This window comes from Vitis vinifera, chromosome 9 (assembly GCF_030704535.1).
Source record: "Vitis vinifera cultivar Pinot Noir 40024 chromosome 9, ASM3070453v1".
In the NCBI taxonomy this organism is placed as follows: domain Eukaryota; kingdom Viridiplantae; phylum Streptophyta; class Magnoliopsida; order Vitales; family Vitaceae; genus Vitis; species Vitis vinifera.
This window is the reverse complement of record NC_081813.1, coordinates 20827221-20884679: the sequence shown is the minus strand read 5'-3', so window position 1 is coordinate 20884679 and position 57459 is coordinate 20827221. Positions and strand designations below refer to the sequence as shown.

The following is a 57459-nucleotide window of genomic DNA, read 5'->3' as shown; positions in this document are numbered from 1 at the left end:
TAGAAGATATTTGAATGTGATATAATTTTTATTTTGAATATTGAAAAATAATATATATTTGATATTATTTTTTTATTCATTTTACAAACTAAATATAAATATAATATATCTCATATTATATCCACTAAAAATCATATACTATGATATATATTTCATATGAAGGCTATATAATATCCCAAAATATATAAATTATTCTATTCTATTTCATCCCACCAACTAAACGTGGTTGAAAGAAAAAATAAATAAATAAATAAGATAAGATGGGGTTTAGAGAAAGAAGAATGAAAATGGTATTTTGGGTATTTTTAAAATTATCGGGTGAATATATTTCTTTGTTTTAAATTTATAGTGCATATGTAAATAGGGTGAATGTAAAGAGAGTTTTGGTAGGCGCAAATATAATTTCTCCATAAATAAATATATCACAATAAGATTTTTTGCAAAATTTGGCAAGCTTGGTATCTTTTGAAAAATAAATAAATCAGTATGGACCTATTTGCAGCTTTTTCTTTTTTTCTTTTTTCTTTTTTTTAATTGTCATTGGGAAAATATAATTTGGGCATGTGCCTTCATCTACCTAAATAAGATGGTCGTCTCTTAATTCCTAATTAATAATTAATAATTAATAAATTTTTTTTATTTAATGATTTTAAAGGTTAAAGATATTAGTTTAGATTTGATTTTGATAAAAAGGTTGTTAATTCATAATAGCCTTATAGATGATAGTATTGTTTTCATAAATGTTTTTATCAAATATAAATTAGTATTTAAATATAAATAAAAAGACATTTTCAAAAAAGATTTTGATAATGTGTTATATTATAATAATAATCATCAAAAGGTTTGTCATATATTTTTTTTTCCCAATTGATTTATGCCAAAAATCTATCATCCCAATAATGAATGGGGATAAGATTCTTCTCTTAATTTTTTTCCATTCTTGTGTTGATTTGATTAATAATGATTTTGGGTTTGGTTGAATTCGATTTCTCCACAAATATATTCCATTTTTGTAGTAATTTATGGTAAGTATGGGACTCATTTGGTCATGTTTTCTGAAACTTATTTTTAAAAATTATTTTTAAGTTAAAAAATAAAAAACTATTTTTAAAAATAAAAAATAATGGTAAAAATAACTCTCACTTATTCTCTAAAAATTGTTTTTCATTTCATTTTATTGTTAACAATTGTTTCTCAAATAATGTTAGAAATTTTTTTAAATAGTTTTTCATTTTTAAAAACAAAAAAAAAATGATTTTTAAATCATATGGCCAAACAGACTCATAATTTTCGATGTCCATTTTTATTGAAAAAGAGGATGTTTGTCTATGGTCTTCATAAATATCCCTCATTAATTAGCCAATATTTGGTAAGTTCTTTTCGGAAGATTAACATTAATGCCTAAAACAAGGCCCATGACCAAGCCCATAGTTGCCCTATTGGGCTAATTCAATGATCATGAGAGAAAGCTACCAAGGCCCACAATAGGCCGGTCCACCTAGGCCCTCACGATGAGCTCGGCAAGGGCTATAACCGGGCCAAGACTCGACTCACCAATTGGCAAGCTGGTTTGCTTGACCCCATATTGGACCATTAGGCTTATTTGACAACAATAGTGGGCCGGGCCTAGCAACCCACAATATGCCAAGCCCATGTTCGATCCTCTCATCCGATGATGATGTGAGCCCACATAATGATCTTGAAGCCCTAACCAATATGATGATGATGATCATGACGACGATGATGCATGGTCCCATATTGGTCCCATTGGACTCATCCAATGATGATGATGTCGGCCATGTCGGCCATTTTGGCCATTTCAGCTCATCCAAATGATGATGATGACGACGACGACGTATTCATCCATGACGATGATGAAGCCCTACCATATATTTGCCCTATTGGGCTCATCCGATGGGCTCAAATGATGATGATGATGATAAGTGGCCCAGCCCGTTAGTGGGCAAGCTGAGATAGCCAAATTTGTAGCGACACAGTACTAGAAGCCCAATAAGAGGGGCTACGGCCCAATAGAGAATGGTGACCCCCATTGATCAAAGCAGTGCCCTTTGTATTAAACCCTTCCCCAACATACACCTCCCTCAGTAATGCATTTCCTCTGATATCTTCTATGAGATTCCTTCATACATGACGAAGGGACACAAAAAACATATCGATATGTTTCATTGGAATAATTAAACAAATGAGCTCTCTACTTTTTGAGATTATATATTATAAAAGTTTTATTAAATATTATCGGTTTAATACGAATTGAAATACGATTGAAATACGAATTGACACGAATAATCAGTAGTTAACATATGATTTATTTGCGATGGTTATGATCCATTTGACATGATCATGATCCATTTAATCCCTTTTCTAAAGAAAATTTTTCGTACTTTTCTTGAAGCCAAGCCTAGAGTATAATTATTATATATTGTAGATAGATAAAAAGACACCAGATCTACCTCTTTGAAACCAATGCACAGGAAAATCAAGTCACAACTCACAAGCAGAAGATTCCATGGCTGAAAAGGCACCTTCATCCTCCTCCTCCTCCACCACCACTTCTCTTGCATCCTCTGCCACCGGCCAGCCGATAAATGTTATTGGAATTTTCAGAGAAGCCATCAAAACACCAGCTAGAAATGGGAAACTTATGCTGCAGATCATGCTTCTTGTCGTCTCTCACTGCACTCTCCTTGCTCTCCTGCATCATCTGTTTGCCACGCCATTGATGGAGAAGGTTGAAGACAACTACAACAAGCCCACCGTTCACTGGGAAGATCTACGAGCTCTTCTGGGGATCGAAGTTCCTTTCCTGGTTGGGTTTTGGGTGGTTTCGATGTTTGGGATAACCATAACAATCTATGCAGCAGCCATGACTTATGCCAGAAGATCTGTATGCCTAAAGGACCTGCTCTCATGCATACAATGGAAGAAACCCATAATAACATCACTGTATGTTTCTTTTATTCCGGTAGTGTATGCCATTTTGGTTATAGGTTTGATCAAATCGATCAACCTAATCACTAGGGAAGATGCAGGGCAAGCATGGAGGGGGGCAACAGCTGTCATGGCTGCACTGCTCTACATCTACTTGACCTCAGTTTCAACTCTTGGGCTTGTTGTTTCAGTCATGGATGATGAGTGTTATGGAGCAAAGGCACTCGAAAAAGCTGTAAAACTTAGCAGCGGTAGAAAGCTCCAAGGTTTTTTCTTAATGTTGATTCTGGAACTACTAAGCATTCCAATCTACATTCTATTCTATGTTGCATCAACAGATGATGATGATGAAATTGGTGCAGTGACCCTTTTTGGTTTCGGGTTCCTTGCAACCGTTCTTTTCTGCCTAGTAAATATGTTGTCCTATGTTGTGTTTGCTGTGTTCTACTCTGAATGTAAAAAGAACAGTGGGGAGGGAATAGAGATGGGAATAGGACCTGGGTACAGCTTGGTTCCTACCAAACTACAAGAGAAAGCAGAGGCATAGCAGAATGCATCATCAAGTTCATCGCCCAGGTTTTGGAGACTCCTCAGGTTTCTCATCTGTAGATTCAATGACACCAACTGCCCTTCCTACTTCTCTTTTTCTTTGGTAGCATAAGATGGACTTTCCAAAGCCACAGTTTCTTTAGCTTGATGATGAAGTTTGAGAGTATTGTTTAGATCTTAGAGGGTGTTTATTTAACTTGATTATGAAGTTTGTCAGTATTGTTCAATAAAACCTTTCTTCACCACTAACCTGATGAGTGCTAACCTTAACATCTGACCTATCCCTATAACATAACATTAATGTATAATGTTCTGCTATAGTAAAAATGGGAAAACGGGGAAGAGCTAAAAAGGGAATTCCCAAGCCATTGTGACCGAAGAGTTGAAAGATGTCTAGATTTCAATCCCTTTCCACTGCCTCAGCAACTAATCAAAAGCATAATTCACACTCTTGTACAAGGTTGTACAAGACTTACCCAACGTGAACTTGATACACCAACTAATCCTAAGTCTAACTCAAACACAAATTCTTAACATTAGGCACTAACAGAACCCAGTGAAAGATTTTCTGAGTTGAGGTTGGATTGCTCCAATTTTGGCGCAATCCAGCCTTATGAACATGTAGAAAAACAAAAAAAAAACAAGTCATTCCCACCTAAGTAACATTTATTTTACTTAGATTATTCCTTATAGTTGAATTACTCAGCATAATCCGGGCACATATTTGATATAAGCACAACAGGAGAAAGAAAGCAACAGACTGGCCTCTTGCATCAAAGAATAAAGGAAAATGCAATTGTCACTTACTGTCCTCTGTATGTGATTTGCTTCAGTTGTTTCACCTTCTTAAAATCTGGTGCGTTGTAGTTCTTCTCCACCTCCCAAGCAAGTTGAGACATACTATTGAATGATGACTTTGCACCCTTCTCATCGGTCACTTCTCTAGGGAAAGGAATTCGAACCTCAAATACATCTTTCTGAGGAGAGGAAATACGCATGTCAAAGCCTAACCGATCAACCCATATCAGCTTTGCCTCCAATGCCTGCCACAAGAAATGGCATCCAGTGAGAAACTAAAAGCAACATAATATAAGCCCAACTTCTGGATTGCTTATTCCAAATCATCAAAGGAATGAGTTGGTCATTCAAAATCATCAAGTCAAACACCAAAGACCTATGCATGGACATGGTAACCGACCAACCATGTCTTCTTCAGGTACAATCAGAAATTCAGTTTCCTTGTTACAGAGACAATCATTAACCACTACGAATAGAAAGCAAAGGTCCATGTCTAACAAAAACCCCACAGGGCAAATATGAAGGCACATAAAATAACAAATGTCTTAAAGTAGGCATACACACACTCTAGCAGCCTGTGTTTGATACTCGAGAGAATGAGAACAAGGGTAGATGCATGATGGCAAAGTGATGCATAGGCTCAATATCACATGACAGCACTTGAGGTCCAATTTTCCAAAAAAGAATTATATAAATCACGTAATTGGGTGTTCTGGGTAGAAAATCCTTGTATTCATCTAACAAGCCAAACAGTACAAGATTCTGATGAAACTTGTGCAGATGATTTTAAGTTCTCATAGGGATCATCCTTGTAGCTCTACAAGTGCAAGAGTAGACCGAAATTTAAAACAAAAGGAAAGATATGAGATTTGGGCTACTCTATCACAATAATATTTTGCGATTTACCATTGCTATTAAGTATCAAGGACAATATTGCTAACTGAAAAGTAAAGGTATTGGGGGACTATAATCTCTCCTTCATGACATGACCTATCATCTACTTCCATTCCTCCCAGCATCATCTACCACTATCATCATGACACACTTCACCTCCACTTGTATTAATTTTAAATAAAACCAAGGCAGAAACTTGTCTCTTTTACCTAACCCAATAGCTGGGTATCCAATTGCACCTATCTAATTAAATTTCAGAATATATGGTTACTTTAGCAAGTGTTCTCTATGTCTCTTGCACTAAAACAAAAAATTTCCAGTTTATATATGGTTACTTGTCTCTTGAACATCTTCATGTGAGAAAAGGAAAGAATAAACAGAATAGGCAAAAGCGTTACATTTCTTTGTTTATTTTCAACCCTTGATTCCCCCTATTGAATAATAATTGTGTTGTCTCAATGGAGATAGGTAAGTTTGGCTAATAAACAATTTTCTTTGGCTAATAAACAATTTTCTAAACTACCAAACAGCCAAAGGTAAAATGGATAAAATAAGAAATGACAGAAGGGTTAACGTTGTTTTCCATAAAGCATTGAGAACAGGCAAACACAATTGCTAATTCAAAAGTGACCTTACGTACCACAACTTTATATAATTCTAATCTGATTTAATTAACCATTTTTATGTTAAATTCATTCAATATATCTCAAGACTGGTAATCCTATACTTGATGGGCACTCATAAGCCATAGAAAGTATGATATCAAGTTTTGGATATTCGGTCATGTCCCATGTCATACTCATATGAATGCAAAATCCTGACGGTTACTATCGTCTATTCAAATCATTGTTTAGACATTGAGGACTAGGCATGTCCTATTGATACCCCATGGGTGGTAAAACCCATCAGACTGCAAGTTCCCCACATACTGACGTGTTATTCCTGGAATGTGCTAGTGCCCTATCAAGTTGCAGAGTTTCTCTTCAAACTAAGCCTAGAAGAAATTTTAGGAACAATTTAAAATCTTTTTCAGGGGTTCAAGTTTTATATCCAAATCAGTTGGAAAAATAAACTGGAAATGATAAAAACCATAAAATTTGTGTTGGGTCCAAACCTGGAAGTCCAAATCAACATAAATGTTGCAAAACCGATTAACATCTTCCATGTTGTTGGTGTTTATCTCATCCACAAACTTCTCTGCAGAGTCTCGAAGTGGATCAGGGTTTGCAGTTCTATAATCTGATGAAGTGACCCATGTGCCTACCTGAAATTGTCATAGACATCAAATTTCCTCTTGAAACAAAATCAGCTAATATGCTCCAAATAATTACATATTAAAGCATAATAACAAGATTAACAATAAGCCAGCTGCTTAGAAAAAGAGAGGAAAAGAAAAACATTAACCAGGAAGTAGAGCAAAGCCACATCTCAAGAGAAATTATAGGTTAAACCATACAAAGAAGAGTGAAAAACCCACCATACCTCCTGGAAATCTTCCATTTGGAGTACCCGCTCCACGGAAACAACATGTAGAAGGTTTTCATCCACTTCTTTTCCAAACCTCCTTTCCCATATTGAATGAAGTTTCTGAAGAAAGAAGATATTTGAACATCCAAGTGAAAATGGTAATCTATGGCATAATTCTCATTAATATGGATACAGAAACAAACCATGCATCTAGTTTTTCTTATGTCACTAAAAGACACCAGAAACCTACTGATATGTATTATGATAGAAATAAGCTGAAGTGTATACTTATTCACAAGATTCAAATGCAGCAAATCCTCCATCTACATCAATGAGGGCCTGGTACAAGGCATATACCAAGACATTCCGGGCGCCCTCATGTCACATACATTCTTGAGCCTTCTTTTCCAGGCCATCATGCCACAGATGGACGGCCTGACACCATATTTAACATGCTCTACCCAAGCAATGACTATGTAATGCAGGATGGTTCAACAAAACCACCCCAAATTTGATGGTTCAAATATTGAGAAAATGATCAAGAAAACCCCCAGGATATGTAAAATACTAGTGACAGAAGAAAAACATGAGACAGGGACGTAGTTAACCATTGCACCTCTCCAAGTATGTCAAAGGCTGGGAACTCCAGAAAAATGCAAAGTTCTACTTGAGAATCCAAAATTTGATGCTGTCCTTCCACATCTTTAATACAAAATGGAGATTTCTATATAGAAAGAATAAGATGCAAAGGGAAGGACAAGAAATTACTCAAAGCCTTAAAGCAACAAAGAAGAACCAACAATGATTTACAAGCAGTCCCAAAACGAACCCCCAAAGACTCACTTTCAAGGGGGTATGAAATGATCCTAAAGACCTCTAGACTGGAAACCCCTTTAGGCTAGAAAATCTTTCCCCTGATTTGACAAATTCCCAGTCCATCTATGAGTCCAGCTCTCCGGAACACTCCAAAATCTCCCTCATGATAGTATCTACAAAAACCACACTTCCTATATCTAACCTTAAGCATAATCACCGCAAATCTCACAAAAGAGAGGCAACTTTTCATCCATTCCTCCATCTAGAAGACTAGAATCCTACCATTCCTATCCTACATGTTCATACGCTTTCTCAAAATCTCCCTCATGTCTCCTTTCAGTACTTCTAGAACCCTTGCAAACTGAGCCCTAGCAATGATTTTGTGAAGGCTGGTAGAAAAACTAACGGTCCATGGTCCCTAATAATATGAGTTATCCTTCTTAGGAACTAAGGAGCCAAAAGTGGAACTAGTGCTCCTATTCACAATCCCATTCTCATGGAATTTTTCAGACTTTCACTAAACCCTCCTTCAGAAACAATAGACTACCATGGTGAAACTATCCTTCCCAATCCCCCCAATCTATATGGAAAATAGCCTTGCAAGGGCAGTTGTCTCTATCTATTGCTTTTATTCTACTCCTCTCTCCCTCCAACAAGAGTATATCCAAAAAATACATCTCAAATCTACCAAGCCATGGACCTAGACTCCTCTAGGAGAAATCTTGATTCCACTTCAAGGGATATAATTGGTTCTTTACAGTTCACACCAAGGGTATTGATATGTGGTCACATAGAACACAAATAGAGGGAACAAGATTGTTAGCCAACTGATATGGTGGACAAGGCCATCATTCTGGTAATGAATACAACTGCAACAATGATTATTGAAATTTAGAAAAGACAAGGTTTAATGTGATCAATAACAAAGTATCCACCTCTTCCCCCATTCATCTATTGTAGGGCAATCTAACAAGGCATGTTATGGCTTCCATAGAGGAACGTTGTTAGCCCCTTGACACGGACCATTCGATACTAAAGGCCTCATAGGTGAGCACCTTGCACCTATAGGAGAAGCCCTGAGGAAAGAGGCAAGGTGGTGGAGGGTTTGTGGCATCAAGCTGCAACAATTGGGCGGGTGCAAGGAGCTGCGCGCACAAGGCGCACACACAGGCCACACACAGAGTGCATACATAAGCCATGCACACAGGGCACGCACGCACAGGGTGCACACACAAGCAGGCCACATGCACACACAGCAAGCCACACGCACACAGGGCCCACACACAACAAGCCCCATGCAAGCGCGCACGAAGCACGTGCAAAGCAGGCCGTGCACATGGGGCACGCAAGCAACAAGAGGGTTTCTAGAAATTAATAGATTTTTCTAATTATTTAATAAATCTATTATTCCTCCTCAAGTATCGGTGATGTCTCATCCAGAAACTTCTAAAATGGCCTGAAATGCTCTTTAAGAGAGGGGGAGGTAGGTGACTCAAGGTGAGGCATGGTGGCATGGGCGTGGCCACACCAAGGGGCCTCAATGCAAGGCCTCAGATATGAGCAACGCACATGGGGCAAGCCTTGTTAGCACCCACACATGAGCTCCACAACATGTGGTGGTGTGAAACCCATGGCCACAATGGCACAAGGCGTGACAGACTCCCCATCTGATAGTGGCACAAGGGCACAATGGCTTGTGCAAGGCAACTTGAAGAGCCATGGACGTAATATCATGGTATGTTGCTTGGGTGTGACATGAGGATGCAACAGCAACAAAGCTTACTCAAGACATGACACAGCATACTATGCACAAGGGTGCAATGCCTTGTGCACAGATGAGGAGTCATGGGTGCAATGCCATGACTCGTTGTTGTACCAAGAGGGAGTGGGATGTGGCATGGTGCCATCACGGCAATAGGAAGAGGCGTGGGCTTCAGACATGAGCAAGGGGTGGCAATAACCCTTACCAAAGCAATGCAACCATGGGCAAGGAGCCAAAGTGTGATGCAACCCATGTGCGCAATAATATGGGGTGTGGGCATAGAGACGGTCGATTGCCTCGACATGGATGAGACTCAGAACTATAGACCAAGAAGAGGGCTTAGCATGCACATGAGTTGATTATATAGGTGCACGCAACATTAGCACCTAGAGTTGGACTCGAAGTAGGATTACAAGTTGGGTATGAGTAGAAGTCTTATTCCTATTGTAATTGTAATTGTAATTGTAGTATGAGTAGGACTCAGAGTCCTAATAGGAGTGGTTGGTGCCACAACACATCAAGAAAAGTCCTAGTAGAACTAGGATGTGTACTCCTAATCTAACAACAAGTGGGTGGCAGCCACTCTATAAGTAAGGAGGATTGGGACAGCCTCCTGATAGAGATCTAGAGAGAGCGTGAACTCATCAGTACTATTGTAGGAGTCTTGCTAAAGGTCATATCTTGTATTCTTATTTAGTGAAGCAATAAAACACAAGTTCGGGTCGGTGCCCTGTTATCTAGTGTGTGCCTTGTGTGGGTTACTTAGAGGGGTGTCTAAGCATCACACAAATGCAAAAAATTATATGGAAGATCTCATGCCTGTGACAAACACCATAAAAGAAAAGTCTAGCTGAGCACCAATTAGTTAGACAAGATTCTTGAGTTGGATTAATTTCGATATTGTTGCAGTTCAGACTGCCCTATTTACTTGAGAAATTGTCTTCACCTCATATTGTATCAGTATCTCCAACACAACTAACAAATTATACAACACTCCTTTAGATACATCATTCATATGATTCAATTATATCAACTTCATAAGCCATCTAAAAAAATTGACATAAAGCTTACCTTCAAAGCCATTCTGTCTTCTGGTTTGTCAAGGCTACCTTGAATAGTACACTGTGGTGTTCGTAATCCACACTGCTCTAACTGCTTTAAACAAAAACACAATCATAACTTATTACAAACCAAAACCACTAAACCAAAAAGAAAAATTCACATGATTGTCTCTTTGTTTGCCCAAAACAGAAAAGAAAATGTAGAGAACATTAAATTTTCACACCTTTTATTCACTCAAAGAAAATGATAAACTCAAAACAACTGTGTAAAATAATTGTACAACATATAATTGAGCTGATCATTTCAATATGAGAACCAAAACATGGAAAATATAAGCTGCCACTTTTTTTTTCTTTTCTCTTCATCCTGTTTCTCAGCAACCAAACAGATGACAATAAAATCTATCCAAAAGGGAAACAAAGAAACAAGCAAGCCCCAGGAACAAGCACATTCCATGAACCAGACAAGATTGAAAAATAGTATAATTGAATTTTCCCAACAAATTGAAATGAAATAAATGACTGAACCAGATATCTTAGGTTCACTATCAAAAGAAAACATGAAAAATATAGGGTTATTTGATTAAGGTTCAGTTTTTCCGTTTCCTGATCTTTTAATCCCCTTTCCCACAAACCAAACATGTAATGCCACCTAAATAGAAACCCCCAATGAACCACCCAACGTGACAAGATAGAAAATTGAAGGTTTCCGACAAGCTTAACCGAAAAAACTACACTAGTAAACACATAAACATACATAGAGGAAGACTTCACCTGGACATGGAGGCTAGACCTCCTGTCAATGGAGAAGTGGCTATGTGATGCATTCAAGCACACGATGGGAGTCCCTTGTGGGTCAACTGCAAAGCGAACACCCACACCCAGAGGCCAACCATCTTGGGTTAAGGCAGAAAGCGTGGCAACAGAGGACAATTCCATAATGGTCCTGGAAACCTCAGCTGGAAACGGCTTATTTCTCACCAATTCCAAGTGGGCAGGCTCTGAAGCCACAGAAACCGAGCATTTCAGTGTCTGAAACAAAGATTTGCGAAATGGGGTTGCTTTTGGAGGACTGAAATGGGTTATAGTGGTGGGTTTTGAGAGAGGGAGTGAAGGCCACAAGTGGGTTGTGAGGGATTGGGTCTGAGGAAGCATTTGAGAATGGTGAATCATGGGACTCTCAAAGTCAAATGGGGTTTTTCAAGATTTCAGTGAAATGGGTATGATTTCTGGGGGTTAAGAACGAAGAGAAAAACACGAAGATGACTCAGATTCTACAGAGATTTTACAGACAGCCGAGACACAGACGAAGAGGAAGAAAGAAGAAGATGATAACAGGCTGAGGAAAGAGCTGTTTTTAACCAAATTGGCCTTTTCTTAATAAACAGAAAATAAATTATTTGCATACAATATATTGAAACATTTACAAATAATTTTTTCATATTTATATTTTGATTATTTAAATATTGAAAATATAAATAAAAAAAATTATTAAATATTTATGCAATATTCAATATATTAGTTGTTTTAAAAATATTTTTAATTACTCCAATATTTCATATTATGTTTAACTGTAGATTAAAATACTTTCAATCAATACACTTAGGTTATATTTAGTTTCAGAAAATTTAGAAAAGAAAATAGAAAGGAAAAATATAATAAAATAAAAATAAAAAATAGATTTAAAGTTGATAAATTATTTTTATATAATATTTCAAACTCATTTCACTTATTTCAATTTATTAACGTATTCACTTATTTCAATTCATTAATGTAAAGATTAAACAATTTAAAGATGCATTGGTTTGTAATTAATTTTAATGATATTTAATGACAATCAAACACGAGAAAATCATTTTTCTTAAGTGGTATTTAATTTTTGACTGAATAAAAAAAGTCAAAATTTTTATTCAATTAAAAGTAAGCTTTTAATAACAATCAATATAATTAAACGGAATATATTAATAATAATTTTATTTTAATTATATTTGTTATATCAATATATTACTCTTAATTGAATAAAAAAAATTAAATATTTTAGCTTTTTTCACTGATCATCCATAGTAGTTCCCGATAATTAAATATAGCCTTAAAAATTCTTTTCAATTGGATAATGGAATAATTTTTCTCACTATATGTTATACTCTCTTCCCAATCAATTATGCATTAATATTTTAAATAAGATTAGAATTTTAAACTTTATTTGTATGAAAGTAGAAAATATATAAATCCATTTAGCAATATTTTCAAAATAGCTCTCAGAAAATAATTTGAAAAACAATTCTTGATAATTTTTTAAATCAAAATTATATCCAAAAACTCAAATACATAAATCAATTTTCAATGATATGGTGTAAAAGTTATAAAATCTATTTTTTAGTTGTAGTTTGAACATAAGTTTTGTAAAAGGATTAATCCTTGAGTTTTGGGGTAAAATAACTTTACCCCAAAACTCTAGTTTTTTCTTATGCCCCGCCCCTGCTAGAAAATAAATTTAATTACATATATATATATATATATAGAGAGAGAGAGAGAGAGAGAGAGAAAGAGAGAGAGAGCAAACAATGACTACTAGTTCTGATATGCAATTGCAACACAAAAAGCCTTGTAGGAAAGAATCAAATAAGGCCTCCTATCATCCCTGCAAACACTTTAATATATCACAGATTCATAGCAATGGTATTCAAACTTCAATATTCCTCCTCCCTAAGAAGATATGTTACAGAGTTTTATATTAAGCCATTGATTTGATTACAATCTAACAACATCTACCAAAGTTCCTAATAAGCTATTGATTTTATTGCAATATCACAACTTCTACCATACTTCTAAGTTTCTCAAACTCATTCGATCTCTCTATGTAGCTCAAGTTCAAAAGAGATCGACAAAAGATCTGAAGCAAAATTGGGGATTGAGGTTCGTAACAGCAAGTGTATGACCCATTTGGTAGACCTACTTGAAGGCTTGAAGCTATAGAGATTGCAAGTTGACATCAACCTACTTGGTTGTGAAAAGAAAGGATGAGAAACCGGGTTTTTCCAATGGCTTTATTGGGCTGCAGCATAATCTTTCACCATTAAAATCTCACTGCATAATTTCTGAGGCAGTTGTTCTAATGCTTTTCCTTCTTGCCATGCTTGTCCTACCAACACTCCCGGTCCCACATGACGGACATATATCATAACTTGATCATTGAAAGGCCATGGATGTTTTGCTGCAATTGAAAAGAAGAAATTAATATAAGAGCTTGCCCATATCACAAATTGAATAACGAAGACAAATTATTGAAATAATTTTCTTTCAAGAACAAATTATTGAAAGATTACAAATTAATCATGCTATTATGGGTCATTGGTTCCATATCTAATGCAAATCACATGCATGATATCCCAAGCCTCATCAGAAAAACAGACAAGGGCCACTCCTTTTCTGAAAGTTTCAGTAGATTTCCCAGGGATTCATTTGTTGCAAGGGAACATTCTAGAAAAATTGTCTAAGAGAATTTCTTTGGTGCTCCATTTATTTTCATGAACATTTTACCATGGAGCCAATTTGCCATGTCCCCTTAGCTTTAGGAATAATGTAGCTTTTCACAAGCAAGGAATCACTAATAACACCAATAAAAAGACACATTTAAGGAATAACATTGCCAAGGCAAGGGCATGACCAACAAATTTCACCAAGATTTGGCAATCAAAATGTACATCATAAACTTCATGTCTCAAAATAATCTTGTTGCCTTCAATATCAGAAAATATTCCTACCTGCTTTTGGGAAGCCAGGCGGGAAGTCTTGGATATCCCAGAGCCCATCTCCAAATTCATATGCTAAATCACAGGGATGTTCTGTTGCCATTACTTCCTTACATTGTCTCACCATGAAATATAATGGATAAATGGAATTTGCAAATCCAGACAGAACCGATCCACCTGAGTATTTAGAACTTTTGTTAGATGGGAGTAATGTTTATCATAAAAAGAGTCTGGGGAAATCAACTTTCAAATTTGGAAAAATAAATCATGAATGAATACAAGCAGTCAAACTCGAAAACAGGTATAAGGCATGCATCAATATAGCAAAAAATCAAGGCCACCCTGGGAAACAGTGTTTAACCTATTCCATTGGATGGTGTTTGTGCTGTATACATTCTAAAGAGCAAAGTGCTATCACAAGAAGCAGGATATTTTTCTTTTTCCTTTTTTTTTTTTTTTTTTTGTGGAAAAGGAAAGATGGAAACATTTAGGCTGCTTTATGTGGAAGCAGATGAATACCTGCTTGGTAAATGAAGCCGTAGATGGCAACTGTCACACCCACAAAAAACTGATATCAATTTTTTTCCAAGTGTGCAGCGCTAAGATACCAACCTTCTCAAAAGCCACACGGCAAAAGCAAATGTAATCACAAGAAACAACCAATTTACGGAAACTTTCCCAACTTGTGTTAATTCTAAACTACAAGATTACAAAATTGTCTTTACAAATGCCCTAACACTTAGAGAACCCAATCCCCACTAGAGAAAATTAAAATCTGATTATTCTCTCTAATTGCTCACCATCGGTCTCTCTGTAATGCAGGAGGATTTCATAGAAGATGTCTTCCTGTTTGAATTTTTGAATTCAAATCTTTGAATTTTTAAATTCAAATCTTTGAATTCAAAATAAGAGCCTGGGGAGGTGGTTATGGAACTGCCACAACCACCCAGTTGATCACACCCCTTAGGCCAGAGGTGTATCTTCACATTGCATGCAGCCACAAGCCTATCCAACAGTCCCTTGCATGCTGAGCCACGTCTTACCCCTTCAAGATCCCTCTTGCCAATAGGTGCCTTTGCAACCACCTCATGCAACTCAGCCAAACACACCCTCCTCTAATCCAATCAACCCAAGGTCATGTCCAGTCCCCTTGTTACAAGCCAAGCCCATGCCAGTCCAGTCTTTAGCCCCTTCGCATGTGAGTGAGGCCCACATCAAACACCTTGTGTGCATGTCACTTGCTTGCATCGGTCATCTTGCGTTAGCCATGCCCATGTGTTTAGCCATATCTGATGCATCAATGCGCTCCAACGCATTAGTGCCACCCTTGTGCCATGTCTAGGCGCCCATGGTCACCAAGGCTTGTTGTCCATGCCCTTGGATTAATCTTATTGCAAGGCCCTTCCTCACCTTGCTCATGTCAGCCATATACCAACATATCTATCTCAATCTAATCATTGCAGTGGCAACCCGTGCCATGCCCAAGTCCCTCTCAATTGCAATGATGAGCCATGGCATTACACCCATGGGCTTGTCATCCTCGTGCATACCCTGTGCTAGAATCAATCATGTGTTTGAGGCCTCCTTGTTGCTGTAACACCATGCCGACATCCAAGACCCTTCTTGGTGCAGCAATGTACCATGGCTTGCCATTCCCATGCACAGGGCATTACGCCCTTGTGCAAGCTACTCATTTAAAGCATCCTCGTTGCTGCAGCAGCACCATGCCATGCCCAGGGCCCTCCTTGGTTGCAATGACATGCCATGGCATTGCACCCATGGCCCTTTGATCCACCTCAGTGTATAAGGTTGAGCACCCCTGTGCCAGGTCCGAGGAGGGGAAAGGGTACATCACACCCCATGGTTGCACACCACACATGTCGTGGAGCCCATGTGTGTGTGCTAACATACTCATCCATGTGACATGACCATGCCCAAGGCTATGCCTCAATGCCCCCTTGGTGCGACCATGTTTTGCCTTGGTGCTCACCCTGAGCCATCTACCCCCCACTCTTTTAACAGCATTTTAAGCTATTTTAGAAGTTTCTGGAGGAAACATCACCTATACTTGAGGAGAAGTAATGGATTTATTAAATAATTAGAAAAATCCAAAAATTTATCTTCAACTTTCAAATCTCCTTTTCAAGGTTCCCCCTTAAGGGAAAAATACCAGCGTGCCAAAATTCCAACCTTGAATTTTGGCCAACTTGGCTCGTGTCACCTACTGTTGTGCATGCAGATGTGAGGTACTATGCATGCAAGCAAGGGCATTGTGCATGTGGGCGTGTGGTGTTGCGCCTGCAGGCACCAGGTTCTGTGCACGCCTGCTGCGAGGGCTTGTGTGCATGGCCCTTGTGTACGCGCCTGTGCGCATGTCCCATGCACACGCTGCCTATGCACACCCAAGTGTTGCCTCCCTCAACACTTAGCCTTAGCCTTTGTGATGCCCACCAAACCTCCGGCACCTTGTCACTTTCCCAGGTGCCCTCATGAGTGCAAGGTTCTCGCCTTTGAGGCCCTTTGCCACAAAGTTAAAGAGTCATGGGGCTAACAGAAACTTATATCACTTGTCATGTTGCTCCTGATTATGCCCATGCTTGCCACAAAAGACACCGTAAGACCCACATTATGGACCGATTCAAGGACCACATCTGCTAGCTAAAGCAGATATATTTTCTAAAACTATATGAGCAATGCCTTTACCTCTCTAAACTTAGCACTAAACAAATATTTTGTACCCGCAAAAATTATGACTTTGCAACTTGAGCTCAAGCATGTTATCTAAATCTCTCCTCAATATTTCAGTTGAGAGTAATAACAATGAAAAATAGAATAACAAGTGAATAAACTAGTGAGAAGATAGAACTAGCATCTATTGAAGACAATATGCAAGTCATGAGATATTTTTTCACCTAAGACAAAGATTAACAACCAAGAAGTTGGTTCAACCTGAAGGTACTACAAGATTAAGGTGAAAACTGAAAGGAGTGTCGAGCAAGGCTGTGAGAAATGTTATAGCAGTCTATATTGAAGAAAAGAGATGCTCCTAAATAGGGAATAGCAGTAGAAAAAAATTGAAGTAGCTGACCTCAAGTAGTAGACATGAGAAATAGTTAAGTTCATTTGAGCATTTCTCACTTCCATCTAATCCTGTCTTTTCCAGTCTCTAACCCGTTAATTTCTCCAACTGAAGTTTAAATCACCTCCATACTGACGAAAGTTTCTGTTGGAGGATCTTTCATCCTCTTTTCCCTTTTCTCTTATAGTTATTCAAGGAAAAAGAAGTGGTTTTTCTAATGCACATGGATTTCCACACGATTTCCATATGAATAGATGTTACACCTTTGATTGGGATACAACACTACATAAAGAATACCATCATAGAATTTTTTTCATTCAAAAAATTTTTTTTTGAAGCATCCATGAATTTGGATGCATTTCTAAGATGTATAAAATGTTTTACAGAATATCCATGAGACACAATCCATGACCACCATACACATCTTAAATTTGAAAGACTAGTATAGATTTGGCACTGCACTCAGAATCACAAAAAATTATAGCCTTACATAACAATTTAACAAAACTAAGTTTAACTATCGTTACCTGTTTTATACGTAGAAAAGATACTGAAAAAGTTCCAACTTCTGAAAATTCAATTGAATTAAATAAGTTCAGCCAAGAAGTTCTCAATTATTCTCTACTTCAATTATATATCCAATCACTAACTAAGCATCTTGGTGAACCAACTTCCCTATTTTAAAGCCAAAAATATACTAGAGAAACTCAAGATCATTAAAACCTGCATCATCCATCACAACCACAGAAGAGTGACAAGTACCTAACTACACGAAGACTTACATCCAAAAAAGAATATATTAAGCAATGTAACAGTTCTCTTAGGGCAGATAAATTTACCAATAAATCTTCCATAAGCCTTCCCATCCTTGCAACAAAATATAGCCTAATACAGGACAAGAAAAGGAAAAAATCTTAAAATAGACAAAATTTGCTTAACTGAAATGTACAAGGAAAGAAGGGGAAATAGAGAAGTGGAGAGAGAGAGAGAGAGAGAGAGAATAGATGAGAAACAATGGAATAAAACGTGCCAAAAATAGAGTAGAGAATTTACCTTCTTGAAGAAATTTATCCAAGAAATAGGCAGTGGTCCTATTTTACAACATTCAGTATCAATTTCATGATTCTGGAAGTCATCACATTTTAAACATAAAAAATGATAACAACAAAAGAACTTCAAATACATTAAAACAAATAAATTCATTTTTTTACATATGTTTACATTGTAATACAAGCTATCAGAATAAGTGACTAAATCTATACTTATAGTAAATTCATCATTAAACACAGGCATATCAAATTGAAATTGATCTGAAGACATTGTGTATTGTTCCAATTTTTTATTGTCAAAATGAACCAAAAGGTGATTGACTCATATTTACTCCTTTTCTTCACTCTTTTTCTGCGCCAAAACTGAATCTAGACAGCTCTTGATTAATTTTCTTCTTCTCATGTGGCAAATACTAGAAAGATTATGTGGAGCCTCCCATCCTCAGCTGGAGTCCTCCCTGCATCTGATTTATTCTGACTGTTACATGGCAGTTTCAAATAAAGAAACTCCATTTATGTTCCCATGAGATAAGATTTAAGAAAATCACCCCATAGCTTGAGGTTTTCCCAGGCTAAGGAAAAGTTTTTTTCCCCAGCCAATTGAGGCCAGAGTTAGCCCATAGTAGACTCCATTAATATGTTGAATGCCAATATATGTTTTAACCCCAGATGCCACCCAAGAGTATTCTTGCCAAAAGGGCTCACTTTTCATAGTAGCCCAAGAGGGTTAGAAACATCACTCCTATCCCATTCACCACCTCAAGCGCTGTAATGAAACATACAGATATGAAAAAAGACAGCACCAGGAATTTCAACCTCAAAGAAATGTTGGTGTAGAAAATAGCATCCCAAATTGTTGCAATGTTGCCATTGCCAAGACCCAAAAGGGATGTCTTTCTGGAATTCTTGTCTTATGCATAATTGCTTTCCATATCCTAACAGCATTTAAAAAAATAAAGCAAAATAAAATAACTAGGGAGCTGTTGCAGCTGAAACTATAGATTTTGATTCAATATTTTTCTCAAAGGAAGACAGGTAGTGTACCACGACTCCTCAATTGGAGCATGACTCCATTTTGTGATCCACCAACACCACATTCCCCCCAACCCAAATATGGGAATAAAATATTAGAGGAGACAAGCATTGATCATGTCACAGATGAGGATAGGTAATAGACAAAAAGCATAGAACAACTACTGGTACTACCACTAATAATAAAAATAAAAATAGTAATATGATAATAACATAACAAAAACAATGGTTAAGTTAATGATAATAATATGTATACTGAATTAATGTGCTTTTTCTTTTGAAGCTTAACTAAAATATGCTAGACATAAAAGCAGAATTCAAATGGATTACCTCCACTTTTTCGGCAATTCCAAAATTCTAGTGACATAACGCCATCTTCACTAGACAACAACTTAGATGCAATTTTCTTTGCTAACATAGGATCCTCAAATCGTATTCCAGCTATCTGCCAAGCTCTTGATATAAGTCTGCATTAAATTTTTGAAGGATAACCATGATTCAAAGTCAAACTGTGCAACAATTTTCAGCACAAAAAATTCTATGAAAAAAATTCTATTGGCTCATATTGGAGAAAAGAAATTACTTTCAATTGGATCACAACATAACAAATAACCAAATTAGCTTGAAAATTTTTAGTGAGAACTAACCTAGGTTTTAGTAAGTGCAGCAACCGATGACGCCTTTCCTCAGGAATGTCTTCAATTTTTTTCCTGAAGACCACAAATGAAATTTAAAAGTGAAACCAACATAACAATTATCTGCACCTCACAATAAAAGCAAAGTTCTAAAAATCTTATCAAAGGTATTTCCACTCATATAGAGATGAAAAGCCTAAGAATCTATAAGTAAGGCCCATCTTGTTATAGTAAAGTGAAAAACAGAATACAGGCATATATTCTATTATATCAATCGGACACACTAACTGTAAAGTATTGTTCCACTTCCACCTTAAATGGTTGACACCTTAGGCATCCTAGGAGATAATACCACACAATCATGTCCTCGGACAAGCCAAGCCCTTGAGTTGTTTAAGTAGGTTATGATGACATTTGTCCTGATAATTGAGAACAAGTGTTTTGGACTGTCCATAGTCAGCATCTCAGCAAATTGGACAAAGTTGACCAGTCCAATAATTTACCTATAGATACAGGATTAAAAACCACATTCCACCTTAAATTAGCTGTTTGACTTATATGTTGTGTAATCCATTATAAAAGCAAAAAAGAAAAAGCACATGAATAATCAAATAAAAGACAGTGGAAAGTTTGTGAAATAGTAGAATAATTTAGTTGATGCCAGCACGCCCTAATAGTAAAAAAGAGTAGACTGTCTAAAATGGTGTCTATAGAACGATAAGCGTCTAAGCAGCTACAGTCCCAATACTTTTTAGCATTCATTTCAAAATTAGCTATGCAGCTTAAAAGCTCCTTAAATTTGCATTATAAATGTTTATAGCAGAACAATACATCCTTTGATGATGGAAGAGTGTTTTCATAGATACAAGTTCAAGACAAATACATCCAAATAATTGAACAGAAATCATAGCACTCTCAATATATCCAAATAATTGAACAGAAATTATAGCATTCACAACATTATATTGAGAGTGCTGTGGTCTGGGACCAGAATCTTATACAACTACAATTTTCAATATTATTTAAGAACATACTTAGGCATTGTTTGGCCAACAGTTCAGAAGTACTTTTTCTTCCTTTGAAAAACCAAAAGTGCTTGGAGTTTGGCTCTCATAACCAGGAAAAGTAGTTCTTGAGCATATGGCTCTTATAGACTTCCATAATGTTTTTCCTTTCCCTCATTTTGATTGCTGATAATAAATAAATAGCTCTGAAGGACAGGAGTGGTAAAAAAAAATGAGAATCTCATGTTTTCATGTTTGTGTAATGCTAAATGACACAAGGCAACTCTCCAAATTGGTTCTCCAACTGGACACAACCAATAACAAAGCCCTAGAGTCGGGCTCTTAAGTTTTGTTTCCAATGAAGAACGTTTGGAAATCGTGTGTGCAGCCAAAAGTAAGCTTTTGCGCTTGGGAGGCATCTTAGGGCAAAGTTTTAACCTTGGACCAAATTAAAAAGAGGAGACGGGCCTTAGCAAATAGATGTTATTTTTGTCAAGTGGAAGAGGAATCCATTGATCACCTCCTTCTTCATTGTGAAAAGACAAGGCATTGTGGGAGATGCTTTTCACTCTTTTTGGAGTGTCTTGGATATTTCCGTTCTCGGTTAGAGAAACCCTATTGGGTTGGAACGGCTTCTTTGTGGGAAAAAAGCGCAAGACAGCTTGGAGAGAGAGTCCTCTTTGCATTTTTTTAGACAGTTTGGAAGACAAGGAATAGAATAGCCTTTGAAGATGAGGTGTTGTCCATCCAAAGGTTGAAAACTTCTTTTCTTAACTCACTTTGGCCGGAGACTAAATTGTTTATAAAAGATGGTCCATCGACCTTTTTGGAGTTTATGAATTGGGGGGTTCCCATTGAGGGAGGGGTTGTTTTTTTTTGTATATCATTCTGGACAATTTTTTGTTACACTCGTTAAGGGGTGAGTATTTTCCTTTCTATTTTGTACATTTTGAGTCGCTATTTTAGCGCCTCTTCATAATATATATATATATATTATACTTTTTTTTGTGATATCCCACTTTGGATAAGCAAAGAAGTTCCTAATACCATATATATATATATATATATATATATATATATATATATAGGTTCCTCTTAACCATCTAAACACCTTTTGAAGTCATGAGAGTCCATTGAGTCTAAAGCGAACAATATCAACATAGGAGGGAGCGGTTGTTACACCCGAACCTCAATGTATGTCTTTGTCTATCGGTTTGGTCCTACAATCTTGTGGGATACCACATCCTCGTTGTGTCTCTTAAAGCAGATATTATCTAAATGGGAGAGAGGGGTTAGTTATTTTTTTAATGTTATGTTAAGAATTTTGAAGCTTTTATAGTTCAGCATTTTTCTTCATGTTTTGGTGTCTCAACTAAACAAGATAACTGTATCCAGCACAATTAAGTGGCGGTTTTAGTTTCTATCTTCCAATTACTGAATAATCAAAACGTACCAAGTTATGCTACAAAAATCCAAATCCAAACAAATAGATTAAAAAACACATTGGAATAATGTAAGTCACCAAGTAGTTGAATTAAGCATGACAAGCTCCAACTAGTGAACAAGCTATGGTCCAAAAGTTTAATCTCCTTTCCTCTCCAGCATTTCTCAGAAACCAAACACATTCTATACCACCGAAGTTCAAATTCAGGCAAATCGAACAAAGAACGAATCAAATCAATGAAACTCACCAAAGATAAGAAGCTGGATTGTAAGAAGTAGGGTCCAACGGAATCAGCTCCTTAGGAGGATCGAGAAACGCGACCACATCCTCCTCATCCAAATAAACTCTCCTACCAGCACTCAGGACATCATAGGGCTTCTCATCCCACGCCGTCCCACCATTCGCTCTCTCGCCTCCGTTAACGGCCCTGATCACCCCACAGAAAGAGCTCACTGCCCTATGTCCATACAACTCTGCACCTGAAACATCAAAACAAGAACAAAATTCTCCATTTGGTTAGGGAGAAAGAGAACGAAAAGAAGAAACCCAACTCAATAACTGCATTATCATTGAAAAAACCCATTAAAAAATAATCATTTCTTTCTTTCTTTTCCTTTCTCTTATTTTCTTTTCTTTTCTTTTCTTTTCTAGGCGGCCAAACGGAGCGGAGAAACCTTTGAAATTTGGAAACCCTAGGCGTGGCAGTTGAAATGAGAAGTCGATTTGGCGGCAAAGAGGCCGCTGCCATGTAACAGTCGTTGCCTTCATCCTGGGAGTGAAAGTGAGTCCCATGGAGTTGGGTTAGGGCTCAAAACTTTTAAAATGGTCCCCTTTTAGATTTTTTTTTTTTCATTTTTAAAAATAATAAAATAAGTTTTCTCACAAAAAAAAACGCTTAGATAACCAAAAAATTATTTTATATTTTTTATTCTTAAAAATAAAAAATTGTTTTTATAAAACATTTTATTTTCATTTGTTTTCTGTTTTAAAAAATAATTATACAAATATGTAAAATAATTAAAAATAAAATATCACATATAAAAATTATTTTTAAAACATATTTAAAAAATATTAAAAATAGATTAAAAATATTTTAGGTTTTCAAATATACTTTTATTTTACAAAAATAAAAAAAAATATTCAAAAATTATTTTTTAAAATTATTTTTTAAAACAGTTATCAAACAGCCCTAAGTTTCTTTACAAATTCTTTTCCATATATTTTCCAAAAATAAATTAATTCTACAAAATCTTAAAATACTACTTTAATAATTTTATAAAAGATTAAAAATATTTTACTAATTAAAAACCAAGCAAGAATATTTTTTCCATCGCTATATATATATATATTTTATTTCAACATAATTTTTTCTTTTTGTTGAAACCTATATTATTTTTGTAATTATTTTAGATGTAAATCATTTAAGATTGTGTTGTGTTATTATATTTATTGTACTATTAACTTTATTAGTATAATTTTATTAGCATATTATTATATTTATTTTACTAATAAAATCATCATAGTTTAAATTTTATTTGTATATTTGTATACTAGATTAATTTTATACCTAAGAACATGTTTGGTTGATGTAAAAGTGAAAAAAAATATTAAAAAAAAAAAGAGAAAATATTAAAGGATTTTCTTTTCCATAATTTGTGGAAAAAAACAAAGTGTGAAATATTTGAAAAAAATGCATTTATCAATAATTTCTTTATTACCTTGTCATGGATGAACCCAAAAAAAAAAACAAAAATGAAAATGATTCTCTAACTTGTATTTCATTTGGCTTCATGTTATTCATCAAAAATTATTTTACAACATAAATTATTTTATATTTATATTATATTTGGTTCTCGAAAAGTACTAAAGAAATAAAAAAATATACTAAGATTGTGTTTGGTTACCGAAAAATATTAAGGAAATAAAAAAAATATAAAGGAAAATGATTTTTTCATGTTTGGTTGTCCTATGAAAAAAAAATCAAATATAATTAAAATTAATTAAAATTTCATGTATGTTTAAATTATTTAATCTTTATATTGATAAGTTAAAATAAATAAAATAAGTTTGAAGTAACAAATAAAAATAATTTATCAGACTTTTAATTTATTTTTTATTTTTTATTTCCTTCTATTTTTCTTTTATATTTTATTTCCCTTATATTTTCCTTCAAATTTTTCTCGGAACCAAACATAGTAAGGGTAGGTTTAGTTCTCGAAAAATTTGAGGAAAAATGCAATGAAAATAAAATAAATAGGAAAAACAGAAGGAAGAAAAGAGTAAAGGAAAATAAAAAATAAATTTAAAGTTAGTAAATTATTTTTAAATGTTTTTTCAAACTCATTTCACTTATTTTCATTAATTCTATAAAGATTAAATAATTTTAAAATACATAAATTTCTAACCAATTTTAATTATTTTTTATTTTCTTTCGTAATTTTCCACAATGAAACCAAGCATAAAAAAAAACCGTTTTCATATTCATAAAAAAAACCAAACATAGTTTAAGGAAAATGATTTTTTTCACATTTGGTTTCAACATAAAAAAATACGAAAATATATATATATATATATATATATATATATATATATATATATAATTAGTTAGAAATTTATACTTTTTAAAATTATTTAATTTTTATATAAAAGAGGAAAAATCAGTGAAATAAGTTTGAAATATCATATAAAATAATTTATTAATTTTAAATCTATTTTTATTTTTGTTTAATTTTTCTTTCCTTTCATTTTTTCTTTTATTTTCTTTTCCTCACATTTTCCGAGAACCAAACACCAAACTTAGCCTTAATAAAACCTTTATATTACTAACAACTATTATTAAAAAAATTAGGAATTTAATTCTAGATTCAAATTAGAATTATAATTTAATGTAAAAATAAATAATTAAGTATCCTTTTGCACATACTTTTTGTTTTTCATTTTTAAAAACCGAAAATAATAGATTTTAGCAATGGTTTAAAAAAGTAGAAGTTTCAAAATTGTTCTAAATGATGTATGGACGATTAATCACCCAAAAATAGCAAAATATCGACTTCTCCATTTCAAAACAATGATTTAAGGTCCATGTAAAATACATTTAAGTATTACAACTATTTAGTATATTAAAACTTATCCTTAAACATCCGTGATAATTAATATATTAAGATTTCAAGAAAAATAAAAAAAATAAAAAAATAAAATATTCCTCAAATTTTATTTAATACTTATATAGTTTTATTCTATTTTTATATATTAAATTTTTTATTAATTTAAAGTTCTCGATTATTTTTATTTTTATTGTGAAATTATGTAATTTTTTATTTTTAAAATTTAAGGAAACAATATTTTCATTAATTTAAAGGTCAATTATTTTTATTTTTTATTTTTTAAATTAAATTAATTAACAATTGTATAAAGCATGTACAAATTTGTAAATCATGAATTTATTAACATGTTTTTTTAATTTATTTTCCATATTAAATTACTAGAAAAATTATTCACACATATGCATAAATGTCAAATATAACTTCTCATTTTTTTTTCATATTTTTACACACATACAAGACAATTGTATTAAATGTATATGACATTCTCATATTTTTATTAACATTTATACAAACACATAATTATATTCACAATCGTACAACTGGTATAATTATCGTATGCATTTAGTATAAGTACCTCATATATGTGTAATAAAAATGTATTTGATATTTATGCATGTGTATAAATAAATTTCTCGATGGTATAAAAAAACAAAAAAAAATAATACATAAATATATTCATAATAAGTAAACTTGTACGGATTTGTACATGTAGTACAAGTGTCTAGTATATTTAATACAAATACCTTATACATAAGCGAAAATGTGGAGAAAAAAATAATTATACTTGACATTTATGTATGTGTAAACAATATTTCCTGTGGTTTGATATCAAAAACAAACTATAAGAATTTAGAAAAAAAATACAAATAAAGACGTGTAAATGATAAAAGACGTTTTTGTCCAAAAAATTTTAAGAACTTAACAACAATTATGCAAAATATATGACCTTTAGATCCATTATCACTTCCACCTACCCCTTTATTAAATTGTCCTATTAAAAAAATTGTACTATCTCAAATTTTGATAGTTTTAAAGACATAAGGTAAAATCTTATTTTTGTTTTTATGCTTAAAAACAAAAATCAAGAAACATATCTAAGCCCCTTGACTTAATAAATCCATTAATTAATTGCAAGTAAGAGGGTATAACTTTTCGATCTTTTTACTTTCTAACTACTTTGAAATAAATATATATATATATATATATATATAAACCGAAGTTCAGTAGGGTAACTAAGAAGAAAGAAGAAAGTAAAAAAAAAAAGTTAAGGTTTCATTGACAAGAGACTCGAGAAAGAGATTACATAAAAAGTTTTATATAGACCAATAAAAAGTGAAAAGACTACTTTACCCTCATTGATAAATGAAACAACTAAATTAGAAAACTATCTAACAATTCCAACATGATTCTTAAATTTATTATTTTCGAGTTGAATAAATATTTCTAAATAATTTTTATATATGAAGCCAATTTTATATTACATTTTCCTAAATTCAAATGAAAAATAAATAAATAAATAGAAGTCAACCTTTATAACACATGATATTGGACAACATGTTCAAAATTTGTACTATTTTTACCATTTTCTCATCTAAATTCAAAATCACCCATCATTACAACCTTAGACAACATGTGTTTCACATAGAAATGAAATTCAATTATTGAATTGAATATTGTCACATGTGATTTAATTTGAATAATATGATTTGATATTGTCTTAAGTGGGAAAAAAAAAGGAGAGGACAATTTTCTTGTTGGGTTATTTCAATAGAATTAATGATTGTTGTTTGATTAAGAATGTGAATAACTAGAATACAAATCAATTAAATGTGGGTGTGTCATAAACAAAGGACATAGGTAACATGGTGATGTCCTTTTCTTTCTTTTTCCCTCCCAAAATTTGTGAAGGAAATTGGAACAATGAATTGCACGTGTCGTATTTTAAAAGTTTTACCTATCAAAATATCATTTAAAAAAGGACAAAAACAAATTACTACAAACAAAAAAAAAATGTTAAAATAATTTTATTAAAGATAAAAATAAAAATAAAAATTTTATTAAATTTTTTTAATTAAATAAAGTTTGTTTAAGCATGTAAATGCTTGTAGAAATCCAATGTAATTAAAATTAATAAGAAATTAATATATTTTTAAATTATTTAATTCTATTTATAAAGGGAAAGATATCTTAAATGGGTAGTAAAAAACATGCAAAAGTAATTTACTAACTTCAAATCTATTTTTTTTAATTTTTTTTAATTATCAAATTTTCAAAAAACCAAACATAGGGTTGATGTTTACATCGATAGAAATAAAGTTATTTTCTAAAATGCTCAAAATTTAGATTGATTTTTTCATTGATGAATCCTTCATCCCGACTCCCAACAACTCGTCAATGGAATTACAAAAAAAATGAGAACCACACTATCTTTACAACACAAATGCTATAAAAATAAAATTCAAGAAAAAACACTTTCTAACATTAGCATAATCTTTCGTACTTTTCTCAAAAGGAGAGAGTGAGTATGAAAAATTATATATATATATATAAAAGCAATTTTAACTCGCATAAATTATTCCCCTTATTTTGTTGGGTTGGATTGGGTCACCCTACTTGGCACCCAAACCTAATTCAAACAAAATTAAAAAAAGAAAAAGAAAAAACAATATTTTAATAATGTTTTAGGTAATTTATTATATTACAAAAAGTTGATTTTTGGAAAATCATCTATCAAATAATTGTCCAAAAATTACTTCAAATAATTTTTAAATTTTTTATCAATGATTTTTAAGAGTTTATTTTATCTTATTTATTTTTTCTTTTCTCTTTTTTTTTTTAAAAAAAAGTTTTCTAACCATTAAGAAGTGCTTTTATAATATTCATGTAAATGTTAAAGTCTAATCAATATTTCAAGAAAAAAAAAATTCACATGATGGGAAATTTGAACCTATGTACCAATGGGTACTAATTCCCAAAAATATCCAAATATTTACCCAAAAAAAAAAAGTAATGTATGAGAATTTGAAATTCATGTGGGGATAGGTTTTGGATTCCCAAAGGCCAACAAAACCCTAAAAAGAACTGTGTACAAAGGAAATGGTCCCCTTATGAATATAAATAGAGGCCACAAAGGCCAAAAGAGGCCTATGTTCCCTCACACCTTCTTCATGATAATTCCAAAAAAATCATGCACTCCCCCCCCCATAACATCAAAGAAACTTCCACCCCTATTCAAATTCCATCCACCGACACAAAAATAAATAAATCAATAAATATTAAAAATAAAAATTGTCTTCCATCTTCTAGTCAAATTAATATTGAATTACAGATGTGAAAGCTTGGGTACGTTGACAAAAATCACTCTAGAATTAATGGTTTCAATAATAATTGCAATTAAAAAGGGATTTTTCACACTAGAAAACAAGTTAGTTAACCCATCTTTTCAATCTTATTTTCTTTGGATCTTGTCTATGTGATTAGGAGAAAAAAATCTATGTTAATCTACATATTTTCTTGGTCTTTGACTAAATTCATGCATTTTTTTAGAAAGTTCTATTCTTAGGAAAATTTTGATTCCTAAAATATTTTATTGTTTTCAAATATTTTACTTAAATTTACTTAAAACCAAACATCAACATTACAAAGAAGAAACATCCAAAAAAAAATTCAATTTTAGCTCCTAAAAATATGTTTTTTAAAAATAGTTTTGTACTTTAGAACACAAAACAATTTTCTAATTTATCCCGAGTTTGACAGTGTTTTACTGGAAATATTTTTTGTAGAAGTGTTTTAAGGAGAATCACTTATTAAATATTTTTCTAAAAAATATTATAAGTGATTTTTCATATTTTTAAAAGTGTTTCCTAAATTTTATCATATACATAATTCTTTTTTAATAATACTTTTTAAATTAAAAACATTTCTTAGAATCAGTGTTATACAAACTTTTATTAAATTTAATATGTTTGATAAAGTTTTGATACACTTTTTTTTAAAATTTATTATTAAAAAAATTGTTTTTCTAGAATAAATTAAAAGTGTTTTTAATTTTTTTTATAAAATGTTCTCATCAATAATAATAATAATTAATTGCTTAAAAGGAATAAAATGATCCCCAAACTTGTAAATTTAATTCTTCTCATATTTTTACTTGAAAAATAATTAATTTTTAACATAAACATCCCTTACCATTTTTGAGATTTTGAAAAAGCAAAGGAAGCCCACAATTCTCAGCCAAATTTACTCCCAAGACAAAGTCAATTGAAGCATTTACTCACAAACAAACTTCCCATCCCAATAGGAACCATTATGTACTTTCCTCACTTTCACATTCAAAGCACACACCCCATTCCCTGTGATTCTCACAAGGCAAAACCACACAACCCTAAAAGCTTCAAAAAAAAGTGTTCAAAAGCAGAAAAAAAGGAAAAGGTTGTTGAGAAAAGCTGCACTGGCCCACACATGAGCCTCCTGAGAGGCAGCCAAGCCCTACCACAGTATACCCTTTTATGATCCCAGTGATGGGGCTATGCTACAAGATGCCCTGTATACCATCCACCCCTCACCCTCCATTGCTGTGGTTGGATCCTAGATTTTATCAGGTGGGTCTCACTTACCAGTGGGGCTGCCACCATGGATGATAACCGCCTTGAATTTGAGCTGCCTGCCGACACCATATTTACTACAGAACACATGAAAAATGAGCTTATACACAGAGAGAGGGAAGGGGGGGAGGGAGGGGGAGAGGAGTTGTTATTGTAACATAAACTGAACTAATGCAAATTTACAAATAGTTATACAGGTAATGTAGTTTCCAGGACTACACAATGTGTAGATATGTTGGGTAGTTGAATACAAGATGAAATAAACCACACCCAAGCAAGAATACATGGTAAAAAATGAAGAGGATCGGCTTTTCTTACATATAAATGAGGCACAACATTGACATCAGGAGGAGGGGGCTGGGGGGAAGAGGATGATGTGATTTTGAGGATTGACCTATGTCACAAATAACCCGAAAAAAAAAAAAATGATTGCAATATAGAGCTATCGATGGACAAAGGAACACAAAAAATCTAGCTGGGCATTTTCAAGGATGAATGAACTTATTTGAAATGAGGTGGGTGGCTTTTACCTGAGCCACCCAAAGCCTTTGATAGAAACTACCAACACGAGGGTTTCTGGTGCAGATGCAATTTTTTTTCCTCTGCTTTATTCTTATTTGACATCTTTGGCCTACTCCTTAGCTCATCTGTTCACCAATTAGATCTAGACCCACAAGGAGGAATGACACACCTTGGAACAGCAAGAAGTAGAAGTGCACTCCTTGGGCTGATAGCAGGCTTCTGACAGCGGCAGTTAGTAGCAAGAAAGCCAGTGCAAGCTCTTTCCTATATAACTTGTTGGTTTTCTTTGGCTTGGGAGCTGTTTCTTGATGTTCTTTCAGTTTGTTCAGCTCAGAGAGCTCACTATCAGAAGATCCTCTATAAAGCTGTGGATGATTCATGGCTTTTGTTTCCCTCTCTGCAGCAGCCAATAGGTCAGGCTCTGATGCTCGCCCTGCCTTTTTGGTGACAACCCATTCATATGAGCTTCCCAATTGGAACAACCCAGATACCATAGCATTGAATTTGGTCACAGACATTGTGTTTTCAAATAGGAGGTATGGAACAATGAAGGGGAATGATCTCGGGGCTGGAAGAATGTTTAGGAATGACATGAATACAGGGACATAACAGATAACCCAGACAGGTAACTCGGCTTCGGGGACAAACATGGTTAAAGGAAGAATTATGCAAAACAATGTGAAAGAATAGAATGGGAGGATAAGCTTCCTCAGAAGAAAGAATAGTAGTATTAGGTTCGCTTTCTTCCAGACTGCTATCTGCAAAGTTGTAGGTGCAAAGCACAGTTCAGAAGATTTAAAACTGCAAAAGCAACTGTAGAAAATAATTTTGAGGACTACCTACCTTAGAAGTTATGATGGCTGGAAGGCACAGACGGAAAAGATGCATTGGACCGGAATGCCATCGGTGTTGCTGCTTCCTGTAAGCTTCATAAGACTCGGGAACTTCACAGAGGACCTGAAAATTGGCATGATATAATCATCTTCACAAAGCAAACTGTGCATAAGCCTTGCATTACTTCCAGATTCCTAATTTTCATCTCTTTTTAATTCATTTGGGAAACATTAACAGATTGTTGAGCACATTTACAAGATTTCCCAAATTGAACTGAATCCTGGATTGTTACATGTTTGCACAAAACAGAAAAATGATATAATTTATGGTCTTGGACTGAGCAATAAGATTACCTTCACATCATTAAGGAAGATGAACTTCCATCCATTGAGATGGGCTCGGACTGCTATATCCATATCCTCTACGGTTGTCCTCTCAAGCCAGCCACCAGAGTCCTCAAGTGTTTTGATTCTCCAAACACCAGCAGTCCCATTGAAGCCAAAGAAATTTATGAAGACTCCATTGACCTGCTGTTCCACCTCAAAATGAAAGCACAAATTGATGTTTTGGAGGCGAGTCAACAAATTTTCATCCTTGTTCACAAAAGCCCACCTAGCCTGAACCAATCCCAGCTCAGGATTATCCTGCAACACAAGGAAAAACAGATAAACCAAAATAAGCCTACCTAAAAAAGAACATTTGATCAGAAACTAAAAGAAGAGCTATTTTGAGTTCTAGCCACCTTAAAATGTGGAACTGTTTGCATAAGGAAATCTGGGTTTGGCTGGAAGTCAGCATCAAAGATTGCAACAAATTCATACGCCTTCACATAATCACAATTCATAGCAGACTTGAGATTACCAGCTTTATAACCGGTTCTAACCAGTCGATGCCGATAAATTATGTTGATGCCCTTTTGACTCCACTTAGACACCTCTCCCTTAATCAACCACTGTATGCTCTCATCGTCAGAGTCATCAAGAACTTGGATCAATAGTCGGTCTTTTGGCCAATCAAGTTGGCACACTGCTGATATCGATTGTTCATAAACCTAAAGGGGATCGATTCAAAGTCATCAATCACAATAAAATATTGTGAAGAATCCACTGTAGCAGTGTCTATTAACTTCATACCATATTCTACTATTATGATTTCCACTGCTACATAAAAGGGGTACTTCACTTTTGAACAGTGTGCTCAAACTTATAGATCTAATCGAGAATGAATAGGTACAAAGATAAATTATCAGAAATTCTGAAGAATCAAGAAGCATTGAGATCCTTACCTCTCTCTCATTGCACATTGGAATCTGAACAAGAACCATTGGATAATCATATCCCAAACCCTCCAAATCATCAGACTTGAATGGATCACCCTCAATTCGAGGCTTGATCTTCTTGTACTTGATCCAGAAGCAACCTAAACAAAGCAACATCCGGTCTGCAGACTGAATTAGGAACAGAGCAACACAGAAGCTAGAGAGAACTTGGATTGAAGGTGCAATATAGTCAGCGCGGAACTCCAACCAGGCAACGTAAATGGCATGAAGCCATCCTTTAATCTCCAAAGTTTGAGGGATGTGCAGGCCATGGTTGTGGAAATAGTGCCAACCATTGAAGTGGGCAAACACTTCAAAAGCCAGAAATGCTAAAGACATTAACAGGAATGCTAGAATGGTCCTAAACAACAACCTTCCCCTGCCAGATTTCTCATTCTCCATGGTCACTCCTTGCCCAAATATCAACCTTTTCTTAATGGCACCAAGCAGTATCCAAAGGGCATTGCCAAGCCAGGAGAGGCAACCGACAGCTCGGTGGGCCTTGAGAAGCAAAACCCATGTAAATTGCTTGGCATTCTTCCCTCTGTCCTTGTCCACTGGCCTGAATGCAGCATCAGGACCATCTATTTCTAGTACAGAGTAATTGGGGTTCTCCATGGTCACCACCACTGGAGTTCCCTTCCTTGAAGAATCCTTTCCCCATAACCTAGAGAAATCTATGCTTGGAGCCATTTCTGCCTTCTAAATTGGACCGAGTTTAAACACTAACCACGCAGCACAGAGTCTACTGTCCAAGAACCAGAATTCAAGAACCTCAAAGTGAGGAAGAAATGCACAAAACCCAGATCCCAAAATAAAAAAACTCACAAACCCGTGTCAGTTCAAACCACATACATGATACAAAAACCACAACCACCACTCAGAAACCCCGAAATGAGCAGGCAATCTCCAAAACCCAGATCCCAAAATGGAAAAAAACTCACAAACCCATTTCAGCTACAACCAAAAAAACCACACCCACCACTCATAAACCTCAAGTGAGCAAAAAAAAAAAAACAAAAGACTGCAAGACTCGGAACCACAAAAATGGAGGAAGCTCACATACCCATTTGAGGACTAACCAGAGAAACACAGATCCAGAAGTAAAGAACTCATTTGAATGAAGTTTGTGTAGTACACACGCCCAATGCAGCAAATAAACAGGCCAGAGAGAATGGAAGAGAAGAGCATGGGGTTCTTCCTACTCCCAAAAAGCTCTACAAGGCCTACCCCAGCAAAGCAAATTACCATTATGGGGATTGCTTTCTGCATATGTTAAACCCTTAAGTACCAATCCATATGGGCATTATCAGTCAACAAGTAAAATCCAAACAAACATAAAAACAACTGCACAACACTCATTTTACCTTTCCACTTCTTAGCATCGGGTGGATTAGATATGATTGATTCTTTAGGGGGGGAAATAATAATAATTAATCCCAAAAAATCCCAACAAGAAAAAAAGAAAAAAGATAAAGGTAACGAGGAAGCATGAATTAAACCCTTACCCACAAGGAATCCCTTCAGTTTTCACCTGATAGTTGCAGAAATGATGGAGGAGACCCCAACAGTAATGATTAAAATAAGCTAAATTCATAAAATAAAAAATAATAATTATATGAAAAGGACAAAAATATATATATTCGTGAGCAATGGTCACAACCAGAGCAGATCCCAAGTCCCAACTGGCCTAGATCTGGTCAAAAAATATGAATAAATAAATAATTAAAATATATAAAACTTGTAGTAGTAAAAGAAGTAAAGAATTGGGATAATAATTAAATAATAAAAATAAATAAAAACTATTATTTTAATAAAGTAAGGTGTGGAAACTTCTTCTTAATTTCTTACCTTTATTTTAATTTTAATTGTGGTAATCACATGAAATTTAAAAATGATTAGACAATGGAAAGAGGTGATTAGTCCAAATCAATCCTCTTAAACATAATTAATTTGTTGCATGTTAAAATAAACCCTTTAGACAAATGTTAATGTGAATGGATTTGTCATTTTAATTTAGAGTAAAACTTTGTTAAAAAATAGAAAATATATTAAAAACATCAATAAATAAAATAATTCATAAATATTTTACTAATTCTTTTTTTTCATTTAATGATCATTTATCACATCAATATATAACAAGTAAAATATGAAAAAAAAAATTCTTAAATAATATAATTAAATTATTTAATAGTATGAACTAATTTCATTAGTATTAGAACAATTGGTTGAATTTGTGAAATTAATCCTATTTTTTCAGTAATTGAGAAATAAGATAAAATTGGAAAATGTAGATTCATGGGTTGGTGGGTTGGTTTTGAGTTGACCCCAATAAATGGGTTTGTTGGATTTGGGTACTACAAACTTAGTAAATGATTCTAGTTCTACTTGTCAATCATGGCCCCAACTTGGACATCCCTCTACCCCATTCATTATTGTTGTTTTTACAACAATTTTAATTAATTATATATCACTATTTTAAAAAAAAATTAATTAACATATTACTAAAGTATAAGGCTATCATATTATTAAATTGGCATAATTTTTTTTTTTGGTTATGTATCTTATCATTAAATTAAACTATATCATTGTGAGAAAAATAATGAGAAATGCTTTTTTTTTTCTTATTTGAATGGTTTATTTGATTAAAACAGGTTATTGAAAACCCAATTTTAAAAATCCAACCCATTATCTTCTTTTCACCTCATTTTGACAAAAATGCCCTTATATTTTTCTTGTAAAATAATATTTTTTTTTAAAAATATACATATAAATACTTGAAATAATTAAGGCTTTTTATGTAAAAAATGAATTACTTTTCAAATAAAAATATGGGAGGATTAAATTAACAAATAGGAGATTATTTTATCACTTTTAACCAATTAATTATATTTGAATGACCTATTAGTGGTGTAATGTGAAAAGCACAACAAAAATAATTACATATCGAATTAATTTCTTTTCGATAAAAAAAATATGTCTTCATGACTGTTTTTTAAAATAGTTTTATATTCTTAAAAATAAAAATCAGGCTTTTAATCTATTGGATCATTTCTTAACCCAATCCAATAAATATTTTATCACGTCATTTAAGAGATTTTTTTTCGAACTCTCAAAAACATATTTGATATTTTTATTTTATTTAATTTTTTATAAAAAGGGTTTTTTGAGAATTTGTTTTAAATTTTGGAACAAATTTTCAAAATCTCAAACATATTTTCAGTTTGAAAAAAAAATATATTTTTTATTTTTTAAAAACAATTCTCAAACATTTTCTTAACTTTCTAATGTATTAATCTCAAAAGATAACATTTAACTTGTACATTTAATAGTAGAAGAAATAAAAATGGTGGGAATAATTTTATATTTGGAAATTATATTTTAAATTTATTTATTAAATATAATAATAATTATGATATTTTAAAATTTTTTAATTAAACAAAAATCTACTTCATACTTTTGAGAAAAAAAAACATGAATACCTGGTAAACAAACAATTTTATAACTTATATAAAACATATTTGGGAAACTTTTGACAAAAAAACAATTTTTTTCAAAACTTGTTTTGAGAATAGATCGATTTTTTGAACAAATTTAAATGGTGTTTTTAGTTGTTCTTTTAGAGTGTTTCAAATATTAATAATTTTTAAAAATAGAGATTACTTTAGAAACTTTGTATCTAGCATAAGTTTGGAGTAACTTCATGACAAATAAGTAAAAAAGACTATAAGAAAAATTATTTTCTCATGTATTTGTTTATTATAAAGCATACAAAAGAAAATGAAATATAATTAAAATTAATAAAAAAATTATATATTTTTAAATTATTTAATCTTTATATAGAATAGTTAAATAAGTGAAATCGGTTTGAAGTAGAGCATAAAAATAATTTATTAATTTTAAATTTATTATTTATTTTATTTTATTTTTTCTTTCTTTCTATTTATTTATTTATTTTATTTTGTTTACATTTTTCCTTAAACTTTGTGTAACCGAACAAAGCCTTAGTAACTAATTAAGTTGATATATTTAAACATAGAAGAAATGAAGGGAAGGTGTAAGGACTATGCTGATAATATTATAATGTGTGGGGAATGTTAATAAAAGTAAAACACATACATGGGGAAATGCCTTGCTGGCTTTTCAAAGTTCAAAGATGCCTTCTGTCTCCACAATATTTTACTAATTAATATTATGTAAAAAAATAAAAAGGAAAAAAAAAAGTTTATATATATCAAAGATTCCTTACATCTAAGACCACTCAAGCCTTTAGAATTCCTTTATTAATTTACTTCAAAGCTATTCATTTTCAATGGTTATCTTACACTCCCTCAAGACAAACTTGACATGCTTCCTTTTTCTTCTTTTCACCTTTTTCAATTGATTTTTTCCCAGGTTTGGTTCTCCATTACTAAAGAAAATAAAAAATAAAAAAAGAATCACTTTTGTTCCGAAAGCCTTGCGAGTGAAGAGAGTTTTTTTTTTCTTTTTCAAAGACGATCATTTTCTTTCCCTGAACCAAAGACCCGCTTGTTCAGTACTGCTAACTATTATAGAAGGATGTCGCCCCCTTGGAGTATTAGACGCTTTGGTTGTTGAATTTCATGTAAGTTAGGTTGTGGTTGTATTGGCTACAAGTGAATAGTAGGCACTTTAGGTGCGTGTTAACCATGCACTCTCACGACATGTATTGTTGTATGTATGATAGAGGTGGTGTGATTTGAGCGGTTAGACCAATTATGATCGATTCGCTAAACATTCAAGATTCGAGATGAGCTGCTAAAAGAATTGACCTCCATTATAATGGTTAGCCCTAAGGTTCAATGAACGAATGAAGTTATGATTGTACACGGATAAATGATTTTCTCACATTTGATTTTGTTATAAAAAATATAAAAGAAAGTCAGATATAATTAAAATTATTAAAAAATTAATATATTTTTAAATTATTTAGACATAAATCTTTCAAGGTCTAGACATCCACTTATATACTTTTGGTTTTTGGAAAATGTGAGGGGAAAAAAAAAAGAAAAGAAAAGTATAAGAAAATAAAAAAATAAGTTTAAATACAATAAATTATTTTTATGTGTTTATTCAAACTTATTTTACTTATTTTCTTTTATCGTATAAATATTAAATCATTTAAAATTATACATTTTAACAATTTTTAATTATATTTGATTTTTTTTTTGTATAATTTTCATACTGAAATTAAACACGAGAAAACCATTTTTCTTAATAATATTTTTTTTCTTTCCTTATTATTTTTCAAAAACCAAACATAACCTTAATACATGGATAGTCCCATCGCCATTTTTTCTTTTATATCAAACATTTTTATACCTTATTCTCTCATTTTTCCTCTCTTCAATAGAAACTTAGGGCAAAATCTTAAGATTTGTTTTATGAAGTGTTTTCGAAGATAGTTATAAAAAACAGCTTTTGAAAATAAATTTTTAAAACCTCATTTAATTTGTTTTCTATGTTTTTAAAAATGTTTTAAAAGTAATATTTGTTTATAATGCTTTATTTTTAATCATTTTTCATATTTATGTAATCATTTTTTTGAAACAATTTTTAGAAAACAAGCGAAAAAAATTGGAAATAACTAAAAGGCATGTTTAATGAACACCGTATTTTCTAATTTTTGATTGCGAAACATGTTTTTTTTTTTGTTGGTTTGGAAAACAAAAAATTATTTTAAAAAACATTTACCAAACATTGACCTAATATGCCAAGCTTGCTTGTGTTATGAAAAGGTGTCAGAAGTGAAGTAGGTATAACTTTATAACATCTTTTATATATTTTAGTTTATATCCACATACTAATATTATATTTGTTTCACATAAATATATTTGAAGATTTATTATTTATGTAATTATTAATAGATATTTATTATAATAATAGTTAGACAATATTTAGGAATAATTTATAAAGTGATTTATAGATGAAAACGTTTTAAAATATGAAAAAAAAATTAAAAAAATTGATGGGACTGTGCATAGAGGTGACAAGGGGATAGGTTTTTTTGGGCACCCACTCCACTTTGCTCCTAATGAGACGGATTTGTAATTTAAATAAATGAGTTAGAAAAAAATTTTGTATTTTTTTTAAACCCAGAATAAGTTGAAAGCAGATTTGGGCATTACTTTGTCTCACCTTGCCTTGTCCCACCCTCGATTATATATAAATTTAATTTTATTTTTATTTTCATTTTCCTATAATAATAATTAATAAAATAAGTTATAAAAATTTATAATATTTTAATTATTTATAAAATACTTGCACGGGGGTTGGGATGAGGATGATCCGACCCAAACTTACACCATTGTCATCCTTAATTGTGTAGAATTAAAAGATGGAATGCTATTAAGAATGTTTTAAAACTACAACACTAGACACCTTTAAGGATGTTGGAAAATCATAGTCCAAATGTCCTTAAAAAAAATGTTTGGAGGGATAACATCAAACACTTCAAAAAATGTAGAATACTGAAATTTTGGATATATTTCTCAATCTTTCTATTTCTAATATCCAAAAAAAAAAAAAAAAAAGTAAAAAAAAAAAAGATAAAAAATTGTATATATGCATTTTTAATTTCATTGAAGATGATTATTTACTTATTTATTATTCAAAAAATACAATTTTTTTTTCAAATATGTTGCTGGGGTGATGGAGGGATTAGTAAAGAAGAAAATAAGAAAGAAGATGACAATGCATAGATTTGAAATGGTATTTCTATTCTTTTACTAATTTAGATTTTTGTCATAAAAATAATGAGAATATCAGTGGATAAACATTACATGGATGCAAATATGAATTTTCATAACTCAAAACTCAATTATTTTTAATAATCTAATATGTAGAGAGCTCGTGAGAGACTAATATTGGTATTATAGAAAAAATAAATTCTAAAAATTTTATCTAATTTTAGAGTATATTTGACAGTGATTCTAGGAAATGTTTTTAATATTTATAATACTTGTAATACTTCTCAAAATCACTATCAAATGCGCTCTTAACCTAAAAACTTTTTTTTTAAAGATCAATAGAAACTGATAGTTGAGAATTAAAAAAGAGTTTGATAGTGATTATAAAAAGTAGTTTTAGCTTTTTTTTGATACTTAAACAAAATTTATTTTTCAAACATTAAAAAGATTAGAAACCTTTTTTAAATTTATTGCCATCTCACTCTAAGAACTTATTTATTTGAAAACGTTTTTGAAAATAACTCTTAAAATAATATTTTTTGATGTTGTTTTAAAAGAAAAGATATGCTTAGATGTTGTAATTGATCGCGATGTCAAATATTTTTAGTTTATAATCATCTTTTCATAGGGTTGAAAAAAAAATAAAAATAAAAAAATAAAAAAATCATATATTTTATTATTTCTTCTATTTTTTACTAAACTAGTATTTTTAAAAGAAGAATTAACATTTTATATTAAACTCGTTTTTTAAATACGAAATAAGTTTTTATAGATTTGCATTTTAAAAGACCATTCATTTTTCATCTTATTTTTTTTTATATTGAATTCATCTTTTCAAAAATATATTGTACTCGAAATTGAAAATTGCGGTAACTTTAGAATTATTTTGTATGTTAAAGATATTTTTTTGAATATTTTAAAAAAATACACGAACCCAATATTCTGCACTGTCTGGTTTATTATTACATATTACATGTTCCTCTTCCGACCTTCCCTTCCTTTCCCTCGCCTCTCCCTGACTCTCACCAACCCCCTTTCTCTGCCCTTTGAGCAACAAACCAGTCGTTTCAAATCGCAGATCAGGGAAGAAATCCAACGGACCAGATGGCTCTATCAACATCTCTTCGTTCCAATCTCATCAAACCCCTCACCGCCCTCACCGCCTTATCATCCACCCACCATCTCCGCAGTCCCTTTTCCTCTTCCGCCGACGACACCACCGTCCTCACCATCGAGACCAGCGTCCCCTTTATCGGCCACAGATGCGAGCCACCCTCGCGCAACGTCGAAACCACTCCCAAAGAGGTGCTCGGATTCTTCCGCGATATGGCGTTGATGCGCCGGATGGAGATTGCTTCCGACTCCCTCTATAAATCCAAGCTGATCCGCGGTTTCTGCCACCTCTACGATGGACAGGAAGCGGTGGCAGTTGGTATGGAGGCCGCAATTACCAGAAGGGATTGCATCATCACCGCCTATCGCGACCACTGCATCTACCTCGGCCGCGGCGGAACCCTATTCGAGTGCTTCTCCGAACTCATGGGCCGCCAGTCTGGGTGTTCCAAGGGGAAAGGTGGCTCCATGCATTTCTACAAGAAGGAAAACGGTTTCTATGGCGGCCACGGTATCGTCGGAGCTCAAATTCCTCTTGGTTGCGGGCTGGCCTTTGCGCAGAAGTACTCCAAAGACGAGACTGTGACGTTCGCCATGTACGGTGATGGAGCAGCGAACCAGGGGCAGTTGTTCGAGGCGCTTAATATGGCGGCACTTTGGGATTTGCCGGCGATTTTGGTTTGCGAGAACAATCACTGTAAGAAATGAGGGATTTTATATAATTGGAATTGGGTGGTTGTGTGAGTTTAAGTTTATTTGAACTTTTATGGGCAGATGGAATGGGTACGGCAGAGTGGAGAGCAGCCAAGAGTCCAGCATATTACAAGCGTGGGGACTATGTGCCTGGGTTGAAGGTAATTTTTACATGCCTCTAATTGGACTCTCAGGATTATGGATTGCCATAGACTTTTAACTATGTGATTGCTGGAGTTACTTGAACTCTCTTCGAGTTGTGTCATATTTTTGAAGTTCTGTTTTTATGATTGTACAAAATTGGATATGGGTTCTATCAAGGTTGAAATAACTATTTTGTTATCAATGGTAGTTGTTTGTTGCTGAAAGCCGCATAGGCTATTTTATTTTAAAATTCAAGTTTTGACAGACCAAGTAGCAATGAGATTTAAGATGGTGATTTGTTCAGAGTTGATCCAGTTTAAGGAGTTTTTCGAGTTGAGCATCTTTCTAAGAAGTCTAAATGCTACCTTCTTAGTGTTGGTTGTGAAAAAAGGGAGTGTTGAAGACTTAAAAGATTTCAAGCTAATAAGTTTATTGGGTGGTTATTCCAGGCTGCTAACAAAAGTCTTAGTTAACAAGCTTAACAGAGTAGTGGGTAAAGTGGTCTGGGCATTCTAACACGCTTTTGTGGATGGAAGACAAATTATGGATGTGGTCCTTATTGCTAATGAAGCCATTGACTTGAGGATGAAATGTGTGGATAAGAATATCACTTATAAGTAGTTTTTTTTTTTATAGATAAAGAGAGTGTATATTAACATTTATAAGTAGGATATTGAGAAGACTTCTGATCATTTCAATCGAAGCTTCTTATTAGTAGTTTTGGATAAAATGAGTTTCAACTTTAAGTGGATAAGTTGGATCAAGTGGTGTATCTCAACGACTCGTTTTTGATAAATGGAACCCCATTGTTTTACTTTCAAATGTCTAAGGGATTGAGGTAGGGTGATCCTTTGTCCCCATATCTTTTTACCTAGCTATGGAGGCTTTCTTTTCTATACTACATAGGGCAAAGGAAGGGGGATTTATCTCGAGTTTCTCAATTAGTAGAAGAGGAGTGGGACAGGAGGTGTCCCATTTACTTTTTGTTGATGATACTCTTATCCTCTATGATGTCTCAAAAGAGAATATAAAATACTTCAGTTGGACTTTCATGTGGTTTGAGGCAATCTGAGGCCTCTAGATCAATTTGGAGAAAAGCAAGTTAATTCATGTTGAGGATTATTAATGTGAAGTAGCTTGCTAAGGTAATGGGGTGCAAAGTGGGATCCCTTACTTCTAGATATCTTGGCCTTGCCTTCCACTAGGAGCTTATTTCATGTCAACTTAGGTATGGGATGCGATTGTGGAGAGATTTCAAAATCAACTTCCTATGTGGAAAAGACAACACTTATCAAAAGGACGAAGACTAACTTTGATTAAGAGCACCCTTTCTAGCTTACCAATTTACTTCATGTCCCTCTTCACTATTCCAAGGAAGTTGAGTTTGGAAAAGATCCAAAGGGACTTTCTTTGGGGGGCAGAAGCCCTTAAGATCAAGTTGTATATGGTAAAATTGGTCTTTAATTTCCAAGAGAAGTGAAGTAAGGGTTTGGGTGTTAGAAGTGTATTTACCCTCAACAAAGCTTTGCTTGGCAAGTGATAGTGAAAATTTGCTTGCAAGAGTGACTCCTTTTGGAAATAGATAATTTTGGGGAAGAAGTGGAGGGATGGTGCTCTTGAGGAATGAGAGCAGGGTTTGGGATGGGAGTATGGAAGGCTATTGGAAGTAGGCGGGAAGACTTTAAAAATAGAATGCTCTTTAGGGTGGGAAATGGGCAGAGAGTAAAGTTTTGGGAGGATAGGTAGTGTGAGGGTAAGACTTTAGGTGAGACTTTCCCCATGCTTTTCTTAATTGCATCTACCAAAAATGCATGCATAGCCAAGATGTGGGAGCAAATCGGGGAGGGGGGATGTTGGAACCCCAGATTCACTAGACAAATCCATGATTGGGAATTAGATGAGGTGGAGGCCTTTTCAAGAAATTGCAGGCGCAGTCAATTTGTAGTGGTATAGAGGATAAGATGGTTTCACATGATACAAGAGTTGCCAATTTCTCAATTAAGTATTTCTATTCCTCTCTCTCTTTTGGAAGTTCAGAGATGTTCATTACAAGCATGGTTTGGAATTCTTAGGTCTCAGTGAGGGTGAGTATTTTTTACGTGGAAAGCTACATGGGAGAGGATTTAGACATTGGATTAACTTAAAAGGAAGGGATGAAGATTCCTAAATAGATGCACTTTGTGCAAAGGTGATGAAGAAACAATTGATCTTTTTTTTTTTTGGATAAAAAACCAAAATGTATTAATTAAAGATAATAAAACATTAGAAGGATTAGAAATCCTCCGCTTGAAATACAAACCTGATCAAAACACCCATGAAAACCTCCGTTTTACAAGGAGATTTGTACAAAAAGAATAAATAGACTATACAAAAATACAACTTGAAAGCCTAACTCAATTCCTCACCAAGTAGGCCTAACCCTAAGGAGTACATTCCATGAAACAGTTGATCTTATCCTCCTACATTGTCCAAAAGCAATCAATGTTATGGCATTTTGTTTTTTTTTTCTATTTGGGATTGAATGGGTGATTCACTTTTCTATGAAAGAGATCCTTTTAAGTTAGCATAGATCTTTTGTTAGGAAGAAGATGAGGAAAGCTTGGAGAGTTGCTACCTTGTGTTTATTTTGGACCTTCTAGAAAGAAACGAATAGGAGAGCTTTTGAAAATATTGAAAAAGGGGACCAAGCAATCAAACAAAACTTCAAGTATATTTTTTGGGAGTGGGTTAAAATGTACATAGGTGATAATTTTTTGTCCATATTGGACTTCATTGATTGACTTAACTCTAAGTGAGGTGAGAGAGTTGTTTTTTGTGTTTCCCTTTAGCATTGTTTGGCCTTTTGGTGCTTTGTATACATCATGTATACCCTTTCACGCTTTTTTGTTTGACACTTTTAATATATTCTTTCTTTGCCTATGAAAAAAAAAAAATTCCTTCTCCCTATCCCTCACAGAAAAAAGAACCTCAAAACTCAAAAGTAGAAGAAGAATAAAGAGCACCTTCCTTACCTGAAAGGACAAAGAGAAACCAAAACTGGGGATTGAAAAGCTGAATTCGTGACAGTGGTCTCATAGCTGCTGATATATTTGGATTGGACACCTAAGGCTCTTCTTTGTTAGTTTCTAGTGAGCTATTTGGCTCCTTGTTAGCCGAAGACATGACGAGAAGAAGAGAGATGGGTCTTGCTGGTGGAAGTGGGGAGATCATAGTGAGTTTAGCTAGGGGGTTGTTGCGATCAGCTTTGACAACCACATATTCCTTGAAAGAGAAGATGATCAAGAGAGAAGCACTAAAGAAGGGTTGATTGGCGGTGGAGTCCAAGTCTTTCAAGATCTCTTCTTTCTTCTAGAAGGGAAATTGTGAAGAAAAGATTGTGGAGAGAGGAAGAGGATTCTCTAGATGGATTAAATTTGAAGAAAAAGGTCTCCTTTTGTTGTTGGATGGTGCAATCAGTTGTTGTAGCTGGAAAGATGGAACTCTTTCCTTAAGGAGAATGATGGGAGGATTTATAGATTGGAATTAAGAAGCAGAAGAGATGACAAATTTTTATTGTGCTTAGTATTCTCAGTTGAGACAAAAAGGTTTTTCATGATTTTCCCTAAGGGAAAGAACTTATTAGGTTAGATGTCCCTTGTAGAAAAAATTCATACTTTGGGTCTAAGCTGAAGAGCTCTCTCTTTGATGGTTACAAGCAATTAATGGTGAAAGAGAAATGAGTAGGTAACCTTAGGAGTTTCTAAGGTAGTGTATGAGAAATAGGTGAGCGAGTCAGTTTGGTTGCAATTCAATGTGTTAAGAGGTTTCCAAGAAGATGGGTTCTATGAATAGGTGTTTGGTGGGCTAATGGGTGGACTTTGTGGGCTCAATACTTGACCTTGGCAGGTTGAGGAAACTGTTGTCTATGTTACATGGGTTCACTTGCGGGTGTCAAGTGTGGGTATGTTTAGGTGTAAGATCCTTTGCATCCCAAAATCTTAGGACATGGGAATTCCATTCAAAAAGACCTCAATTGTCATTATTGCGGGTGTTGTGACTAGGGTCAGACTCCTACCAGAGGGAAAAAAGAGAGTCGGACTATTAGGTTCTTTGAATGAAGTATGGTTTTCTTGCATCTGTTAGTAAATACTAGGCTTACAATATTAGTGATAATTGAGAACTTGATTTTTTATGTTGTATATCATATTTGTTTTACGGTTAGGTGCCTTTTGTAAATTCTCCTTAATTTTCTTATCAAAAAATAATTAATTTTTTGATGGGTTCTTATAAAAAATATATTTTATTTCTTCTGTGGTGGGTTTTATTACATGTTTCACATCTTACTGCAGGTAGATGGTATGGATGTTCTTGCTGTGAAACAGGCATGCAGATTTGCTAAGGAGCATGCTTTAAAAAATGGACCCATTGTAAGTTTACTTATCCTGCTGTTTCCATTTTGTATTCTTAAAAATTCCTTTTGCAAACTACTATTGTTGTTGATTAGATCTTCTATCTTCTAATTCTGCATCCTATCATTTTAACTTTCGCATTCTACAAGTTACCCTTTTTTATTTACTTATTTTTTCTTGATATGCAAATAGAAAATAAGATTAAGGTGGCGTTTATTTTTTTAGCTTAATGTTGAATGCAATTTGATTTTAGACTTTATATGATTTGTTTTTGACTTTTTTTATTCTTCTTATTTTTTTTTACATTTTTTTTTTTTGACTATATAGAAAAAGGAAAAATATTTGGTTTTTTTGTTGAATGTTAAAAATAACTTTTTGAAACAATCAAACACAATTTCAGCACTACCCTCACACTATTAATGCTTAATCCTTAACAAAAATAAAATAATGTGTAGAAGAGAGATGGAAGGAATACAAGGTGAAAAATTCTTTTCCCTTTACCCTTTTTTGTACAAAGGCTCACATATATATATATATATACAAAAAATCATAACACCTAAATTAGGAACTTTCCTAACTCATTTACAACAAATCCTTTTGATCACAGGATTGCCTAATTCTCTTTACAAAATCACAACTTCCATAATTCTAGTCTTTCATTCTCCCTCAAGCTGGTGAATAGATGTTTTCCATTCGTAGCTTGGATACACTTAAACCTTTTGTGAGTATATCCGCAAGTTGACGGTTAGTAGATACATAAAGAGTACAGATCAATCCACTATCTAGTTTCTCCTTGATAAAATGTCTATCAATTTATATTTGTTTTGTTTGATTGTGTTGCATTGGATTATGTGCAATATTGATTGCAGACTTATTGTTGTAGTAAAGTCTCATTGACCCCATCCCATTTAATCCTCAAATCCTCTAAAATAATCTTCAACTATAGTAGTTCACAAACTCCTTAGGCCATTGGTTGAAAATCTAATTTTGCATTGAACCTTGCCACCAAACTCTGTTTCTTACGTCTCCATGTCACTGGATTCCCACCTAGAAAGGTACAATACCCAGTAGTTGATCTTCTATCAATCATAGATCCAACATAATTTGCATCTATGTATGCTTCAAGTACTAGTCTCGAGCTTTGTTTAAATAAGATGCCTTTTCCTGGAGGCCCCTTAAGGTGTTATAGTACTTGGTTAGTAGCTTGCAGATGAACCTCGTTTGGATTGTGCATGAACTAATTAATCACACTTATAGCATATGCTATATCCGGTTTTGTGTGAGAGAGGTAAATGAATCTTCCTATTAGATGTTGATACATCTCTCTACCTTAGTATCTTCCTTAGCCTTTCCAAGCTATGATTAGGATCAATTGGTGTGCTTGCTGGTTTACACACCAACTTCCCTATTTGCTTGAGAAGGTTTGTTACATATTCCCGTCGAGAAATAAAAATTCCCTGCTTAGAATATGCAACCTCAATTCCTAAGAAGCATTTTAACCTTCCTAATTCTTTAATCTCAAATTCCTTGGTCAAGCATTGTCTCAAAGTCTGCCTCTCTAGTTCATCATTTCTCGTCATGGTGTTGTCTACATATACCAAAAGAGTTGTAACTCCCTTTGAATTTGAATGCTTGATTAACAACGTATGATCTCCTTGAATTTGTCTGTACCCCATGTTTTTAATCACTTTTGCAAATCCTTTAAACCTTGCCCTTGGAGACTGTTTCCGCCCGTATAATGTTTTCTTCTGTTTACACACCTTTTTAGTGGCCGAGTCACTGCTAAATCTAGACTTCCATATAAATCTCTTCTTTTAAATCTTCATTCAAAAATGCATTTTTGACATCGAACTATTGTAGATCCCAGTTATAATTGTTGCTAATGATAACAAAATTTTGATTGTGTTCATCTTGGCAACCGAAGTAAATGTCTCTAGATAGTCCATATCATATGTCTTGAGTGTATCCTTTAGTCACCAGTCTTACCTTGTACTTCTCTAATGTCCCGTCAGCTTTGTACTTAATAGTATAGTCCCACTTACATCCTACTGGCTTTTTTCTTGCAAGCAAATCTACCATCTCCTAAGTTTTATTCTTCTCTAGGGCCTTTATTTCTGTATTCATGGCTTGTCTCCGATTTTCATTAGATAAAGCCTCAAATAGAGTGGTAGGAATGTGAATATTGTTCAAACTTGTTAGAAAACTCTTATGGGATGGAGACTTTTCGAATGACACAACATGGGAAAGTGGATACAAAGGGCATTTAGTGCATTCCCTTATTCTATTCCTGATGGCAATAAGGAGATTTGATCTATAGATTTTTTAGATTGAAGTATTGATTGGGTTTGTGAGGAAGGATGAGAAACTGTTACCTCATTTTCAAAAGCTGGTTTAGATTCTTGAACTTGTATAAGTTTAGGAATTGCAACTTTCTTCCTTGAGTACACTTTGCCAGTCATTCAATCCTCAAGAGCAGGCTCAAGTGGCGACGACTTGGGTTTAGAGAAGTAGGGTACGAATAATGGAATAGACATTGGACTAGAAACTATAGGGGGGTTAATGAAAAAGGGATCAATGAGATAGGAATCTTGATTCTTGTCTTCCTTGATGGAATTCTCCCCTAGAAGATAAGGAGCAGAAAAATAGGATTCACTCTCGTTGAAAGTAACATCTGTTAAGACAAAAACCTTTTTGATGGTGGATGGTAACACTTACGCCCTTTTTGAGTTGAGGAATATCCCACAAAAATACATTTGATTGCTTGTGGGTCCAATTTTCTCTTATTTGGACCGTGAACATACACAAAAGACACAAGGTAGTATAACTCGTTCTGTTCTTTAGCAAGTCCAATTATCTTCCCTAAGTCCTTGTCTTGAAATACATAGTGAGTAGGGTAAACAGTCACATTGCAACCTAAATCTTGTGTAAGCTTTTGTATAGATACAAGATTAGTGGATAACTTGGGAACATGAAACACATTTCTAATTGTAAGTGTAGGACTAATTTGGACACCTCCCACACTTGCGACAATGGTTAATGAACCATCTGCTGTGACTATTTTCCTATTGTTTGGATAAAAGTTATGGTTGTTAAATTGGTGTGATGAATGAGTCATATGATATGTGACAGTCTTTTTGTTATCACGGTTTGAAGCTCTTAAATGATCAGTCGTTTTGTTATCAACAGTGCTAGCCTTTTGATCACTCCCTTTGTTAGCAACCATAGCTAAGCCTTCCATATTCTGAGGTTTAAGTATGACACTTCTCCTGCTTTCTTCTGCTTGGATAATAGAAATAGTCTCATTCAAAGTTGGAAGCTCTTTGCTTAGAATTTGAATTCTAACTTGGTCAAACTCAGCATTGAGACCAACTAAGAAATTATAGGCTTGATTTTTTTCGATATAATTATTTAGGACTGTTGAATCATCATGATATTTTGTTTCAATGCATCTATAATGATCAAGTTCTTGCCATTAATTTTTCAACATATTGCCATACTCCTTGGCTGTCTTGTTTCCCTGTTTTGTTGCTCTAGTCTTGACTTTAATTTCATACACTTGTGCTGCATCCAGTGCCTTTGAGTATGTTTGGTGAACTGTATCCTAGATGTCTTTAGCAATTGTCAAGAACATACAAGTGTCACTAATTTTAGGCGTCATTGAGTTCTACAACCATGTCATAATCATTGAGTCTTGCTTATCTCAGGCGTCAAACTAAGAGTCTCCTTTCCTTGGTCCCGTTCTTAGGAGATGACTTAATTTTCCTTTTCCCTTCAGAAGGGTATGAACAAGTTGTGACAATTTTAAATAATTCTTCCTATTAAGTTTGTATGCTGCTTGAATATTCTACAATTCTCTTGTGTTGTGACTGGTAATCACTCTTTCAGATTGAACAATGACAATGATAGTTTTTGATATCTAGGGCATTTTTTTTTCTTTTCCTTTTTTTTTTTAGAAATAAAAACAAACTTTATCAAGCAGAGGTCTTTGTCAAGGATCCTAGGGTGTCAATCTCCGGTTGTATCAGCGGTGCAAAAACGAAGGTGGTATTCGGCTGCTTTTGCGATTTATACTTGTAGTGACAGTTGCAAGGATGGCGGTGGGAGGCTGAAGCGATCTTAGTGAAGATGGCGTGATGACAGTGCGGGATGGAGACGACTATGGCACGAGGACGAGACGTTTGGTGAGGCTAAGAGGTGGATAGTGCAAGGTCGAGACAAGGTTGACGATGAGGGGCGATGGTGATGCAGAGAGCAACGACACAATCTCTGATTTGTAATGTGACGATGATAGTTGTTGCTAAGGTCATTGGTGCGAAGTCGAGGGCACGATCTCGGTTTCGCAATGAGCTCACAAGGACGTCAGTAGTGCGAGGGCGTGATGACCATGGCCTGATGAAGACGACTACTTTGGTGCTATGTTCACAATCTGATTTGTTGCCATGGCTTGATTCAGACTAGAAGAAACTTTAAGATTGACGATGAAGGTCGATTCTGGTCTTCAACTCGGCAATGAAGGCCGATTTTTTTTTTCTCTTCTTAGATTTACGAGCCTAAAGGTCTGATACCATGGAGAAGAGAGATGAAAGGAATAGAAGGTGAAAAATTCTTTTCCCTTAACCCTTTTCTGTACAAAGGCTCACATATATATACAAAAAATCCTAGCACCTAAATTAAGAACTTTCCTAACTCAATTACAACTTGCCTAATTCTCTGATCAAAATCACAACTTCCCTAATTCCATTCTTCCACATAATAAAAAAACAAACAACTTAATACTTAATACTATTAAGTTATGTTTAGAGTTAAGCCAAATTAAGTTATATTTAGATTTAAGTTAAAAAAAACAAACACCACCTAAGAGTGCCTAACCAAAAAGCGGGTGCAATTCCAATACGTTGGGAGTCTATGAAAAGCACAATAACAAATATGGAAGCAAAAAACAAGTATTAAGAGAACATCTATACAGCCCATCTTTTACCCAAGTCAACAATGAAATCCATCAGGGAGAAGTTAAACACGCATAGGACCCTAGCCCAATAGAAAAAGGTGATTAGTCCTTTAACACTTGATCTAGATGCTCCTCATCCCTGAAAATTCTGTTGCTTTGTTCATTCCTAATACACCAAAACAAAGATGGTTTTTTTTGGGGGGTGGCACTTTCCATATTTTTCTTCATTTCTTGTACGATGCCATGTTAGGAGAAGCTCTTTGATAGACTTTGGGAATACCCATTTGTAATCTAGCAAAGCTAGCATAAGGTCCCAAAGCATTCAGGCTTTGACACAATGGATTAGATTATGACATGTCATTTCCTCCTTTGTTGACAACATCTATTAGCCAACTGCCAGCCCCTCTTCATATGCTAATCAACCATCAATATAACAAACAAATGAACTCACAACGAGGCCCCACAATTCCAAATCTCTTTGGTTGGAAACTTCTCAGTGACGTCAGCATAAGGGAAGAATAATAAAACTTGACAGAAAAGTTCTCATTCTCCACTCCCTTTCATGCCAATCTGTCTTCATCTGCTCCTCCAATAGTCACCACATGAATTTGCTAGCAAAATTTGTTACTTTCTCCAACTCCCAATCATGAAACACCCTAGGAAAACAAGGGGTCCAAAAACCACCCCAGTCCTCCATCCAAAGATCCTCTACCTTAATTTTTCTATTAGAAGCAATTTTGAACAAGGAGGGGAAGGAATCATTTAATAGGGACTCTCTACTGCACCTGTCGAATCAGAACTGGGTTTTAAGCTCATTCTAACACAGATGCTAGTTCTATGCTACAATTGATTCCACCTATGTTTAATAGCCTTATAAAGGCCCACACCAAAGGACTTCCTAACATCTTTGGACATCCAATCATTGTCGCTCTGATCACACAACAATAATCTTTTTCTAAAAACAATTGTGCTCCACTGCACACCTCCATAACTATTTTCCAAGAAAAGATTTGTTTTTGGTTGGAAGCATTTTTAAAGCATGTCCTCCATTCTTCTTTTCTTGACAAACTATGTCCCACTTCAAAAGAAACATCCTTTTTCTGACAGCTACTCCCATATAATAAGTCTCGTTGAATACTTTTCAACAGTTTTTCCACTGCATTAGAAATGATGAGGAAAGACATCTAACAAATTGGCACACTCAAAAGGGTGCTCTGAATAAAGGTCAGCCTACCTCCTCTGGATAGATGCAGCTTCTTCCAAGAGGTCAATCTCCTATGGTTTATTTTATTTTATTTTTTTGATAGGTAAATAAAAAATTTCTAGATGGCTACAAAAAAAAGTACAGCAGAGTAACAGGACATATACGACAATACTAAAAGGCTATGTCAATAAAGAGAGAACACAAAAAACAACTCTCTATCTCCCTCTGCAAGCTTCCAACCAAACGATAAAATCAATTAAAGGCACCGGGTCTTCTTCTATGTACAACCTAACCTATAATAAAATGTTACTTCTGTTGATCAGGAGCACTTTATCCAGCCTTCCCATATACTTTGTGTCCTTGTTCAGTATTCTAAGGGAAGTCAGATTGAGACTTGAGAAGACTCAAAGGGACTTCCTCTAAATATCCCACCTTTTTCTAATTGCTTTCCATAACCCAACTCCATACCTATCTCTTACATTGCACAAACACTAACCCCTTCCTTACTTCTCCTCTATAACTTATCTTCAAAGAGGTTTCCTTTCAAATGCATATCTGCAACTTCACTTTCCAACGAGAGCTTGATTAAGCAAAGAAAGACATCCCAGTCTTGCCTTATTCTTATCCATGCAAACAATCTCCTATTGTTTGTTGCTCATACTGTTGGTCAAATTTCCAGGTTACAGACTGGCTAGAAATTTATTACATAAAGTATTTACTAAAAAGATGCCTAAATGATAATACATTTGATGTATATGTGCTTTACAGCTTTGAAGTCTGTGATAGTTTGTTGATTGATAATAATAGGGTATTTGTTATGAAAAGATACTGAGCATACTTCCTCTGATAAAACAAAAATACTTCTTCTGATCAAAATTACGCTAGGATGGGAGCAGGATTTGATTTTTTTTTTCTTTTTTAAGAAAATATTTTGAAGTTAATTTTTATGGGGATCATCGCACATGTAAGACAGCATTCCTGGACACAATGCAAAAAGGTCCAAAAAATTAATTTCCATTGCGATTGTTTGTATAGTGTACACAAGTCAAAACATGCATTAGCCGCAAATATATATATATATTATGCAGCTGTAAAGAAAAAACTATTATGGAGATCAGAAGACCAATGGTAAGGAATTTAGCAGTCATGGACACATGGCTATTTTATTTGTCTAGCTTCCTTCAGTTCATAGTGGTGAAGTTTCTACAATTTAATTTGACATGTGTGTGTGTGTTAGATACAATAAAATTACTCTATTTTGTCTCAACGCATCATTATTGTATCTTATCCTTGCATGGTAGAAGTATGAATGTATGATTTAACAGAGGACATGACCTCGGATAGAGTTGAATGGCAGATTTCCTCAGGTATTAAGTGTATTCCTTGTCTTCTTTTTTTTTTGTTTGCATGGCAATGATTTTATGTTTTACCTTCACTCTGTGTTTCTTGCTTGAGCTTTTCTTGTCTAAATAAAGGATTTTCCATCCTACCCGCCTGCAATTCTTTCATTCTTTGCTTGAGCATGTCTGTCATCATTTTACATGAGATTGACTAATTGATTTATCTTTCTTCTAAATGCTTGTGTTCAGATTCTTGAAATGGACACTTATAGGTACCATGGTCACTCCATGTCTGATCCTGGGAGTACATACCGTACGCGTGATGAGATTTCTGGTGTGAGACAGGTGTATATGCTATGATCTTGACATTTTTTTGTTTGCTGCAGTGTGTGTTGACAATTTCCTGGAAGTTTCATGTATTAAATAGTTTTGGTGGCATGTTTTCTAGGAGCGTGATGCAATTGAAAGAGTAAGAAAGCTGATCTTATCTCATGAGCTGTCTACTGAAGCGGAACTAAAGGTATTTTATCAACTTGGTGCATATATACATTTTAGTTTTTGAAATTTTTATGTTTTGCCATTGGATTCGAAAATTTCATGATTGGGGATAGAGATTATCTTTGTCATTGTCCTTTTTATTTATTTTATTTTGTATGTGTTTTTTCCTTTTTCCCTTTCCTTTGCTCCGTCTCTCTCCTCCCAAATTGGTTTTGGGAATGGACTCCAGCATTGTGTTTAGGAAGAAAATCTATGTAGCAGAAAGAATTTGGGAATTTGCATATGACAGTGTAAATGATGTCAAGAGAAACTGCATGGTTATAATATATCTGTTTTTTTTACAGAGTATTGAGAAGGAAATCAGAGGTCAAGTAGATGACGCTATTGCACGAGCCAAGGTAAGAAGATATTGTTATGTTAATCTTGATTGTTCTGTAGCTCTAGTAAAAGAACTTCCTCCTGCCCACATACTATAACTAGCACAGTTGTGTCCTTTTTAGACTTTGTTCATATGCCTTATGCACTTATGCCCTTTGCTGTTTTTCTGTTTTACCAGGAAAGTCCAATGCCAGATCCTTCTGAACTCTTCACCAACGTATATGTGAAAGGTTTTGGGATTGAGGTAAATTTTATCTCCTTTTTATTCATTCATTTATTTTTCCAAGTCTTTTGTTCCTTACCATTCCCTTCTTGGGAAGATTGAAAACAAGTTTCTACCTGATTTTATTTGCTGTCAGTGGTATTGATTTAGATACCTCTTACTGATAAACAGGGAACTCTCTCTTTATATATTGTGCAAACTATTTGGGTTTCTTGAAAGCCAAAATTGCTCTTCCAGTATAAACTTGCTTTCTATTGGGGGAAAGTATACTGGAGGCAAACCTATGCTATACACAGAAATTATAATGAAAAGGAAGATTTTTTTTATTTTTTATTTAGTTTAGAGGCCTCAATTCATCTATAATATAATCTAGTGAGACTACGCATTTACAGCTGGTTTTTCATTTAACATAGTTCATTTAATACTTGTATCACAATCATACCTCCAGTGCAAAATCTATGACATCATCCTCAATAACTTACTGACTCCCATCCAAATATGAGTTCCAACATATGCCACTTGCACAAAAATTGATTATAACAAAAGAAAGTTTGGAAGGCCAGAGATGAAACACAAACATACTTGCGCATTCACGCACTAAGCCATCATAGAACAAGAACATGATGTGATTTCTGGAACAAAATATCAGTGCAGATCCAATTGCAAATTTATGCCTTTTATGCAACAAATATCATCTTTGAAGCATGAATACCTAATTCATTAAACTATTGAATTTCAAAAGAAAAGAAGCTGGTGAAGCTTGGAAAGAAAGCAATACAAAGACTCTAATATCATTCTCCTGTTTTTGCTTTCTAAATTGAAATTATCGGAAGTAAAAATTCTTTTTTCTGTAACCAGACAGTGTAACTCTGTTATTCTCCTCTGTTGCAGGTGGCAGGAGCAGATAGGAAAGAAGTCAGAGGGGTGCTTCCATGAGATCCAAAATTACCAAAATGTTCCAACAGCCCCACCCAAAATAAATAAAATGTGTTAACTGTGCTTCCATGAGATCCAAAATTCCCAAAAGGTTCCAACAGCTCCACCAAAATAAATAAAAGGTGTCAAGTGATGAGGGTCATGTCTTGCTGTATCCTCTTTGACCCTTATTCCCTGTACAGAAAATTGATTCTTCTCAAGTCACGGTGTAGAATTTTTACCTAAGAGGTATGTATGTAGTTTTTTGGGGGTGTTTGCAATCCAACATTTCTATGACTAATTTGAATGTGGTGCTTTTGTGCTTCTGTCATCACTGGCAATCATATTTCACTTTGATTAGTGAAAAGTTTCTTTACACAAATCTATAAGTGGGTCTCCCTAAAGTTTAGCATTTTGATTTTCACTGTCTCACTTTATAACTTTGTTCATCTTCATTTGTTTATTTGGTAAGACTTCATTTTATCTAGTGCTTTTGTGAAATAGATGTCATTTTCATTTCCCATACCCTTTTGCATTGAACAAATGCAACTTCTTTGGAGTTGGTGCTAAAACCCTTGGTTATATTGAAATGGTGATTGATGATGCATTGAAGGGATATTGATGTTGATTTTTTTTCCATTGATAGTGATAACCAACTGCAGAGCTTGCACTAGTAATTGGCATGAGGCATATGTGAGCTATTTATAAGCTTGAAACTAGAAGAAGAGATTCAAAATTTTCAGGTGAAAGAACTACCGGAAAGGGGCACTGAGAGAGATGCACCTAGTAATTGGCAGGAGGCATGTTTGAGCTAGTTATAAGCTTGAAAGTAGAAGGGATTAAAAATTTTCAGGTGAGAGAGAAGAGAACACAAAACACAAAGATAGAGATGGAGAAAGGCAAGAGTTCATTCAAAAATTTTGAGTACAATACTGAAGACCATAGAAAATGTAGGGCATTTACATGCAGGAAATCATGGCATGCATCCTGGTATCATGGTAGTAACGGCAGACATCCAGTTGTTTGCCGAATACTTCTCTCAAGCCCAGGTGTGTGGTAGTGCTCAAAGCAGCACTTGATGAAGACTTTTGAGGCAGGTGATTAGAATTTAGAAGAGCTTGAACCATGTCAGGTGCTCTTCTCTTCAAAGATGGATCCTATGTCCTCACCTGAGAAACAACACCTTGGTTCAGACTAGAAGAAAAACTATGTACAAAGCAATGTGTGTGCAAAAATTTATATGGTAATAATTATGCAAAATTTGCAACAACTTACCATTTTACCCTTTTCCGACTCCGCTCATACCATTAAAGCTTAAGCTAAGTAAACGTAAACAAAGAAAAATAATAAAAGTAAATGTTGTCTTTCTTCAAAACAATAATCCCATCACAATTGAATTTGATTGTCCATTGGGTTTCACTTGGAAATTTTAAATATTTTGGAGGGCAATTTTAGGTGGGAAAAAATAATATAAATAATGAGAGGAAAATTATAAGGAACTGATTAATCTTTGGTTCAATGCCAAAAAAAACCCTTTGAAAACATCCACAGTCCAAAATAATACCCCAATAGGGCACAAAAGTTCACAAAAATTAACTTAAGAAAAAAATTATAAATTTAAAAATAAAATAAGAAAAGAAACAAAGGGATTTTCCTTAAACTAAGAACAAAGGGTCACACTTTGGAAAACCCATCTATATCTAAATATCAACCAAACTAATCAAGCACTTCTAAATTTAGTTTTATAAGATAAAGAGAGAGAAAAACAGCACATAAGAAGTGCATGAGACACACATTAATAAAATTCAACGATATTCTTAGACAAAACTTGTTTAAAAGAATAAATAAAGTCAACGTTACCAAGCAAATTGCAAAATACTTAAAAATCTTGGTACACAAATTTTAAAATTTATAAATAAAAAAATTTAGATAAAAAGGCTTATAAATATAATTTTAATAGTTTTAGAATCGGAAAAAAAAATCAAAGAAATTTAATAATTCTTAACTCGTAAGGTCTAAAAAATAGAACAAAAAATCCATAATTCCTAGTAAGATTTAGGGTTTATTTGAAAATAAATTAATAAAGTGAATTAAAGGAATTTGGTAATTTATTTTTCAATATCCATCATGTGCATGCAACACATAATTATCAAAGGTTTAACCATTATATACTGTTTTAATGGTAAAGAAAATTTCTTAAAATGAATTGGAGTCTTAATTAGGGTATTATTA

The 57459-nt window shown here is 33.9% G+C and overlaps 4 protein-coding genes across 5 annotated transcripts; 1 reads left to right on the top strand and 3 right to left on the bottom strand.

Moving 5' to 3' along the window:
* Window positions 1–4146: 4146 nt before the first annotated feature.
* On the bottom strand, window positions 4147–11698 carry LOC100260424 (glutamyl-tRNA reductase-binding protein, chloroplastic). Its single transcript, XM_002274536.5, has 5 exons — window positions 11071–11698; window positions 10307–10387; window positions 6673–6777; window positions 6305–6454; window positions 4147–4541 (listed from the first exon to the last, which is right to left on the bottom strand). The coding sequence occupies exons 1-5, from the start codon at window positions 11467–11469 to the stop codon at window positions 4302–4304; spliced, it is 975 nt and encodes a 324-aa protein (XP_002274572.1). The 5' UTR covers window positions 11470–11698; the 3' UTR covers window positions 4147–4301.
* A 1203-nt stretch (window positions 11699–12901) lies between these two features.
* Window positions 12902–23109, bottom strand: LOC100243398 (uncharacterized). Its single transcript, XM_002273665.5, has 8 exons — window positions 22966–23109; window positions 22539–22770; window positions 19856–19918; window positions 19539–19675; window positions 18181–18218; window positions 17967–18012; window positions 14061–14225; window positions 12902–13510 (listed from the first exon to the last, which is right to left on the bottom strand). Exons 1-8 carry the CDS (start codon window positions 23081–23083, stop codon window positions 13344–13346), a joined length of 966 nt encoding a protein of 321 aa, XP_002273701.1. The 5' UTR covers window positions 23084–23109; the 3' UTR covers window positions 12902–13343.
* A 7035-nt stretch (window positions 23110–30144) lies between these two features.
* On the bottom strand, window positions 30145–34204 carry LOC100265643 (probable xyloglucan glycosyltransferase 5). Of its 2 annotated transcripts, XM_002274363.4 has the most exons (5): window positions 32641–34200; window positions 32098–32406; window positions 31709–31999; window positions 31365–31478; window positions 30145–31279 (listed from the first exon to the last, which is right to left on the bottom strand). In XM_002274363.4, the coding sequence occupies exons 1-5, from the start codon at window positions 33364–33366 to the stop codon at window positions 30638–30640; spliced, it is 2082 nt and encodes a 693-aa protein (XP_002274399.1). In that variant the 5' UTR covers window positions 33367–34200; the 3' UTR covers window positions 30145–30637. The 2 variants fall into 2 exon arrangements, with proteins under 2 accessions (XP_002274399.1, XP_059595727.1); XM_059739744.1 differs by lacking the exon at window positions 32098–32406 and having other exon boundaries at window positions 32641–34204.
* Window positions 34205–40286: 6082 nt separating this feature from the next.
* On the top strand, window positions 40287–55609 carry LOC100243322 (pyruvate dehydrogenase E1 component subunit alpha, mitochondrial-like). The gene is made up of 8 exons (XM_002274249.4): window positions 40287–41193; window positions 41271–41350; window positions 45662–45739; window positions 53463–53558; window positions 53662–53733; window positions 54056–54109; window positions 54268–54333; window positions 55204–55609. Exons 1-8 carry the CDS (start codon window positions 40488–40490, stop codon window positions 55246–55248), a joined length of 1197 nt encoding a protein of 398 aa, XP_002274285.1. The 5' UTR covers window positions 40287–40487; the 3' UTR covers window positions 55249–55609.
* The last annotated feature ends 1850 nt before the right edge of the window (window positions 55610–57459 follow it).

Coding starts and splice junctions, on each gene's coding strand:
- LOC100243322 (XM_002274249.4), top strand. CDS start 40,488: ATGGCTCTATCAACATCTCTTCGTTCCAATCTCATCAAACCCCTCACC. Junction 45,740..53,462: donor CTTTAAAAAATGGACCCATT/GTAAGTTTACTT, acceptor GCTTGTGTTCAG/ATTCTTGAAATGGACACTTA. Junction 54,110..54,267: donor ACGCTATTGCACGAGCCAAG/GTAAGAAGATAT, acceptor CTGTTTTACCAG/GAAAGTCCAATGCCAGATCC.
- LOC100260424 (XM_002274536.5), bottom strand. CDS start 11,469: ATGATTCACCATTCTCAAATGCTTCCTCAGACCCAATCCCTCACAACC. Junction 10,388..11,070: donor GGTCTAGCCTCCATGTCCAG/GTGAAGTCTTCC, acceptor TGTTTAAAGCAG/TTAGAGCAGTGTGGATTACG. Junction 4,542..6,304: donor ATGTTGATTTGGACTTCCAG/GTTTGGACCCAA, acceptor TTCTTGTGGCAG/GCATTGGAGGCAAAGCTGAT.
- LOC100265643 (XM_002274363.4), bottom strand. CDS start 33,366: ATGGCTCCAAGCATAGATTTCTCTAGGTTATGGGGAAAGGATTCTTCA. Junction 32,000..32,097: donor AAACAGTTCCACATTTTAAG/GTGGCTAGAACT, acceptor CTTGTGTTGCAG/GATAATCCTGAGCTGGGATT. Junction 31,280..31,364: donor CAGCCATCATAACTTCTAAG/GTAGGTAGTCCT, acceptor ACAACTTTGCAG/ATAGCAGTCTGGAAGAAAGC.
- LOC100243398 (XM_002273665.5), bottom strand. CDS start 23,083: ATGGGACTCACTTTCACTCCCAGGATGAAGGCAACGACTGTTACATGG. Junction 22,771..22,965: donor AGGGTTTCCAAATTTCAAAG/GTTTCTCCGCTC, acceptor TTGATGTTTCAG/GTGCAGAGTTGTATGGACAT. Junction 18,013..18,180: donor GGATAAATTTCTTCAAGAAG/GTAAATTCTCTA, acceptor GTCCTGTATTAG/GCTATATTTTGTTGCAAGGA.